The following is a 72089-nucleotide window of genomic DNA, read 5'->3' as shown; positions in this document are numbered from 1 at the left end:
TCTACACTGCGTGCTCGAGGCAAGTCAAGACGGAGTTATAGTGCGTTCAAGACGTTATTTATACCTAGCTCAGTGCATGGCGTGGGAACGACCGCGACTGCATGGTGGAACGAGGAGCTTCCACTTCGATCGACGCCGCCATGTTTCAAACACATGTCCGCAGTGTGTGACGTGGCGTTTCCCAACACCCAAAGCGCAAGTTGTCAGCGCTCACTGGCAGGCGACAAGAACGTGTTTTCCAGAAGTAGGTGTCGATGCTGTATAAAGCGTCAACACCAACTGTTGGGAACACGGTCTCGCGGTCGACGCCCTGTCACACGTGTGAAAAGCCCGTCGACCACACGCTTCGTCCCTTTTCGTGAAACTTCTTCCACAGTCCCACAGCACCTTTAGATGGCAGCAGATGATTAACCAATTCTTGCAACTAGACAGACAAATACGCTTACAAATATGGGGCGTTGTTTCGGACCCCTGCGGCTTTCAGTTACTTCTAAAGGTCATTTTTGATTTTCTACTTTCAGGAATGAGAGCGTGTTTATTTTCTCGTTAGCTTTTGCACCCTTAACGCTACAACTGTCACTGTCATCTGTTCCTTTATGTTGTCTGTACAGTATCGTTGCTTCCCGAGAAACTTGCGAGACTGAACAGTTACGACCAAAAGCTCGAAAACAAAGCGCGTTCTGCGTCGCGATGTCTTCTGAGAAACGCAGATGTGGAGCGGTAAGTAAGATAAGCCAGAAGATCTTGCCGCCCGACGATGATGGCTGGACCTCTCCCTGGCCACTCTCCAAAGCCCAGGAAAGATCAGGTAGCAAACCTTATTCAGAGGTCGTTAGCACGCGCGTTGGCGTGCGCACCTGGTGATGGCGTGTTTCTCGGGCTGATGTTCGATCGGCTTCGAGACTGACACGCCACTCGCCAAAATGCGCACGCATACGGAACGCAGTGCCATTCACTCCTGTTGTTCTTGGCGTCGCACAATCACTGCTTACCTCAAACCTTTAGAAACACAACATATGCACGCTGCTAGGTATAGAGTGCATCTACTGGCGTTTCTGTTCGCGCTGTAATTACCATACACTATAGTGGAAGTGGGCACGATTGTTTCAGTGGTTTTGGGTCTTTCTTTTGGTTTTACCGAAAATATGAGGCGTTTTTCAAATTCCGCACGGGTTGTAAAAGAGCGATATGCTCTGCTGTTGCAAGGCTTGTGCGCGGCCGAGCACAAAGTCCACTCAAGGAAATGTGAAGGTGAAGAGTACAACTCAAACGAAAATCCCGTTGGTTAACGTGGGATACAACAGAAAGGAAAGTGGCCGTATACTGCACTCCACGGTCAAAATAGCAGCAGCGTTTTCGTCGCTTCCAGAGGTAGGTCCCGCTACTCTGGTGAGGTCTGGAAAGCTATTGATTATCGAAAGAGATATAAAAAACAAGCAGACTGATATTATCGCTGGAAAAACCTTTGCCTCATAAAAGTACCTACTTTGTGCCAAACTGAACAGAGTGCGAGTTGATTGGTAGATATGAAGCAGGCTAATCGGAGGACACGGAAATTTACTCGGACATGTCGTTAAAAGCTTGGAGAATGCAAATACGTTGAACCAATATTTTGTTGAAACATTCCGTGCATGGATTGCTGTTAGCATCAGTTCTCTCGCTCCTCTCCTCCCAGATCTTGAAAAGTTGAATAGTGCTCTTTCTCCTCGCAAAGCGCGGACACAGCGATAGTTTTATGATGGTCTTTGTCCGGGTAAGTGTGTCGGCATTGTGTACTATAAATGTCACCAAAAAGGCAACCGTTCTCCTTCTGCTCAATGAAAGTTTTGCTCAGGTGGGCCCGAGTCCTAGCTGACATGTGGATTTTAGGGTGGGCATCTCTCGAGAGTGCGCCATATATGCTGCCATGCGCTCTAGCTAGGAGCACACATGGGGGGGGGGGGGGGGGGGGGGGGCGGTCCGATAAAGCTATTGCTAATATATTTCGCCGCGGAGGAGGAAAGAAGTCAGCCATGGATGACTCAAGAGGTGCCTACGCTTACAGGGACAGGGAAGGCTTATGCCGCCAGGAAGGATTTTGAACTAGCGAAAACCGGCCGAGATCTAATATTTCGTGATACTAAGCAAATGAGATGTGGAAACTGTTCAGCTGGCTTCAGTGCACTGATATCACAAAGGACGAAATCAGAAAGAGATCCAGGTTTCTTCAAGCCCTTCGTCATGACGAAATGTTTGTGTTGACATTAGAAAATACTTATTTTTTTACATTTTAAGCTTGTCTTGGTTACTTTAGACAAACTCCCCTCCCCTCCTTACTTGGATCCTGATCCTCGCGTCATCTTAAGGAACACCACCACACATTACGTCGCTGCTGATACGTAATGAGCTGGATGCGGGGTTACGAACTCTTTTCTTGTCGCTTCAGCGTGAAGCCATTATAAAAGTTTATTCCCAGTCTCCTTCAATCGCTTGCTATTTTTCGCGGCTCCCGCTTCACAATATCGTTTCAGTTGTGTCTCTGAAAATATCATGCATTGCCCAGTGCGCAGAACGAAAGGAAAGCACAACGAGTTTTTGAGTGTTTATTTAAGTATGAAGACAAAGAAAACCTACAACTTGGACACGTCTGAGGCCTTCCTTCCTTCCTTCCTTCCTTCCTTCCTTCCTTCCTTCCTTATTTCCTTCCTTCCTTCCTTCTTTCCTTATTTCCTTCCTTCCTTCCTTCCTTCCTTCCTTCCTTCCTTCCTTCCTTCCTTCCTTCCTTCCTTCCTTCCTACACTGCACGCATTCGCTCTTTGGCGCCTGACCCTCCTTCCTCTCCACACTTTCATGTTACCCTTTCTACTTCACTCGCAGTCCTAAGAGCGGAAAGGAAGCTTCGAAGTCAAACTGCACTGTCGGCGAACGCTGTTTAAAACTCCCTGAAGCCTTACTCTGGAGTAAGGAATACGCAACTCTTCTGTAGTACACACGTCCAGTTCATCATTGGCGCACACTGCCGAGATGAAGTAAGCAAGAACCAAGTAGAGAAAAAATGTAGTACATGATTTCCCTGAAAAGGCAATGAAAAGTTATCGTAAGGTTATGATCCGAGCTTACTCCACCCTATAATGCTTACGGGATGCAGCATTTTTAGGAGACAACAGCTGCTTTAAGTTAATTAAAAAAGGTAAAGGAAAAGCCCTAAGAGCTCCATTTATGCACGTAATTCCATGGACCGTTTACTTTCTTTTCTCTCAGTCGTCACCGCTCATGGAGTTTAAAATAATAATCGTCAGGCGAAGTGCAGAGTTCCATTTATTTTCCCGTGCGTTCGATTTTCTCCATTCCCCGAAGCAACGCGAGAGGCCTCTTTTGCAAATGCAGTCCAAAAGCGGCACATCGCAATGTCCTTCCCTTTCTTCTTTGTTGACAGACGCATCATCAGCCTGAACACATGTCAAAAGTTGAATTGAATCTCGCCTCGCTGGGTTTCCTTGCATATCTGATCGCAGAATCGCAGAAATGTCAGTTCTGCAACGTTCGACATGACGAATGCGCTCGCCGTTTCCTGCAAGGCGTATTATATCTTTTTTCGGCCATTTTTTTTCCCTGCATCATGGGGCGACGCAGCCCTACACTAACATTTGTTTACCACTTCTGACTATGTGCCACCTAAAAAATCCAGCACTAGTGACGCTGCGTTCATTTACTGATCGCCCGTGCAACCATCCCCTTCCTGAAGCGGTATTTTTCTTATATAGTGGAAGAAATAAATAAATCAACTTTGCGAATTGGTTGTTTAGAAGTCATTTTCACAAGATACAGCTTCATTCAACGTTACAGATTCGCTGTATGTGAAGGAGCCACAGAAAATAAATTTCGCAACAGGTGTAAAAATACTGGCTTCATTGCCGTGTAGAACTTCCCCCCAGGTGTAGTTGTATATTTCATTTTACAAGTCAGTCTGATTTCCATGCTCACTTTTTTTAATCATAAGCGTTTATTAAAAAGGAAAAGAAACTACATCAAACACAAGAAGAAGACAAATTAGGAAGGCGCAGCGGTTGACCAAAATGAAGTCGAGATCGTTATGTGTAATGGGTGAAGCGTACGAACGCGGCCAACGTTAAGATCGTGACGACTGCGCACTCACAAGGCAGTGTAGTACAACCTCGGCACGCACGCTTTCCTAACTGTCGACGTGAGAAACTAAAAAAAGAATTCTATTTTTGTTTTCTTTGTGTCCGCCACGGTAGAAATCAAGAACGAAGTAAATTCAACGGGGCCTTCGAATCTTTACGTTGCTTGCTTAAAAAAGGAGCCATCATCTTCTGTTGGAGAGAAGGGGCGAAGATTTTTTTTGTATTGTTTCATCGCTTTTATTGTATCGCATAGGGCAAGTGAGGCTTACATTGCAATGAAAGTGCCTTTTCGGCAGCTCGGAGACAGCTACTACAAAGAACATTACGTAGCAATTCTTGGAAACCCGACAAGCTGCCCAGCGCTCAAGCGATGGCCGTTATCGTGCAGCACAAGCGCACATAAAGCGGATAAGATTACGACCGGCATAGGCGTGAGCTAAAGGCGCAGCTAGGCTAGCGTGCACTGATCCCGGAGCATTGGAAATCAACTAACTTTGGTTTCTGAGGAAATCAAGGCAGTTGGGCAAAAGCGTGAGAGCCATATAGGCCACGTTAGGTGGGCATTTTGGGAAGCAGTTATCCGTGTGCTACATCGTTAAGTCGGCTATGAGCAACTAGCAGAGCCTCCACTTCCATTACACGTGAAAAAATGGAATTATTTCTGAGGTCTTTGTGACTAAAAAAATTTGCGAGCCGTGCATTCCTATGAGAGAGCGCTGTCCGTAAGTGTTCTCCAGAAGGAAACTAAAATAATGAGCAGCAAAGAATGAACGCGCTTTTCTACCAATATCTAACGCCTCTATCTTTGGAATGCATTTCATGGACGGGACGCGGGCTCTTTTGGGGAATGCGAAATCCCCGGGTGTATGGCCTTACCATTCAATGTGAACGTACGCAGCTGCGCTGACTGGCTGCAAAAAAAAAAAATCGAGCACGTGCGGTCTCTTTTAAAATATGCAGAGCTTTTTTTCCCATGCGGCACGAACAACCTTCACGCTTCATCATTATTCTCTACGTGTTCTTTCGTGCTTTAAGAAGCCTCAAACTATCAGCATTGTTTACTACCCTACCTTGGCTGTCAAACCTATCGATTTATCCTATTGACCAACAAGCAAGCCCAATTAAATCCTATTAGCCAACAAGCAAAGGGGCGTGCTATCTTGAGTTTGTTTTTCATTTTTTCTTCACTCTTTTTTAAAGTTCTTCTTAAAAACAGCTGTAGAAATGTCTGTTTACTCTTACGCGCAGCTAATGCTAAGATGGGCCAATAAAGCGAAAAGAAATCGCCAGTACACTTGCGCTGCGAATCACAGTCCTGCAACTGCACAACAACGTTTTTTGACCGTTCAACGAACCGGAGCGTGGTTCGGAAATATTCTTACTAGCATCCTAAGACAATAAAGAACAGGGCAGTTTTGCAACTCTTTTCGGACGACAGTGTCGCATCAACTTAGAGAAAGGCCGCAACTGATCGTCACCTAATAGTGGCGCTAGCAAACATCCAAATCACCGAGCCTACTCTAGTGGAACGACAGCACTCCTCTTTGGTGGGTAGCACTGTTCGAACTCAGACTCGAGACAACTACAGGAATTCCTAATGCTCAAGCAATTTCAGAAAGCGCGACCATGAAAAACTTCCAGATGACTTCCCTTTGAAGTTCAGAGGTTGCTTCTACGCTTTCAACTCAACTGGTAGTGGCCCATCTTATGCTTATCTTTCAATAAACTAACCCTTTTCCCACGTGCACACAGCTGGACTGATTGGTTGCTTTCAATAAAATGAAACATGTTACCAGCGCGAAGAGATAACGGATGCAGGCAGAGCAGCCACCACAAACGCTGGGCGAACACTGGACACCACGAACGCTGGCCAGCGTTTGTGGTGTCAGCTTTTCCTCCTTGCTTTGTCTCTACGCGTTGGTACCATTTTTAACTTTGTAAACACTTTTCACATTGTAGGTAAACGGTGCGTCTACCAAAGAGAGGGTCACCATTAGACCTTCGATAGCCTTCGTGTGCTGATTAAAGCACTCTCCTTGAATTTACAGCACTTCCTGCCACGTCGGCTCGGGGACGAAATTCTGTCACGGGTACATCGTTCATAAAGCAGCTCTACAACTATATATAGTTGAAAATATATGGTTAATGTGTTTGACGGTCACAGCCATGGCGCAAGGAATCTTTTTACATTACTTTACATTGTACATTGCTGTCAAGGATTTTCGCCAATGCTATTCAAATGCGCGCTCTGTTAGCGAACTATGCTAAACGTCCAGAAGAAAAAGCTGCAAGGCGGTCTTACACGAAATGTACGCTGGTATAATGCATAAATCTAGTTTTTCATGTTGGAATCAGTCGGATGAGTAGCAGAATGGTTACCGAATTGCGTTTTTTCTTGTGTGGGATTAGGAAATCAATAGCAATTTTGCAGACTGTATCAACTCACACAATGAATCTGTCTCCACAGGGCTCCAGGGCGCTATATGCATTGGCGATATTTTCGACCTAAAAGGCGCGCTTCTATTCATCCAATATGGCGGCGTTACGGAGGGCTGCTTCCGTCAACAGCGTGGATGGAACCGCATTTGATTTGAATTTTCACGATAACCTCGCGCTTTTTTGTCGATAATGGCAACCTCGATACACGGGTGAATGACAAAACTAAAGGAGCAATTTTACAAAATTAGCGCTACTATATTAAGCAAGCCCCAGCGACTGTCAGTTTATCATTCTGCTTTGCACAAAACAAGCTAAGTCGGACGGTCACTGTCGCTTGGGTTTTAACCTATAAAGCAACACCCTTTTGCTTTTTTTCTTGGTCATACATTTTGTTACGCGGCAGAGTATACAGCTCGTTCAGTCGAAAAGCCGTCGGCGTAGTCGGCACCGCGTGTCGGAAATAACTGGGGCTGCGTAAAAAAAAATCGTATCATGGTAATTTATGGTTCTAGTGATTGATGATTGATTGTTGTCTGATAGGCGATGACGAGTTAATGAAGTTATTCCAAATAATCGAATAATTATTTATTTAAAGAAAATAAAAAAAGGAAAACGGGGTTCAAAAGTTTCAAAATGCTCAGAATTAAGAGCCAAAATTTTATGATGCTCATAAATAAACTTTATTGTGAAATTGATCAATTAATTAATTGAAACAATTTAAAAAATAAAAATGCGTTCAAAGGAGTCAAGTTGCTCAGAATGCCAAACCTAACCCACTGCGTTATTGAGTCATACCCTTAAGGCGGAGCTTAAGTGTCCTCTCCAAATTTTATTCATGCGATAGTTCAAATATGAATATAGCTTTCTAGTTTTCTTCAGAGGCGAAAAGCAAAATGAATGAACTCGCTTTTTCAGCGCAATGTCCCCCCTAAGCAATTAACCCTGCCTTGAGTTCTCAGTTTGTACGGAAGAAGTGGATAAAACGCATATATTCAGTGTAAGCTTTGCCTTTAGATACAATTTGGTGCGCCTGATTCTATTCGATTCCTGCAATCCGCCTGTCTGTCTGCCTGATTCTAGCTACGGCGATAGCATGTGTCTAACTGCAAACAAGATTCAAAATGAAATGTAATTCTAATGAAGTTATTGTATCTCCCACCCCACATTCCGTAGATAACAAAGCATCATACCACCATAAATGCATATCGTAATAACTTCTGCAAATGCAGAGATAGTCAGACACAAAACTTTGTATGCTCGAAATTTGGGCTTTAGTCATGTGTGATAATGTTTAACGAATAGTGCCTCGTACTTACATATAAGCCCACCGCAGTGATGGCTCAGTCGTTATGGTGCTCGTGCGAGTTCGATCTCGGCCGCGGGGCTCGCATTTTGCTGGAGACGAAATGCTAGAGGCCTGTGTACAGTGCGATGTCAGCGAACGTTAAAGAACCTCAGGTGGTCGAAATTATCCGGAGCGCCTCACTACGCCATCCCTCATAGCCGGAGTCGCTTTGCGACGTAAAACCCCATACACTATCACATAGAACTTCCAGGCCAGGGAAAACATCTATCCAGAAATATAATCTGGGTATCTGATAACAACTGCGCCGTTTTGATCCCGCAAGCGCCCTTCTAAAGCGTGGAGACTTCCGCTTTCAGTGCTCTTTCTGTATTGCTAGAACGAGAAAACTCTATCAGTTACACTTAGCGGCTCTTATATCTTCCTAACGTCCAAGTATCAATGTATAACCACTCCACAGACGCATTTTTACATAAAAAGTGTCACAACGACTTCAGTGGGTTTCGGCTAAACAATCAGGCAACGGAGCAAACGATCCTTCTCGAACTAGTTCGCGGCGCCGCCACAGCATGGTGTCAATTTCGTGTAAATTGCCAGTAGATGAAAATTATTTTTGATTATGTGCATGTGTTCACTTTTGCAGCCTTTGTATGACTTGGTATGACCTTGGTATGACTTGGTATGCCTTGGCATGACTTTGTATGTTAGGCAGGGAGACACGATCACGCCAATGCTATTCACTGCCTGTTTACAGGTGGCATTCCGGGGCGTGAATTTAGAACGGTTGTTAATGAGAATAAATGGAGAATACCTAAATAATCTGCGATTCGCTGATGACATTGCCTTGCTGAGTCACTCAGGAAGGGAACGGCAAATCATGATCAATGAGTTAGACAGGCAGAGCAGAACGCTGGGTCTAAAAATTAACATGCACAAAACCAAAGTAATGTTCAACTGTCTAGGCAAGAGAACAGCAGTTCACTATTGGCAGCGAGGGGCTGGAAGAGGTAAAGGAATAGGACAGGTAGTTACAGCTGATCTGGATCATGAGAGGGAAATAACCAGAAGGATAATAATGGAGTGGAGCGCAATGGAAGAAAAATGATAGGTGTAACGTTAAGAGACCACAAGCGGGCAGAGTGGGTGAGGAAACAAACGGGGGTTATTGACATCCCAGTCAAAATAAAGAGGAAGAAATGGGATTGGGCAGGGCATGTAATGCAAAGGCAAAAAAACCGTTGGTCCTTAAGGGTAACGGAGTGGATTCCAAGAGAAAGTAAGCGTAGCAGGGCGGCAGAAGGTTAGGTGGGCGGACGAGATTAAGAAGTTTGCAGGAATAGGGTGGATGCGGCTGGCGAAGGACAGGGTCAATTGGAAAGACATGGGAGAGGCATTTGCGCTGCAGTGGGTGTAGTCAGGCTGATGATGATGATGCATGACTTGGCTGAAAGCCAGCCTGTCGGCGGACGAAGACATGTGATCTGATTGGCTGTTTTAGTGTTGCGGCTACAGAGCGGCCAAACAAAAGCTATCTGAATCCGGCAATTCCCTACGAGAAAGGACATAAAGTGTAGCCATGCAACACTTTACTACACGCGCTCTAACAAGGAAACCAATTTTCACTTTCAAGACCAGGGATGTGACCGCATGAATAAAATGCGTAGGTTATTTGGCATTCCGATTAGCTACCGTTTTTATTCGAGAACTACGGAGTTAGCTTTAAATCAGTAATGCCGCTGGTACCTGTCTCTGCTCCGTACGACACGGCACGAGCCATGGGACTGCTCGTATCCAGCCATTGCGGTGAGTTTTATGTGCAGGTTCTTGATATCTTAGGTGTCAGTGCCCAGCAAGGGAACTGCATTACGCCTTCATCATGTGTCACAAACGTTTCACTATTTACGTATTTTTGTTTTATTAGGCTTGTGTAGGTGGCCCGCGTAAATTAATATTATGAACCTCAAGCCTTGCGGTTGCAGTCCTATTCATCGTGTAAGGGTACAAACACGTGCTATTACTCACGCGTGGTTCCTCTAGTCAACCACCGGAGGCAGAGGAGGGCTACACGCGAAGTTTTTCTGTTTGTATTTTTGTTTCTCCTCCAGCCTTGAAGTAGACAAGCGTGTTTGTGTACTTTTTATTTATTTGTGATGTACGTTTTTTTTGGTGGCGAGGTTGACCGCAGCCATGGCTCCCAACAAAAGTGACCACCACCCCGCTGTAACATGAAGGCCAAGCAGTTGCGAGGTGGTGTGTGAACGTGCGCGACGTTTGAGCGGTAATATGACTGATGAAAAAAAGACAATACCCACGCGAGTCTTTGTCGTCCGCCGCAAAACCTACAAAAAGAAGCCCGTCTGCTACCCGTTTCATTCCGCTCCTCGGGGGGTATAGAACCGCCGCCGATCCCTCCCGAGACTCCAAGGCCTCCTTGACCAACTACTAGCTGTTCCAGATGGACCTTCGCCTTCGAGAACCGCTCCGTTTTGGCTACATCGTGCCAAAATACATACGCTTTCTAGAAGCTTGCAGGCAAAGCAACATATCTAGTGCACGTCACTTGTCAAAATAGCCACAATTTGTTGGGTCACAGCGCCCAGAGTAACCGCATTTTCTAAACTCTCAAAAATGATATGGGTGTTACTTTAGGTACGCTACACGCCTCTCAGTAATTAAAGAGGCTAACAGTAATAGTTAAAAAGTTCACTATTCAATATTAGTTAATCATACTGCTAGTTAGCACGTCTCAGCTGTATTCTGATGCAGAGCATCACTGACAATGCTACGCCGGAAGAAGCGCTCTTCTAACTCAAAACGCCTATTTTTAAAAATTGCAGAATTATTAGGTGAAACACCTGTACAGTGTATGGGTATCGCGAGAGGTTACAAAAATAAAGAATTTGCCTTGGGCCTCAAGGTCTTATTAGATCCTCAGTAAAACTGTTTTGCCTGGTATGTTCTTGAGTACCACGCAGTTCTTTTCATTTTCCATAAGACTGACGCTGGCGAGTTATTAAAACACGAACCATTAATTTCATTCGTTACTGAAGCATGTTCTTCCACTTGCGCCGGCAAAATACACTGTGCTCTGACGTTTGCCCGAGGCACCAGAGCTCTGTAAGAGTAGCAGTACAAAGAGAATATCAAGCCGGGAAATGGTCTCTCTGAGCGTAAATGAACCAGCTAACGTCATCAAGCCGTCGCGTACGCCATGATGTGCTTACACATACTTGGTCGGGTTCAGCAAAGAGCCTGAGGACCAGACACGATCCCAGGGCAGCATAACGTTACGGTAACAAAATCGCTCATTTCAAATGAGCGAGTGCTGGCGTTGTCATTTCCGCTCGCCGGATAGCATACGAGACTCGTTTGGCAAGAACAATCCATAGTTGCTGCGAAAGCCAGGGGCGTCAGACCTGCAAGGGAAGCACCATAAGATACGAAGCATAGCTGCAAAGAGAAAAGAAACCTTGACGTCGTGTTTATCGAGACTGCATTGCCCGTTCCAGGTGCTCAATAGCATCACCTCATTGTGCTCTATGACGAGAGAAAATGGCGCGGCGAAACGTCAGTCTCTTTTGTTCTCGTCTCGGTAGCGGAAGCCTTCTTTTGCCGAGTTTCCGACAGAAAAGAAGTTTCCGGCGCAGCACGCATAAGACTCAGAGATCGAGCCGCAGGCACCATATGGTCGGCTTTTGATAAAAAAACAATGGCACAGGTGCCTCATGACATTTGCGTTTAGGCGGCATTTCATTTTCAGTACGAGAGTTGCTTTACTTCCTGCGTTAAATAAACGCAACAACGCTTTGCGAGCTCCAGGAAAACTTCTCTAGGGACTTGTGATTAGTTAAACCTAGCTGTCGGCGATAATTGACAACTCTTAGGCGATAGCTTGGTTTCATTTGGTTTATGTGGGAGTTAATGTCCCAAAGCGACTCAGGCTATGAGGGACGCCGTAGTGAAGGGCTCCAGAAATTTCCACCACCTGGCGTTCTTTAGCGTGCACTGACATCGCACAATAGAGAGCCTCTAGCATTTTGTCTTGATCCAAATTCGATCGCTCCGGCCGAGAGCGAACCCGCCTCCTTCGGGTCAGCAGCCGAGCGCCGTAACCACTGAGCCATCGCGGCGGCCAGCGATAGCTTCCATATCCCCGTTTGTAAAGAACGTGAAGTGACGTGCGAGCGACCGTGGAGTCGCCTAGGCCGACACCACTTGCTCTACCGGTTGCACGAGAACAGTGAGCATAATTTTGCGAATCAGACTGCATGCACGCAAATTATATGATGACGACGAATTTTAATGGCACAAGGGCAGCTTAGCCAAACAGCCTAATGGCACAAAATGGTTGTGGTTTATACAAGCTTGGGTCAAAGAACCGACAGAAGTTACACAGGGTGATTATTTAACGCGAGAACGCTGTACCCCCATGTCTGAAATAATTCTCGCGCGTCGGTGGCGTCGACTGTTTGAAGCCTCGCAGCCTAACGTAGTGCATATCACTTGTGATGCTGATCTGGAAAAGATAGTCTAGTTGATATTTCAGCAGAAACTTGTATTCTCCCTTTTCCGTTGCAATGATTGCACCGAATGCTATCGAGCAACCAAAAAATGACTATCTTTCCTTTCTGCACTTCAATGCACAGTCCCTCCGGAACAAATACGACCAATTTACGCCATCCCTTCTTGAATTACGTTTTTCATTTCATGTTATTATGATAACTGAAACGTGGTACACATCTGGAGATGTATTTTATTTAGCTGGTTACCAAACGTTTTTCTTAGATCTTGCCGCCGTGGCGGTGGTGTGATGCAGCTTATTCACACCGCCTTTCATGCCGCATTGTGGAAGATTTTTCCCTAATCACAACAGATTATGAAGTTTTTACTGTTCAGTGCCAGAAATATATGTTTGTTCGGTACCGTCCGCCTGATGATGAAATCGATGCGCTTTTGGGATTTTTAGATAAACTTAAATTTCGCTTGCACTAATAAGTTGTGTATCGCTCTAGGGGGTGACTTGAACATTACCTATTGCACCATACATCCATTGGTCGTCAATTAGAACTTTTTTATTGATTTGGGTACAAAAATATCATAACAGAACCCACGCGAATAACTTCTACGACCGAAGTTTGCTTGACCTTTTCATAACAAACAGTACGAATGACTGTGCGCAATCGGGTGTTATTGAGACACATGTCAGCGATCACTTACCAATTTATATCTTCAGCAAGCACACTGAAATATTGAAAACATCAAATCACTGTGAGTCATACGTTGCACAAGAAATAAACTTCAAAACGCAAGAAGCTTTTCGATCTCGAATTCAAAACGAAGACTGGAGCCGAATTTTTTTAGAATAGCAATCCTGATAGCACTTTTAGCATGTTCATGGCAATATTGATAAGAATATACAAGGACTGGTTTAAGTTCAAAAAGGTTACGAAGAATCGTAAGATACGTAAGCCATGGCTCACCAATGAGTGCCTGGGAATGATCGAGAAGAAAAATTTTTGTTTTGAGAATTTTGCGAACGAGAAATTCTGCAGATTTCTCTACATTCAAAAAATACCGCAACTTTGTAACAAGTAACAAAATTTTTACGTAATGTTAAAAACAATTCTGTTGAGTATATAGTGTGTGCAAACAAATCTCGCGGTGTTGTATTATCGCGTAAACTTAACAACTTCTAAACCGTGGTATTCACCAAACGGAAGAGTTAAACATAATAGCAAACAGCAAGCGAGTTAAAGGCAAGGAGTTGGCAGACATATTCAATGACTACTTTGTACATCTAGCCAAGAGCGTTTGTTCTAATCCATCAACAACAACATTTGGGTGATCCGAGTGTGAATAGTGCAGTTTTTCTCCCAGCAACTCTAGAAGAGGTTCATTCGGTTTTCATGTCGCTTAGGAATAGCAAAGCACGTGATATCGATGGCCTCCAGATTAGGCCGATAAAATTTGTCTAGATCTCTTGGTCCCATCACTTACGCATGTAATTAATGCTTTCCTCTCTGCGGGAATCTTTCCCGAAACTATGCAGCGCACCTAAGTAACAGTTCTTTTTAATTCAAGGAATAAAAATGAGCTCTCGAACTATAGTTCCCTCTCGGTTCTGCCTATCACATCAAAAGGACTAGAAAAAAATTATTTTTAAATGTGTCACTGCGTTCTGTGAAAAATATTCCATTATATCACCACAGCAGTTCGGATTCCGTAAAGGAATGTCAACTGAGTTGGCTCTGCTTACTAAAAAGGAATTGATATTGAATGGTTTCGAGGAGAAGAAATTAACCCTTGGCTTAGTTGTAGACTTTTCGAAAGCTTTCGATAGTATCGACCACTCCATATTGTTCACTAAATTGCAGCACTATGCATTTCGCGGCGTTCCTCTGACAGTTTTAAAATCACACTTACAGCATCGGAAACGGAGCGTTCCCATTGGTGAAGAGCTTTCATATCTGTAATGCTTAACAGCGGGGGTCCCGCAAAGTAGTATTTTAGGGCCGCTATTGTTTAACTTATATGTGAACGACATAATTAACACAAGTGACAGCGCACATTTCATAGTTTACGCAGATGACAGAAGTATATTTCTACAGTCAGATAATGTCATACAACTTGGGCGTTTAGCCAATAATACGCTCGCTTTGTTGTCTGATTGGAGTGCGACTAACTGGCTAAAAATTAGCACATAGAAAACAAAGGCCGTTTCATTTGCACCATTACAAAAGCCTGTAAACTTTGACATAAACATATACCTTCGAAATGATAGGCTAGACCTTGTCAAAGAGAGAAAAACCTTGGGAGTTATCTTTAATGAACGCTTAACCTGGGATGCTCATGTAGACCGGATGAGTACAAGCCTCGCGAAGGCTTGCGGTATACTATCTCGACTTCGCTATACTATTCCTCCAAGGATTAAGGTTTTATTGTATAACGCCCTATTCTCTCCTCATCTAAATTATTGCAGCCTTCTGTGGAGCACAACATCACAAAAGAACTTTCAAAAACTATTTCTTATGCAAAAAAGAGCTATCCGTCACATCGCAAACATTTCGTACGACGCCCACACACACGAATTATTTCCACTTCCTGATATTCTTTTTTTCAAGCATATATACGAATTCAACCTTTTGCTAAAATACAAAAACAGCTTGAAAAATTCTCTCAACTAATTTCTCACACTGTGCGACCTGACAAAAACATCGCAACTTTCTTACAACATCAGGCGCAGAAAGAGTTGGACGCTGCCATTTTCTAGAACTAGCCAAGGGTACAAGAGGATAGTAAATCGTCTTCCAAAGCTGTTAAATAATTTAGAGGATGTAAGTCTAGATATAAAGAATATCTCAAGAAAAGACTGGAAAAAAATATCTTATTTTTAGAACAGATCTTGCTACTTAGCCTAGCAATGTGATTAACTTCCGGTCCTCAATGACAATTTGCTGCGTTTGTGTCAATAATTTCTGCGTCCTTCGTCTAGTGGTGGCTTTATATGGTTTCCCTTACATTTCATTGTATCAGGTCATATGTACTTCTGTTAATTTTTTTCAGCTGTGAGATTACAGCAAAATGAAAAAGATGCGTTTTTATTATGTGTATTATGGTAACATGACATGTCAAATGCTTGAGTAGTATTGCAGAGTGTAACATATGCACCAATGTATGTCCAATACTGTTATTTGTTGTCTTATTGCTTGTAATATGTCCCCATGTACGCCTATGAAAAGTGAGCTAGATTGTGTCCAATGAGAATGTCTACAACATATGTATAAGTGATCTCTGCTTTTAATCAGAGACCTATAATTGTTTAATGAGAAGTTGTATGCTAGCGGCCGTTCAACCTGTCAAATATAGGGGCAGCACCTTCGTCAAGCTGCTAATCAGCAGCTTTTTGTCGCTTGCCCTCGCATTTTTGTACGCTTGTAAAAAATGCGAAATAAATTGATTGAATTGAGTGGCCAGAGCGACTGGCCTCTTCGGCAACCTAGATGGGCCACAAGGGTCACCTGACCTTGTGCTGTCATCACCAACCCGCCCACCAAATTGAGAGCAAATTGACCACTGTGGCAGGTGGCAGTTAAATGAATCTCTGGTGGCGAGGCGTTGCTCGGGAAGCACCCTGGAACCACTCGGGAAGTACCTGGGTCGCACAATCAAGCCCCACGGTGGCCGCACCTGCCATCACAGGGCAGTGGCGCATCGCTTAGCCGCTGCATCACTGCACCAGGAGTGGTATGAGAAGTTCCAGCGATCAATTAATGTCAAGCCAAGAGTTACCAGTTTCGCATATATGGGCATTAACTAATTAACTCTATCGTGTCATACCCTTGAGGCGGAGCTCTAGTGTCTCCGGTTTTTTTTTTACGTTTAAAGATTTTATTTTAAAATCTGTGAGAGAGATGTCGGTGCGGTCTGTACAAGTGTTCTGCACTGCAACGTGCACATTATGCACAAGATAGAGTTCAGTAGTTACACGATAATTAACTAAAGTTAACTAATTGCCTGTTTGTTTGTGGTTCAAAGGAGAAAAATTATAATGCAAAATTGAAGGCCCTCAACATGAAAGGCGAGTCCAGTCTAATCTGTTTAAGTTGGCGATGTGGTTCGTAATATCGAAAGCCAAAAATACGCATTTGCAAGATCGTTGCGTCTTTCCGCATTGCATGTATATAAAATGGCGTCGTTAGCACTTCTTATGCGTCAAATACAGAAGCTGCTTTTCTATCTGATGGTGTAGAAAAAGTGAACTTGATTTCGAAGACGCGCAGCGATGGCACTTGATTAACATGTGATGCAAAAAAGGCATCTCAACGATCGAGCTTCTAAATGCATATTTTTGGCGTTCGATATTTCGAACCACGTTGCCAATTAATAAAATTTAAAAGCAGGGCGAACAACTGATATTGACAACCTTCAATTTCGTAATGTACAATGCTGCTCCATAAAATAACAACTAAAATGTCGATTAATTAATTTCGTTAATTACTTATCTAATTATTGAGCTCTATGACATAAAACATGTCCCCCTTGCTGCACAATGACCGTGCACAGAGCGAACCAACGTATCTCCTGCAGACTTTAAAACAAAAATCTGTGAGCTTTCTAAAAGTCCCAGTTGTTATTAGAACAACGCATGTAAGAAGTGGAGATCACGTGGAAGCAATTACTTTTATTTCAGTATGTCAGAAAGCGGACCTCTGTTACAAACTGAAGCGTGTCTAAGCACCATAATCATTGCCCTAAATTATGTACGATAACATCGTTTTTATCTGTGGGACAAACGCTTAATTTTTTGAAAAGTTATACTTTGTGCACAGGGCAAAGGCTGTCTTTTTTTTTTTGTCTTCGTGTTTTTACTTCGAGAAAAGCGAGTGCGCTGTTGTATGTTGTTCTCCCGTATACGTCTATTATTTGCTCTTGCTATAGGAAGACAGAGAAGTGAACGGCGGACTTTATAGTGGGCTTATTCTTAATTTCACAACGAAAAAAAAACTGCAGCCGTTGCTCAGATGTTCTTAAGGTTACACCACAACGGCTTGACGGTCTAATGGTCAAATCCTGCGTTTTGGCACCCGAAAAAAAATTTAAAGAAAATGTCCCAGCGTACGACACAAAGCTTGACGAGCTCAAATACATTTGCAAGGAGTGGGGCTTGAACTCACGCCCTCTTACGAGGACCAGAGCTTAAACCTAGCGCCTTAGACCACTCGGCCATCCTTACACGTTTCGGTTCCATCTAACTCCCATCTAACAGGGATTAACTACGCACATTTATCTACAGGAACTAGCTATGTAGAGACATTATTTACAGAGCAGCCAACCAGTGGCTGGGCTGCAGCAACTTAACAGAAAACACAACCATACACGAACACTCAACTAGCGCAACTAAAGGTGTGGAAAGGAAACACAACAACAACGCAAAACTTTCCTGCGGAAAGTTACTTTCATGGTAAGTGCCCTTCAGATAGAACATCATCTCGCCAAAACGCTTTCTGAGGGAAACGACAGGCACAGCATTCTGGTCCAACATGCGCGTTTTACACAGGCTATTCAAGTCAAAGTATAAAAATAATTTCACATGTTTCGTGGTCACGTTGCGGGGTCAAACGGTATCCTAAGCTATAGGCTGTGGGAATTCAAAACAAATTCTGCCTTCACTGTAGTTTGTACGGTGTCCAAAAACAAAACTGCACATTTGCAGCCAATTAAGCAGTGTTCGTGGTCTACAATACATTCCACAGACGACAATTTACTGAAGAGACAAAAATACATTTTTATCTGTGGAGTCACGTTTCAACAGCTTGAGCTTCAGCGTGCACATTAAAAAAAATGTTTCAGTGCGAGGCGAAATCGGCAATTAACGCAGTCTCGTTAACACGTCATGCCCCTTAACGGACACTAAGGACAACGATATTCTTTTTTTTTGTAAAATTCGATAGTTTGGTATTTTGTGGCTCTGTTGCCGCTTGTACAGCAGCGAAAGGTGCAGTTATTGCTGAGAGATTTGGATTTGAAGTCGAAAACCTTTTCCGCGCCGCTACAATTCATACTCGGGACTCTTTGATGAAGAAATAGGAAAAGAGTGACGTAAAGCGGCGGAAACGGAAACGAGGACTCCGTAACTGCTGGCGGCGAGCGCTGCGCTCCTGCGTAGCAGCAGCCGAAGTGAATACTACTGTCAGTCGGATGTTGAAGGCCTCTATCAGCCGTCGTCCCTTCGTTATAAGTTTTCACCAACATTACGACGGATCCGTTCCTGATTCTGACGACAAATTTCTCGCAAATAAATGCGGTCTGCATTCAGCGTCCTCAACCACACACAGCGCGTGCGATGCTTTTGAAGGCTGAAGCGGCGGGTCTGCCAAGAAAGCCCTAGCTCCGAGGAGTCGGCAGCGTCGCTGTCACCGCCGAGCCACCGTTACGACTGATGTGTAGCGACTGGAACGTGTGGGCAAATTTAAATTCGGTAATATAGTCCTCGAAGGGCTGGTTATGCAGCCCAACGTGTTGGTGCGTTGACGAAGCGAACACGCCGAGGGGTGCGTTTGCTAACGTGGAGGCGCGTTGAACATTGGCTATATTTCATTTCATGGGGGTTTAACGTCCCAATGCGACTCAGGCTATGAGAGACGCCGTAGTGAAGGGCCCCGGAGATTTCGACTACCTGGGGTTCTTTAACGTGCACTGACATCGCACAGCACACGGGCCTCTAGAATTTCGCCTCCATCGAAATTCAACCGCCGCAGCCGGGATCGAACCCGCGTCTTTCGGGCCAGCAGCCGAGCGCCATAACCACTCAGCCACCACGGTGGCTTAGAGATTACTTCGCACACACTGATCACTAGGTTACCGTTGGACATCATCTACGGTATCAGCTTAGCAGTCAGGCGACGACGATGTTAATCAGCAGAGCTTGTCGCATCAGACACTCCCGGTGTAAAGGGCGCTTTGTACGTGATCGAATTTGGGCGCCTCTGTATCTTTCTGGATCACGCTTTTGTAGTTCACATTTCAGAGCAGCAATTTCGTCCGAATAATATTTAGGTGCTTCATATTCTCAATCATTTAGGTTGTACAATCTCTTCTTTAGTGTCTTCCCCTGGTATTTGCAGTGAAATGACCTCACAGCTCCATTATCAACAAATATATCGCTCCCGCCTCCTGCTTGAACATCTCCCAAGAAGCAAACAATGGCGTGGCAGCAGTATAACAGGATTGCAGTTGTGACCGCATACAAAGGAAACGTTCATGGTAATTTACAAGAGATGAATTCAACTTCAAAGCTCCCGCTGCAGATTAAATTTGGAACGATGACTTCCCCTGAGCCGAAGAACCACCATACAATAATGACAAAACGAAACTGGTAGAGTTTCAGCTAACAGTTGTCGGTAAAAGAGTGCACCAGATGAACAAATCTTATCTAGGAATGCGTGAGAACACCCCTGATGTGTAGGAACGGGCGAGAAGCGTGCTGTGAAGCTCCTGGATCGATGAGTCCTGCATAATCTGTGACATTCAACAAAACTTCTCCACTCCTCTTTTTGTGAGCATTAATGGTAGCTCGATCATTCAAGTGGCATACACAAAGTCTCCCACTAGGAGAACATGTCGGTCGCAGTCCAGTAAGCTAGCCATGCTTTGAAATAGACCGACGTGCTCTGCTAGATTATTAAACAGATTAACAGTGATCAGCCGCCATGGTTTCCTGTAGAGCAGAAAATAGCAGCTTATTAACAACACTTCGGTTTCGACATTGTAAGACAAGGCAGAATAAATAGCGGCCTTTCACAGAAACAAAAAAACGCCCAAAAGCTCACAGCATGTGTCACGAGGACATTATAACCGGACAAAATGAACCCTCGTGCCCCCTCGGTATCCTCTTCGTAGTCGGTATTCGTCTCTTGGACGGCCACGAAGTCAGGACGCCTGCTGTGAAAAAGTCGACGGAGTTGCCTCTGCTTCTGGCGAGACCTAAGAACCCGCATATTGAGCGTTCAAAATGTCAACTCTGCGGAGGTCGCCATGATGACCACAGCTTTTACTTGTCTGCATCTGTCTGTACAAGAGATGGCAAAGCCGCCTCAAGACCACCGCCAGGACTCCGGGAACGCGATCGTCGGCATTTCCCCGTGTGTTTCTACGCTCGTCGGCGATGGCGAGGCATCATTTGCTTTTGCCTTCGCTCCGGTTTCTGTCAATCATAATGAAACAAATAAAGTGAAATGCGATGCTTCCTGAATTATCTCCACCACTTGAGTCAGAAGCGCAGGACGCGTGCTTGTGAAGAGGCTCAACAGAAGCGAATGTCTCATTTACAGGAACAGGTAACCGGCCTGAGAGCTGCTTTTCATCACTGACCGCAAGAATCGGAGTGTTCGCAATGCCACACGCTGAGTCATTAAGGTGGGGAGCAGGTTGTTCGTCGGTCGCCTGATTCGGCGTCTCAATCTGAGGCCGCGTCGCAATGTCTTCAACTGTTTCTTCACATTCAGTGGCAGCACTTAGTTTTACGATAACAACCGGGTCACTGAAGCTGGAACACTCGGCCAAAGTGGTGTACATTACGTGCTTCTGTAAATTTCCTCATGAGGCCGCATGCGATGTCGTAGCTTGTGAGCATATGTCACGACGCACTCCTCAGCAGTGTGACCTGACCGCCGGCAATCCTCACAATGCGGCGTACGGCAGTGCCAGCGAATGTGCCCAACGCGGTTGCATCGAGGACACAGGGCTGGTCTGCCAGAGAGAAGAACAATGATGTACGCCATATACGGTGGACTCATGCGGAGCGTAGCTAACCCCGACTCCTTTACGAAGATGCAGAAGAACATCTCGGCTTAGCGTTCTGATTTGCTCCCTGTCCAACACCTTCCAGTCTTCCGCTGAGATTGACATCACTTTCCCGTACGCCTGGAGTTGCTCTCGTATTTGCTACACATGAATAAGCCTATATGGGAGTAAAAAAGAGTTATTTGTCCTCTAGCGTACACAGTTTTAAAGAACGGTGTACGATAGAGGACAGCTATGTTCATTTTCACTTCTTTGTGTTTAGAGCGTATGATGGCGTGTTTCCAGCGCTCAGGAAGCCACAGAAGCTTCAGTTTCAACTCTTTTCATTCAGGGTCCACAACACAATAGCGACGGATCTTAACCAATAGTTCTCCCCATTAAAGAAGGTTCTCTTTCGATTGTGGCGATTTTCACGTGACCGTCTAGACGTGCGACATTTAGAATTGTCTGATTAGACTTCTTCACTTTAGGTCCGAAACACTTAGCAGAGATTCTCTGAAGTCTTGGGCCGGGTACAGTTGCCCGGCAATGTCCGCATGTGAAAAAAAAATGGAGCCAGTAACCGACTTATTGGATGAGACACGAGGTAGGAGGATACGATGTTCATTAGTGCTGGCGGCAGCCTGAGCAGTACGTCGTCCAGGAATCGATTAAACCTTGAAGCGGAGAGCATCGAGGAACGCAACCGATTGGAATAAGAACGGCGTCTTCGTCTTCCTGACAGCAACCGTCCAATAGCCCCTACAACCACACGTCATATCGTCTAAAGAGCTTTGAAGGTCAAGAGTCTGCAGCGATGAAGACGAAGACCGAACGCTAAATCCTTAATGGACCAAATAAAGTTTTTTTTCCCTCTCTCTCTCCATTCGCACCAAAGCATCGCAAAAAAAAGAAGAAAACTCTCCGCCGCTTTCTTTTTCCATTGAGTGCCACCCGATGAACAGCAACTTACACAGCTCTTGCACCCCGCACTTTCTTTTTTTCGTTTATATTCAATGACTGTATTCTCAGATGAAAGTTGAAAACTGTACTGCTGCATCTACGAGACATGTGGGCGCATATGCTAGACCCATTTGCATTTATTCATTGCTTTTCGTTCTTTATTTCTGCTCTACGTTGTCTTATTACACCTCTGCTCATTTTCTTCCGCCTTTCACTGTTTCAATAAAGCTGAAAAGCCTGTTGTTCAACCTCCGAGTTGAAGTTCTTCCCGAAACTCCGCCACTAAGGACTTTGGCCACTGATAACCTAGAAAAGAAGCTAGAAGAAAAAAAGGTCGCTCGCGAAAGCGCTCGTGCAGCGCGCTGCATTCCGAACGTGGCGCGTGGCGCATCGGCACCAGCAGCGGCGACGGCACCGAAGGCGAACCGACCGAGCGAAAGCAGGGGCGGCTGAGACTTCCGAGGCACTTCTTCCGGACTCACACCAAGGCGCGTGCAGGGAACGCAGGACCATGCTGAAGCGCACAGGCGACACGGTACAGTTCAGGAACGTGGCCATGGCTGACGACGAAGGGAGCACGTCGTACAGCAGCAGCACAAGCTCTTCGGACTCGGAGCCGGGAGCAGCCGCAGGCGCAACACGTTTTATGCGCCCGCCGAAGCGTCCTGGCCTGCAACGACTGAGCCTGCGCGAAATGGCTCAACTTGGGGAGATGCGACGGGATGCACAGAATGCAGGCCATCACGGAGATGCCCAAGCAGTAGCGAGGGCCCCGTCCAGGCGCCAGGAGCCGCCACAACCGGCTCAAGCCGCACAGGTACGGATCAATTCACTCCGATCTTGGATAGGATGCTTGCGTTGCCTACGCTGTACGTGTATTCATGGAGGAGGGACCGTTAATGAGGCGTTAGGAATGCGCTGGGCACTCAGGCCCCTACGCTAGGCAATTATAAGCTGGAAGAAGCAAAGCGCTCGTGACGTTCCGCAAGTACTTTGCTCTAGCGATGCACAGAAGTCTTATTGCGCAACTACTACGAACTGCAGGTCGCATCATCCGCTCTGATATGCATTCTGCGGGGGTTGCCGACAAATTTTAGATTTGTTTTCTTTGCGTCATACATGACGGGCCAGAGTGTCGCATCCAGGGTCTATATTTTGTGAGGATTTGTTTCCAGATTAATCCTTCTGCTCCCCTATCATTGGCAGCGGCCGGCTATGAAGTCAGAGCAGATAAGCTGCAAGCAATGCGTTCGCTGTATTTCAAAGACGGGGCTGATAAAATAGAGGGCTGACGGAGGCAAAAAAACGAAACAGCAAGAAGTTTAGTTTATGGGGGTTTAACGTCCCAAAGCGACTAAGGCTATGAGAGACGCCGTAGTGAAGGGCTCCGGGAATTTCAACCACCTGGAGTTATTTAACGTGCACTGACATCGCACAGTACACGGGCCTCTAGAATTTCGCCTCCATCGAAATTCGACCGCCGCGGGCGGGATCGAACCCGCGTCGTTCGGGTTGCAGTCGAGCGCCATAACCACTCAGCTACCGCGGCGGCTAACAGCAAAAAGTCTTTTGGAATACTGCCCCAGAATGGCGCACTGGAAGGTGAGCGGCAATTCGAAATCTAGTTACAAGGAAACCCCTGCTTCTCACTATCACAAAACATTAACACAAAAAAGCTGAGTACTGGCTTGCTGGTAATGTGGGCATCGCTACCAGTTGAGAAAGCGTACGCAGTAGCCTCTCCACCCCCCCTCCCCCAAGCAAGGCTGTTTCAAATCCGTTTTTCAGAAACAGTTACCGTCAACCGAACTTACCCCTTCGCAGTCTTCGCACGTAACCCTGTCTTCTCACGATGCCTTTTACGCTCTGAGTAATACGCAGGGGTTAGAAGTTTTTGTTTAAACTGAAAACCATCGACGAATGTACACCGAATTCATTTTTTTAGTTCGGTTTCAACCGAAAGAGGTCAGTATTTCCAGCATGGTGTCATGCATAGGTGGCTATTTCGTAACAGTTGCAGTAGTTCGAAGAAAAAAATCAGCAAAATATTGGAACCCGAAACGCGGCAAAGAAACGCTATCTTTCAAATTTAGTACTGAGGTTGTGAGTTTTGGGGCGTGATCCACGAAATCAGAGACGCAATTGCACGTCGGGAGATTCTAACTCCTAGCTAAGCTCTGTCGGCTATCGTGTAGCGCCGACTGCTCGAACTTATCTCTGCCTTAGGGTTGTCGCTTGCTTAAATACGTAGGCTTTCCCGGTGCATGTAAAGACGCAGACAACGTACGGAACCGTAACAGGCACCCGTAAAAACGAAACCATGCCGAACCGACATGGCATACTCATGTTATGGGTTCCGCGACGGTTAAACAGCAGTTCTATCGCTGCCCGCAGCATGCTGACCACGTGATGCGCAGGCCTTTTGCTCAGCGCGGAGTGCAACCAGGATGGGGCAACCAAGTTTTCAGACTAAACTTCCTCTCACGATCTTTTCTCACGACCCTAGCATTTAAATTCAGCATTCTTACCTTTTGTTAGGAGTGTACGACTTCCTTCAGCTAGGATAGCTCTTAATACATTCATTTGTGTGTTAACTACTGCTGCATGAGGTGCATGGCATAGAAATACGACCAGGGTAGACATTAGAGCACGCACGAACGTAAACAGTTCGCGAAAAAAACGAATAATCGTATGATAGACCATAATAATTGCTGAAAAAAAAACGAAAGTTGCGTTATAGAATAAACACCGAGAAAAAAGAAAAGTCCGCCGAATTCTTGAAAAATAAAAACCGAAAAAGTTGAATCCTCAGTCACGCGATTCCTCGCTGGCCCCACCCAGTGAAAAGTCATTGTGAAGTAATTATACTGACCTGTTTTTCACTTTCGTTTACATATCTAGCGCGCAAGCTATACTCCAAATCATTACGCCCGTGACTGGCCGAGCTGCCGACACTGCGCCGCAGGCTTCTTCCGCTCGTTATTTTTTAATCTGTTTTGCCCTAGATGCTGCGTGACGTTCGTGTGACGCCGGAAGGCATCTTACGAAGAGCCGTTTCAAAACTTGTGAACGTAGAAGTGTTAGACGAAAAGGGCCTGTGTTTTATCAGGCGAGGGAGACAGCAAGCCAACTTTCCAGCGTGACTGTGAATATTCTGCTGTGTTTGAAGGTCTGCTTTTTAGATGTATACTTAGATCATTGCGTATTAGTGCGCCTGCCAGCCAGCCATGCTACACATGCCACACAACAGACAAGCAGATAGCGCCTTCTCCTCGCCCTTATCTTGCCCTAAAAGGTTTGCGCTGTAGCCACAGTGTGGCATCAGTTTCACGGAAATGGCAAATTAAATCGTATGGCTAATGCCTAGCGAGTGGGTTCTGTTCTTGGTAATGCCGGCCGCGTTTCTAAGCATGCATAATACAACCGCTCCTTTCCCCCGTTTAGACTGATATTAAATCACGTTAAAAAATTCAGATGGTCAAAACTGCTCACGAGACTGACTAGATCGTGCCTCATAGCAAATGTGCAGCTTTTTTTTCCCTGAAACATGCATTAAAATAAATTCTGCAGTTTCGAAGCTTCACTGATAACTAGAAGTAAACACCATTACCTTCACTTTTTTTTTGCCTGCGCAGGTACGCGGCTTTTTCAATGTAGCTTTTCGCCAGGCCGGCTGCCAGCAGCCGGGTCCATGGACAAAGGCTTTCTTTATCATGCTGGCCATCCTTTGTGCCACGGCCGCCTTTCTGGGCGTGGTGCACTGGATTCAAGTGCAGCGCCAGGACTTTCACCACGCCATCCCACGACAGTCTCATGAGGACCACGCCACGCTGCCTTTTTTCTCCGGCTGTGACAAAAGTACATGCCAGAAGTACAAGGCAGCGATTGAATCGTCTATAAACCGATCCCAAGACCCATGTACTGATTTTTACCAATTTGTATGTGATGGCTGGAAGCAAAAGCACCGTTTACTTTCTGTTATCAACATTGCCGAAAACGCAATGTACGACCGTGCTTTGAGTGCCGTCGAGACTGTGGCCTGGAAGCTCAGTAACCATGATACCACTGCGTCGTCAACAGTGAGCGTGCAAAAAAGGGTGGCCACCTTGGTTATGTCATGCATAAAACTTGCAGAAAGCAGCCTTGCCAGCTTGAAGTGGTTTATGGCTCAACACTATCTGCCATGGCCGGAGACTTCCCGCAAGGACTTACTGGACATTTTCCTTGACCTTTCTGGAAACTACAACTTCCATCTGTGGTTCCAGATCAGCTTAGATCTGTCGCGCTACCGCAGCAGGACGGGGGAACCCCTACTAAAGATCGGGCCGAGCCCCAGTTTCCGAGTTTGGATTGCTTTGATGCGCACGTTCGGCAGCCAGCCAAGGGGAACGGCACCGTCGCTCCAGTATCAAAAGTTCGTCCGGAATATGCTGCGCCTTTTTGACGCCCCAGAATTGCGAACTGACGAGCTACTGGCTACCATTGAGGCGATGAATAGGCTTACGCTCGCAGTGCTGGGTCCCGCACTGGCAAATCCCGAAGAAAAGACTTTGCGGATGTCTGTCCGCAACTTCACTGAGACTGTTACTCCCAGCATCTCTTCTGGCCGCTGGGTGCTACTGCTCAACCAGTACTTCATCTGGGCCGGGAGATTGTCCGCCGATACTATGGTACAAGTCGAGAACCCCGACTTCTTCCGAGCTCTTGTCTACCTCTTGGGGCTGAATACGGAGATGCGGGAGGCTATGACACTTAGCTTGGGGCTTCGCGTCGTAACAGAGCTAGGATGGATGGCTGACCGAGAAGTCGCCAATGGCACACTTGAGCTGATGGGGCTCCCTTTGTCGGCGCACACTCGCCGCTGCCTAGTGCAAGTGGAGAGCAGTGTAGGTGTTGCTTGGCTAAGCCTATTTTCTCGAAATTCTAGAGCCGAAGCCCTCGTTAAAGATGTTCGAGACGCCATCATCGATGTCGTGATGCGCCACACCAGAACCTCATTCGATCTGAGGGCAAGGGGTGACGCTGCCCAGCTGGACGACGAAAGCTTTTTTGCCAACACACTCCCAGACACAACTTTCGGACCCAGCTTCTTCGGCAGCTGGATGGACTTGACGAACTCGCGCTGGAAGCTCCACGAGCCTAGCCTGACCAACGTCCTGAAGCCGGGTTCCGCCATCAATCAGCGATGGAGCCTTCACAGTGCACTGACGGCATCTGACGAGTATTTCCTGTTCCCAGTGTTTCACGCAGACCTGCCTCTTGCGGCCAACTACGGTGGCGCCGCAAGGCTCATAGCAGATGAAATCCTCAGAGGTCTCTTCTATGAGCTTCTTGCGAGTGACAAGCAGCCATTGAGCCGGTATTACTACATCTCTCACCCAAACGAAAGTGCCGGTGCCCAGCCCCAACAGGAGTGGTCCCCCCATATCGTTGACACTAAAGCTCTTTTGGCAGCACTGAAGGCTTACAGGCTCGGCTTCCTGCGACACTCTAACATCACTTATGCCGAAAAGCCAACCCTCGAGGAAGACCGGCTTTTTTTCTTTGCCTCCTGCTACGCGCTTTGTTCGAGCGACGACTATGTGGGCGAGCTTTACGGGGACGCTAGCCGCCGCTGCAACATGCCTGTCACGGTGCTGCCTGAGTTCAGGGCGGCCTTCCAGTGTGAAAACCAAAAATGACAACTAGCTTCAGCAGAAAGCTCTTTTTTTTCAGCGATCAACTTCAGCGACGTTTTGTTGTGAGGCATCAGACGTGCAAGTGTTAGGGAAATACCTTTTTTGTGATGTTTGTACTGTGTGTGTTTACGATTTGTGTACTGTGTGAAGTCTCTACTCTTCGATGTCTTTGTGTATTGTGTGACAGTACTGTTTTTGTGCGTGACAAATGAAGACTTCGTGTGTAATTATCGAGGACATCCCAGAGTATTTTTACTTTACATATTTCATCCCCGACGGAAGTGCAGCGCAGTGTCACGAGAGAAAATTATACCCGCTGAAGAATTCCTCTGGATCCATGTGTGTGTTTTCAATTTTTTTTTTCAGTTTTCTCTCCGTGAAGTCACTGTGACGGTTACGGCTCTTCGTTTCACTCTCGTTCTGCACCGAATGCGGAACAAGCCGTAATTGAGAAATGTGTGCTGTGAGTAAAATTAGCTATACCTTCATTTGAGTGCCGGTTAAAAACTTGTTCCTGTCAGGCTCGAGACCTTTCCCATCATCGGTGAATAGAGATGATCCTTGTTTCTCTTGCTGTTGTTGGCCTGCCGTTGATGTGGCCTGAAATAGATTTTGTGATGACTCCGTGATGAGGACGTTGCTTGAAGAGAAATGCCAGACGCAAGCACTGTGGAGTGGTCGACAAAGGTGTGACGCCAGCAGCGTCAGAGATCCGAACCAGCGTCTGCTGAGTGAAGAGTAGTGAAATGTGTTTCGAGTGCACTAGACTTTTTCAGTGTCCCCAGCGGATCTACTACAGCAAGCGCATGTGTTCTTCAGAAACTGCTAAAAAACCAGACGCCTGCAGTCTGTTGGCGGCTGACACTGACTGTCGAGACATGCATGAATTAACTCAAAATAAAGTGAAAGGCGGCGAATTCGAGCCGCACCTTGCTGGTACTCGGCACAGAGCTGCAGTTGAGGCCGAGGCAATAACTGCTGTCGAAAGTCAGTTCATTAAACGCGATCCAGCGCCTGTCAAACGGAATAAGCGGTAAGCGGTAGGTGTCAACCCTATAAGCGGAAGATATATTTGCAGACCTTGTAGTAGCGCTGCGTTTTCACTCAGAAAATTTATGAATAAAAGGCCTCCCGTAATGTGTTAATTTTTTTCCTGCGAGGGATGTGCGCATTGTCATTACTGCTGCTCTTAATCGCGCGCCGTAACACCAACAATGTCTGTAGTGATCTTTGAGGTTTTTAAGTTCGTGTATTTACATTTGTAGGAGTACTCGCTTTCCCAAGGCCGAAACTGCTTGAAAAAGATGCCCCCTGCCTCTGATCAACCTTGTGAGTCGACAGGTTAATGCTGATCCATACTGCCGTCGTCAAACGCAAAAACACCTTGCATATGAGCAATACGTTTAATGAGCGTGTGATATGTTTGTTTGAGGAGATGAGCTTATTGCCAACAACTCATTGCGTTCCATCAGCGCTCATTGCGAACTAGCCAGGCAACCAAGGACACAAAAAGTTATCCACGGTAGCTGGACGCGCACTTCGTTTAACTCTTTCTTTACCTCGCCTATTCAAACCTTTTAACGCCGCCGCGGTGGCTGAGTGGTTATGGCGCTCGGCTGCTGGCCCAAAAGACGCGGGTTCGATCCCGGCCGCGGCGGTCGAATTTCGATGAAGGCGAAATTCTAGAGGCCCGTGTGCTGTACGATGTCAGTGCACGTTAAAGAACCCCAGGTGGTCGAAATTTCCGGAGCCCTTCACTACAGTGTTCCTCGTAGCCAGAGTCGCTTTGGGACGTCAAAACCTCTATGAACCAAAGCAAGCCGTTTAATTTGAATGATGGCACGAAATTCCACATTCTGATCAATCCGGAACACTTCTAGACAAATAACACGACTCAGTATGTTGCAGAAAGACTGCACTTCAGTTTCGGAATCGTTTTTTTTTTCGTCAGCCACATGACGAAGTATTCCTTTGCACCTTCTTGCACTACTTCCTTACACCTCTGAAGCAAGATTGGGAGCTTCGGTCTCATGCATCTGAATATTTTTAGACTACGTGAAGAGAAATCTTGTTACTGAAGAGTGATTACAGGTTGACTAGAAACCATTTTGAAATGTGAGGTTACCGGCAGCTATAACGGAGGGCTAGCTCACTTCTGAATATTTTTAATACATTTTAGCTGTAACGCTGAGCTACGTTTCAATATTGCGCAAAACAGCCACATGCAGAACGACAGGATATACGAGCAATTCATCTAAAGTCAAATCATCTCAAACTCGGGGCCTAGCTGTTTTCCAAATGCGTATACCCTCATGCGGCCTTTTCTTGGGCACCAATTTTATTTCAAAAAAATAAACCGCGCCTGAGCAGACACCTTATTCCCGAAATAAAGGACTTTCAAAGCAAAGCTAGTAAAGCTGCCCTAAATAAACAATGTTTACGCCTATAGTCGGTTTCAGAGTTAAAATATTTTTCTGGTTAAAGATAAACTACCAGAAACATTTATGGGCGGAGAATAGCGTACGTTTTTCAATTTCTACATCTTTAATTTTTATGATAAATGGTGTTTTGATTCCGTGTCTATGCCCCTCTCAATGATTTTAGCAAGTGAATGTACGTGGTTCCTCCTCTTGCAGTGCTGGCAGACACACGCATTCCTGACGTTCGAAATACAACGCAGGTCATCGCTGAATGATTTTAGCATCATTGCCGAAAATATAACGTGTCGTCTGTCGTTGGTTTTAACGCGACAGCGTTAGAGCGGAAGTTCGTAGGAAAAGCCTAGCGCGTTGTCACACTAAGTCAAGATTCGTCGAGAAGTTTGGTACGTCCCAATTTCGGCTGTGAAATGAAATTGATCAAAATTCAAGTTAAATTGTAAATGAGGTCGCAACATGACTGAAATGTTATTATGACATACAAGGATGTATGGGAATTAAATATTCTGAAATGAAATTGGGGTAATTAGTTGGAAATCAAACCCAGGACTCTTGTGTTGCCAGGCAGACACGCCACTCCTATGCCATTGGTGGTGGTAAAACTTTATCGTCATAAAGGCAAAAGAATGAGGGGTTAGATGCCATTGAGACAGGTTCGTTCGAATTGGTTAATGGTACCTTGGGTATCTTGTGGCGTATAGTATGCCTACTGATGTATGTAATGAGTGTGTGTAATCAGAGGTACTAGTTATGAAATTGTGAAATAACCATTAATGCGGTCGCGTCTTAACCTTAAGGTGGAGCTTAAGTGTCCCCTGTCTTATCTCGGACTGCGATTGCATTAAAGCACTACAATCTACACTGTAACCCCGTAACACATAGCAAAAAGCTGCCGGCACGTAACTGCAGCTGCTTGCAAGGCGTTAGCGAATGACGATGATGACAAAACGATACTATGGAGCATGGGCCATTCTCCAACAGCATCGTATAACAGAGTTAAGCAAGTTGGCATGGTCATGCTGCCATCAAAAAAAGCAAAAGGTTTGGCGAAATAATGAGTCGCTTGTGCACTGTTTGTTTTCCACCGAGGATAGACAGACAATGCCTGAAAAGGAGACGCGCCTTTGACACACCCTAAAAAAGGCGTGGCTGACTGCTTCCGGCGAGCGTGTAGATAGCGGATAAGTCACGATATTACGATTTGCTGTATTGCGTTGATGACATTAAGCGGCACTGGCGTTTTGCATTGCGTAGCCTGGTTTGTTTGAAACGTGAACGCGGTGCGCGTATGGTGCGCTTGCGTTGCCAAACGTGGCTTTAACTCGACATTTTATTGTCTGCTGCTTTTGCATGCTCCGCGCTGTCTCCGTTCATTGACTGCCGTTGCGCGAACATGGGGAAAACTCGGGAGAACGCCAAACTCGAGGCATCCTGCATAGCAGCAGATGGGCGGAGTTTTGTGACCTTTTATTGCTTGGTTCGTTTCTTCACCCTTGTGTCGTTGGTAGTTGGAAACTGTGACGTCATGAGTGAAAGCTAAACAAGCAGTGTCGTTTGCCGCTTCCGCTATCGAAGGCCGGGCTGACCAGCGGTAAATTATCAGAGGAAAGAAGCTCGAAAAAAGAATAATCCAATAAGGGCACAGAGCCCATAGATAAGCGAGGAAATTTCGTAAAAGTAAAGCACTTACGGCCACTCCACGCTACTTTCGTGAAGTGCGCCGGGTAATTTGCATTGCAAAGTGCTTACATGACGCGAATGGTTCATTGCTTTGTCATGCACTGGTGTATCGGCGGGCAAGTGCCGCCCAAACAGGCCGAAAACCGCACGGCGAATGCTGTCGTCGTGCAATAATACGAAGCGTTGCTTCCTTATGAATATGTTTTTCGCTCGTTCTGCGAAAAAAAAAACATTAGAAGCGTGAACCAAGCACCAGCTCTCAGGGCTATTCTCGCTCTCGCCAGTCGGGGAGGCCGACCTGTCCAGAAAACGGCACGCAGAATGGAGGGTAATGCACGTTAACGTGGTGCTAACTATTGATAGCTATTGTAACAATGGGCCAATCTGATCGGCAGGTAAAGCAGTTATGTTTTTCGTTCGGTTTCTCTGATCCGCTGAGAACATAGGATATCATACGTCATAAAAATGACGCCAGATTGTGCCCGTTGCGTTTTTTAGAGGGCTCAGTTGAATGTAAACAGGACCGTTTGGTTCTGTGGTGCATCTTTCTCACCTTGTGTTGTCCGTGTTCGTTATAACATTGGGCAAAAAATGTAGGCGATTGAGAATGCATTGCATTTATTTTACATTGATAGCTGTATGGAGGCCGTTTAATGACTTTCTGGGTTCCGTGTTGTTCTTCGAAAGATACGAGCCGGGTCACAGAAGGAGCAGGTAAAAGAGCCTGCAAAGCAAGGAAAACTGATAGCCTCCGACGGAGAAAAACTGGCATTCATTTGCAGCTTCAAGGTCCTTCATGAGATATGGCAGGTAGTGGTTGTTTCAATAAGCCGGCGTAATTATCATGTTGGTCTAGATTCAATAAAATCGAAGAAAACAATCCAAAAAGTGCTGTGCCACCCAGTGCCATCCAGCGGGCGTGTGTGGTGCTGGTTCGGAAGATGAGGAAGAGGAATAGGTCTGGGAGAGAGAATAGAAGAGGCTAGCTGAAAGGAAAGGGCGAAAGCTGCATATCGCACTCCAATCGCGTAACCCAAGGCCGATGTCTGAGCACTGAGCTGCAGATGAGGAGATGGTAAAGGGGAAGAAAAAATTGATAACTTATTTATTAACGAAATATGACGGGCAAAAACAACAATGTGCGCTGTGAGGTCGCCTGATTGATTTCCATCATCTATCATGCACTGAAATCCATAGTATGAACACGTTTCAGCACGTCGACTAGATCGAAATGCACCAGTCTCCACTGCTGCCGCCGAGGTCAGGCCCCTACACTTGTTCCAGGCAGTCGCAGACACGACGATAGGAGACGAGAGACAGGGGGGAGAGCAAAACATTTCGCGGCTCCGTATGCGGTAGCTGCCCTATATTCCTGGCGTGCTTCGTTCGCTAGGTGGATGGGATACAGGTTATTCCGCTGTGAACCTGGGCCGGCAAAAGAACTCTCTCTTTGCTCGGTTATATTCCACCGATGTCATCCGCCCCGCTGACTGGCTGCTATCACGAAAATAACGAAGGTGTGGCGACACCTCAACCCGTGACAAGGGATGAAAAAGTGTATAGTTGGAATATAAAAGTTATAAATCTCGACCCTAGCAGGCATCCTCTGCAAGTAGAGAATTACCCCGAGTAGAGCATCCGGACTGCAGCTCTCGACTCCCGGAGGAAGTGCTCTAGACTGCGGCAGCTTTTGTGCCGCGTAAGGGGGGATCTGCGCGGCCGCGGCGATGCCTCCAGACTGCAGGCAGCAAGGCTGAGCGCGCGGTAGGAGTGCAGCGAACGCGGCGCATCTGAGCCGCAGCTATATGGCAAGGCAAAGACGGCGTGATAGCACTAATGTACCACGTTTGCACGTCACCAGCAAATATACATTTTTTTATACTCAGAAATTGTACCCTTTTCTTTTGAGCGAAGAAAACATTAATTACAACCTAAGAGGTGCTTCCTTGACTCTCGGTCTAAACGCGCTTAGTGGCCGTCATTAACGGCACGAATCCTTGCATTGTTGCTGCCTAAGAGCTATCATAAAATGTAAAACACCAGTTTTACAGTTTATGATACGAAGAAAGAAAGAAGGAAAGAAGGAAAGAAGGAAAGAAAGAAAGGAGGAAAGAAAGAAAGGACGAAAGAAAGAAAGAAGGAAAGAAGGAAGGAAAGAAAGAAAGAAAGAAAGAAAGGAAGAAAGAAAGGAAGAAAGAAAGAAAGAAAGAAAGAAAGAAAGAAAGAAAGAAAGAAAGAAAGAAAGAAAGAAAGAAAGAAAGAAAGAAAGAAAGAAAGAAAGAAAGAAAGAAAGAAAGAAAGAAAGAAAGAAAGAAAGAAAGAAAGGAAATATTGGGGACTCAGCTCCGACGCCTCCAAGACCGGAGGTGTTGCGTGTCGCCCTCTCCACCTCTAAGTGGCAACATAAGGCAGTCTTATTAGAGCCAACACGCACACATTTTGATTTGTTTGAAATGATGTTGGCCTACTGTAATTCACACTACACTCAAGCAAGCACGCTGGCATTTAGCATGCAATCTTTCTCACTAATGCAATGATCCTTCCTAGACTCACATCTGCAATAGCAGGGGTGAAAAACCATACCTGCGTTTTGAGCTAGGAGGCAGCAGAAACAGGCAGAAATTTTTCAAGCAGGCTTGCACTGGCCTTTGCAAAGTGTGAAATAGATTATGTTGAAGGTCAGGCGGCTTTACAGCAAGATTGAAATTGCTCTAAGGAAACCTTAGCGATCAATATTAACGAGTGTTTCATTTCTTTGATGAGAAATGAAAAAAAAAAACTCCATCATACCGCGTGGTTTTGCTAAATGAAATATAAAGCCACCTGGATTAGCTTCCACCTGGCAAAGGTACGACTTAGTCGAATACTTATGCTTATATTGTGCGAGCGCATTATGCTGCAGTTTTTTTTTTTTCAGAAGGAAGGCATTCTGGGCTAAAGAATGTTCTGCTAAACCATACGACGCACTGCGCACCGTTAATGGCACTAGAACAGCTAGTTCAAAATATTTACGGGGTAGTTATTGCAACCAGAGAAACGGAAACCTGCGCCCGTGCGTCCAATATTCCCTTAAGCGTTTCCACTGACGTGTGCGGATTTGCGCAAACATTTACTGCGCTCTAATAAAGAAATCGTAAATGTGGTTTTTAGCAGGGATGAATTCCTACATTCTCTTAATACAAGAGCGCTGATGCGCACTACGAAAAAGTGCCAATTTAATTCTGAAGCACAAAATGTTTACGCAATTTTTATTAGCAAGGCTGCTCGTATTCAGGTCGCTTCTGAAGTTAAATATAGAGATTAGTAGTCTTAACACCACAAACGTGTTAAATTGTTGATCGCTATTGCAGAAACATCCCTGCGTAGTTTAAATGTGGACCTATATGGGCCAGACACACGAAGCATGTGTTTTCTGCTCGTCTAGCGCTGTGCATACAGGCCGCAAAAAACATTTCATTTTAAAAAGCACGCGCTACCACTTAGAAGCTCACGCGCAAACTACTAGATTGCTAACAGAAATTCAAGATCAGCATCAAAAGAAATGAAATGACGCCCCGAAAAACTAACATTCTGCGTCTGGTATCTGTCGTTAGCCACTCAGGACTGGTGGCAAATCAAATTTAAACACCAAGATGTATTCTTGCTTTGCAGAAATAATCACAAGTTCATCCTCTGCGTTCTCTCTACGAAATCTTCAAGCTATTTTGTGCCGCCTATCAGCGATAAAGGCGTTAAGCGGCACGTAGTGCGTGTTGACGCCTCGCCAGGGAGTCGTCAGGTAGTCTTCTGCTGGACGCAGCTGCGATTATACCCTCTTGCCACCTTTCAATGTTCTTCGCGTTCACAGCTGAGTGCGCTTACACTCGCTACCACTGCTAAGCAGGCATAACAATAAGGATGGAAAGTTGTCCTAGTTGGGTTACGTTCATTTTAAAGGAAAAATACAGCCCGAACAGAGACGACGGACGAAGAAGAGGTGCACAACACAAGCGCTGTCTCGCAACTAAAATTTTATTCAGGAGGAAACACATATAAAAGCGACCGAAAAAACGGCGAAGTCAGCAATCACATGAGACAATCAACAAAAGCAACAACTCAAAAACTGCAAAAATAGTGCAGGGCGCCCTTTTATATGACCCATGGCAAATCAGGTATTGTCTAGGAACCGTATCTTCGCATTAAATAATGTGATTGGGGGTTCGCTGATGCACGCACTGATTTTCTTCATGAAAACGCTTCCATAATTTCTCTGGTACGCTGGTCCCGGTGCCGGTACAGTACCTCGGTTTTCTGAAATATAGTCTTACAGTTATTTTTATCTTAACACTAAGCGCAATGTTTTCATACATCTGACGACGATTTCTCGTCTTCTTTTAGGCGGATATTTAAGCAGCGCCCGGTTTGTCCGATATACACATTTTGGCATGTGAAAGGAATCTGATGCACCACTGAACGCACACAATCCACAAATCTTGATCTGTGCCGCACCGAACACTTAAAGGGGTGCATTTTTTTCTTCCATTCTTGGACATCTGTCCCAGTCATCGGACACAGGCGTTCAAGCTTTAGGGGTGCTGTACAGACCAAGTGAACACTAAAACGACGAGCAACATTCCTCAGATTGTGCGCCGTGCGATGCACGTAGGGAATGGCCACTGCTTTCCTTTTGGCTCCCATTTTTTCACCTCCGTTCGGGGTTCGGAGACCCCTGAAATTGCCAATTAGTTTTTCGCATGTACGTGTTATAACAGAGAGCGCGAAACCTGCCGCGGTCAGTCGTTGTACCTGCAAGGAAACACCGTCTGCTCGGAGTGCACACGAGATTTTTTTAGAGCAGACCTTAGGCAGGAGAGGACTATGCCGTTTTTTACCAGTTTCGTGTTCCCTGAACAAAAGTTCAGTATCGGTTTTTTGGAGCGTGTTTTATTGACCCAACAAGTGTGGCCCTCCTTGAAGGTCAGTCTTAGATCTAGGAACTGAAGTTCATCTTTTTCTGGCATTTCGAATGTGAAATTTAGACCCATGGCGTTCTCTTTAAACACTTTCAGCACATCAACCGCACGCCTTGCGTGCCCTTCCTTATTTACTAGTATCAGAAAGTCATCTACATATCTCCAGATCTAAAAAGCAAGACCGTGAAGAATTTCACTGATCGCTACGTCTACTTTTGCTAGACAAATACTACTGAGTATCGGGGCTACACGAGAACCGATACAAACACCCTGTTTTTTTTTTTGCAAGAAAATTGTCCCCCGCCATTCCACAAAGATTGAACACAGGTAAAAGGAAAGCAGCTCTAAAAGGTCTTCTACTGTGATACCGCTGCGACCAGTAAATGCTACTTCATCGTTCTTTAGTGTGATGCATTCCTTCACGGTGGCCAAGAGCTTGTCATGAGGTAACCTAGGGCATAATACAAATCTTCAACATCAATGCTAAATCCAAAACAGGTTCCTGGGTTACTCTCTTGGTGGTACTGGACGACCGCCTGTGAGTCAGGAACTGCATAGGGGTCGACTACTGCTAAGGCGCTGAGGTTCCTTTGTAGATAACCGGATACTGTGTGTTGCCAAGTGTGGCGCTCGGACACAATTGTGCGAAAGGGAATACTCCGTTTGTGTGTTTTTACGAAAAAAAAAACATGTTCAGACTTGAAGCTGGAGCTTTTTTTACACTAGAAGCAAGCGAGATGAGGTTACACTCCGTTAGCATTTCGACTGCACGGACCCTTACTCGTTCACACTTCACCTTACCCTGTTTAAAGTTCTTATCAATTGCCGCTCTGGCTTCCTGCGAGTATGATGCCTCGGGGAGCACAACAAAAAAACCTTCCTTATCCGACACCATAAGGCACAATTCATTCTCACTGAGGAACGTAGCCAAAGGTCGCAGGTTTTTAGAGTTCCGTGGCCTACCTACAGTTTTCGTCAATGCGTCGACGCACTCCACCACACAGCGATGGCGGTCTTCCTTGGTGACGCGGCGGGTAATGTTTTTCACCAGAGCCACCTTCTCCGGCGGAGACAACACTGGTTCAAAGCAGTACCTAGGGCCAAGCTTCAGCAATTCCCTGTGCTGCTGCGGAATCTGGGCACCTCCTAGCAGAGCGACGTCCTGGCTGGCATTTACCGACCGATTCTTCTTCGGGAGGGTGGGACGTACAGAAGCCCATAGGAACTCGATGGTTTGGTCCGCAGTCTTCGTCCAGTCTCTAAAAGCTCGTGCTTGACGCCGGTTATCACCTTCCTCGCCACAGGCAATACGAAGGCAGGCCTTCAAGAAGCGGGCTTGCCGACACCATTCCGAGCGTAGCATGCGGCACGTTCTTTTCGAGTGTCCCGCGGATGGAAGTAGGGGTCCACACATCATCTGTAGGTCAGCTGGGCAGGTTCCAGTCTTGATGTGCCATGAAGCTATACGAGTCTTGCACTCTGCACTCATACACAGCGTACAAGGAGGCCACACAGGCCGGGTTGTAAAGAAAGGCATTAGACCACAGAAAAGAGCCCGATGTACTAGAAATTTGCTGTAGTATGATGGAAAGTTGGGCTAGTTGGGTTATGTTCAGTTAAAAAGAAAAATACAGCGCGAACAGAGACGACGGACGAAGAAGAGGTGCACAACACAATCGCTGTCTCGCAATTAATTTTTTTTTATTCAGGAGGAAACACATATAAAAGCGACCGAAAAAACGGCGAAGTCAGCAATCACATGAGGCAATCAACACATATAACAAATCAAAACCTGAAAAAATAGCGCAAGGCGCCCTTTTCTATGACCCAGGGGAAATCAGGTATTGTCTAGGAACCGTATCTCCGCATCAAATAATGTGAAAGAGAGTTGGCTGATGCAGGCACTGATTTTCTTCTTTGCGAAAACCGCTTTCATAATCTCTCTCATACGCTGGTCCCGGTGCCGGTACAGTTCCTCGGTTTTCTGAAATATCGCCTAACAGTTCTTTTTATCTTCACACTGAGCGCATAAAGAAGAAAATCAGTGCGTGCATCAGCCAACCCTCTATCACATTATTTAATGCGGAGATACGGTTAATAGACAATACCTGATTTACCATGGGTCATAGAAAAGGGCGCCCTGCGCTATTTTTGCAGTTTTTGAGTTGTTGCTTGTATTGATTGCCTCATCTGATTGCTGACTTCACTGTTTTTTCGGTCGCTTTTATATGTGTTTCTTCCTGAATAAAATTTTAGTTGCGAGACAGCGCTGTGTTGTGCACCTCTTCTTCTTCCGTCATCTCTGTTCGCGCTGTATTTTGCCTTTAAAATAACAATAAGGGTCCAGAGCCTTTTACGAGAGCACGAATAAAAATGTCATCCCTAGCGGTGCCTGCGTGTCAGTGCGCTGCAGGCCGCACATGCAAACAACATTACATACGAACCGTGTTGCCACGACAGTGGCAACGTTGAAAAGCGCTTGCCTCACACAGGTAATACTGTCACCAACAAACGGTGGACGTACACAGGGCAGGTTTACTTAAGGACGCGCACGACAGTAGGGAGATCAAGAGGCAGAGACTACAAACCTCTAGCCCCTTGAATGTCCAAGGCTTGCCAAGTGCCAGAAAATACAGTTTTCCCGCGCCACGGCGCCACTAGAGGGGTTAGGAATGAGGCAATATATCTTTTTTCAATTAGACGCCATTACGTTTTAAATAGCGTAAAAATCCGGGCCCGCTTAACTTAGACTGACATGTTCACAATGAATCATGTCAGTGTCGCGACATCATCTAATACCCAGTCTTTATTTTGCTCCAGGCTAATACCAGTCCCTTTCTTGCCCATAGTTAAGTTTGTGGCTGAATACGTCGGAAATTGCAATTGTATTCATATTGTCATGGTCCACCATTATCTTTGCTCTCCATATATTTTGCAGGATCAAGATAATAAAGAAGCCTCGTGGAAATGTTTTGACAACATATATCACAGCATGTGCTGTTATTGGTACCTATAATTTTCATTTTATCAACGATTTCTTTTTCGTTTCAGGGTCTCTCTCGCACAATTCATTTCAGTTATCGGAGGAACCGCGACAGTAAGTATTAGGTGAAAATTTCCCGCTCTGCCTATATTAGGTCTGCCATCCTCTGCTTACTTCCTGCCCTTCGATGCGTAGACGTTAACAAAGCGTTGGCGCGAACTAAGTGGTCCCCAACAAAGCGAAGCAAGACGGCCGGTATAATAGTCGTGCATTGTACAGTGGTCGCAGCGTTACTTAGCAACAGAAAGATGAGACCGCTGCGCAAAGCACGAATATCAGAAGCGCCTAGCATGCAGTATGCATATCGGAAAACGTTCATTCGGTGTGATCACGTAACTCAGGTCGGAACTGTGTGCTGTTCAAGCAGAGCGAATTTTAAGTTCATGGCATGCATTTGCCTATTTATAAATTAGGTGTTTTATATTCTTAGCAGTTTCTTTCAAGGGCTGCACGTTGGGAGTAATAATCGCACGAATGTCGACGATCGAATTACTTCGATACGTAATTCATGCGCTTTAACCACATGCCAGCGTGACATGTCGGTGCGTAATGGATACACTTTCATGTCACACTTTCGCGAACATGCTATGGCAGCGTTCGCACAAAGGTATCGCACGTAAACTGTTTTAAATCTTGCATTAAGCCTAATTAGATTTTTTTCGGCACTCTTTTTTTACGTGCGCACGGTAAGCGTTATATGAAGTCTTATACCCGTACTACACGGACGTTTCGAACGCCTTCGAACAGAATGTCATTCGGCTCGACTGCCGAACTTCCGCTGCTACGCGAAGTTTTTCAACGGCATTCGGTTCAGATGACATTCGAGTCGACGGAGCTCCGCGGAGACATTCCAGAATTTTGAATGCCTTCGAAACGCGAACACAGCCCGAACCGACCAATAGGCGTCGCCGCCGTCATCGCTTCGCCCCGCCCACAGCCGCGCGACTGCTTTCGGCTCGGGGGCTGCTCATCTCGATATCCACTGCTCGCTTTTTCTTGCTGTTTGTTTAGCAAATTGCCCCTCTTCTATCTAAGTAAGTGCTTGCAGATAATAGTACACCAATGAACATTTACCGCGTGAGCATGAAATTTCCCCAAGAGTGCGCTGACGAGGACGGTTGGTTGCACTCATACTGTTGTTTACATCGCTGCGTACGAACAGCTAGCGCTCGTTTGCATGACATAAAGCGGATTCTGCGCTTTAGTTCTATTAAATAATCTATTTTCATATGCATCGGTTGTGCCCGTGCTTGTTAACGCAGTGCGACAATCTCTGGGAAACGCTGATACGATCGCTCACCTGAGAAACACTTGACAGCCGGGCTGCTGACATCGCGTACGACCGGCGTTTGTCGCTAATTGTCCCGACTTCTCCTGGTGTGACCAGTACTTTATTTAAACCTACTTTATCCAGAAGTATGATTGGGGGCCATTCGTGGTATTTGAAACGCATAACTGGTAATCCACAAAATAGCAACGGCGACGACTGCTGCTGGCCGTAAAGCAGAGCTCGGCGGTCTGGGTCACACCGGCGCTCCCCGTTCATCGTTTGCGCGCCCTGCGATGTGAGCAATAGTTGATTTCAGATCACTGTTGTAAAAACTACACTCGTTGATCATTTGCATTCGCTAAAACTTGTGAATTCGCGGCTCACAACCGCCGAATTCACAGACGTAACCCTGCGAACTCGCTAGGCTTAATCGGCGCGAAGGGAAGGGAGTCGCCGTGAACTAAAATTAATTTGGCAAGCGCTTATCGCTGGTGAGTGTTCAAGTTGCACATGTGAAATATACCCGCTCGTTTCGCTTATTTGTAATACGGATAAGGTAGAAGCGCGAATATATTCACACCGTCTGCTCATCAGCGTGTTTTCGCTCAGCCACCGGCCTGCCGCGGGCAAGAAGGCTGACCGTCCGCCGATCGGATTCGTCGGTGTCGTTGGCCTAGAAAACTTGTCCCACTACAATCATATGCTGCTGTTGACCGTGACAGTGTCGTTGCCGCACCAGTGTGACCGCAGTGACCACCGCCATCGTCATCGTCGTTGTACACTGAAAACGAGCTGAGCAAATTTCAAATGCGTTCGGAAAGAGTCGTGTAGCACCGCGGGTGTCCGAGGAGTCCGAATGTCATTCCAAGTCTTGAATGCCATTCGACTCAGATGTCATTCGAACTTGCCCGTGTAGCACAGGTATTAGCTGTCTCCAACTTCATAAAACGGCTAGAAGGCGGCCGAGTCGAATTTGAAGCTCTGCTTCTCGAGTTCAAACTAAGAAGAGCAGTGTGAATTCGAGCTCGAAGAGGAAACTAGTGAAATTTGCTTACGGTTTAGGAAGATAATGTGAACGATTCAGCGCGCTTCGGAAAGATTACTAACACAGATGACAGGACTGATGTCATGATATTCACTAGTCCTGTCGCGTTTATAAAATTCTTGCAGTGCCACGAGTGTAAAATGAGTTTTAGCATCATTTTTACTCGCAGCGGGGCCCGAATTTCTGAGCAGGCCCAACTCTGTCGCAATAAACTGGAAGACTTACAACCATAATTCACAGGTGATGGATGGGTCGATCCAACGGTAATGCGTGAGCATGACTCGCACAGGGTTGCCTTTGGGCAGATTTTAAAAGGAGCCAGAACCGAGCTGAAAGTAGCCAAAATAGCCATGCAATTTATTCTTAGCGCCAGATTAGTGGCCTGATAGAAACGGAAGCGATATTGATGATGCAGTTGTTAATAAGTAGCAATAAATTATTGCTATTAAATTACAATAAATTTGAATCAGCGCAAGATATAGAATAGAAAGCACAAAATTTTCTTCCTTTTGCTTGTTCTTCAAGCAGCAGGTACGTTGCATTAAATAAGTACTCTGAAGCTGTTTTCACTTGAAGTAGTTAAGCGAAATTTATCCGCAGAATCGCCATCAGGCAGTCGAGATTGATTATGGTGCGCATCTGTTTTTTTTTTTACAAGTTCACACAGAACACGCGCTCAGCACCAGCATTAGAAACTGGAACTGACAAAATTTTCAACGTGACTTGCGCCAGGTGTCGAAAAGGGCACTCGCCGCAACTGTCCTTGCACGATTTCGCAGCACGCCACAGAACTCAAACATATGTGAGATTGAGTTCACACTAACTGTGCGCAGTTGCCATATTTCTGACTACAGCTCGATGGAGGAACATGCACAAAACTGCAGCGGCAGCTTCAGCATGCCTTCACGGCTCTTCGGGCTTTCTGTGTCATCAGGATTCATGGGATGCAGCCTCCAAAGTGATTTAGAAGTCGTGGTAGGAGTTGTTTCGCCATTTGCCTCTAGAACTGGAAGCAGGACTCTGCCACGGCCTCTTGGTTTGTCAAATCCTCCCTTTGAATGTTTTACCTTCTTTAATGTCACGCCGCACGAGCATGTAGGCTCCCTGGCTATCCTAGCTGCGCGTAGGGGTGCCTCGATGCGCACCATCCCCGCTGCAGGGGATGGTGCGGTAAAAAAATAAAGGCTAGTAAATACGCCAGAATAGAAGTTCAAAGTGGCTAGAGAGCCAACCTGAAATTTTCATCGCCAGACGGAGTCGTATAATGGATAATTTGGCACTAAGCTACCATGCAACGGCAACCGTGGTTCGTTGCCACTGAATAGGTTGCCACACGCCGCCTTCTTACATTGTTTGATTTCTTTACTCTTTGTTTCTACTTGCTTTCGCTTAAACGCGCGGAGTTCGGCACGTGACGCGTGGTCCGCGCACGCGCAGTAGTGATGCCACTGATCCGCCCAATTCACTGCTCTCCCCGACGCCGCGCGCTCCCTTTCCCACAGCAAACGGCTCAGTTTTTCATGCAAAGATATTCGTTTGCTGATCCCATAGCATGTGATATGCTGTGGTGGCTTAGTGTGACAGACCTTAAAGTTTTTTTTTTTTAAAACCCTGTCCATAAATAAAGAAAAAAAAGTGATAGGTTAGTGGTATGCGTGCTCGTTTCCCTACATTAAGGTTATGAGTTCGAAACTTGCTGCCTGCATGTTTATTTGTTTCGTTTCTTTTTCTTTCATCGCTTCTCGGCTGCCTCCGTTGGCGCACTTTTTCCCGAAATGGCCCCTCTAATGCTCACGCATTAATAATGAGGCTAAGTAACTTCACTTTCCTGGTGGATTTTCAAAAACAGGACCAAGAATGAAGCACAGATAAATTTCCATAGAGGTCGTAAAGTCACCAAGATTCTCGCCAAATATTCGCAATCAGCTATTACTCCGCCCATAGTAACTGTCCCTTTACACCTCATTCAGATGTTACAAGCGTGTAAAAATCCGAAAAATTCGGTTTGCGTGCCACTGCTAAAGTTAGGTTTTTGATAAAAAGCGCGAGAAAAAAAAACAATCAGTTGTCCTCTAGCGGCAGTTACTTTCGGCGCAGAGGAGACACGAGAGCAATGAGAACGAGAAATATCCTATCTCAGATCATCGCGTTGTCCCTGTTTTATACCCGCGGGGCGATTTAGGCAAATTCCATCCGCACGACGAGAGAAAGCGGTTAAACGAGGTGCGCACGCTAAAGCGAGATTTGCGAAAGCCAGGCAGAAGTGAGCGTTTGACCCGAAACAAGAAAAAAAAGGAAGCGGTTTCGCTTTGCGTCCCATTTGAGAATCCCGGCACTCCTTCACAAAATCGATTTGCTGCGCGCAGCGCCAGGCCTTGGGGCAACGCAGCAGAGAAAAAGAAACGAAACAGATTGCGCGCATAAAGACTCCTAACCCGCCGAAGTAACGCAATAGGAGGACAAGAAAGCGGAAGCATGCGATATCGCGCAAAGAGTGTGGGTCCGTGCTGTCAGTTCCATCCCACTCCTTGACCAGTTTCACAGAAACGAACAATCCCAAGCATTTCTTCCTCGGGTTTTACTCCTTCGCTTCGCAGCATGCCTCCGACACTGCTGCAGCCACATGGCTAGAAAATGGAAACCCTCGAGCACAAGGAGAACTAACTGCAGCTTAACGCGGACAGAATGAAAAAAAAAGTGAAACGCCAACAACCCGCGAAGTGTATAACGAGCACGGGGGAAGAACACCGGGCGCAAAAGAGGATAGCGGGCAGTAGATGAGAGAGGGTGCCGAGGTGGGGAGGGGGACGCTCTCCTCTCTTGCCGGAGCCAGAAATGCTGGCTCGCTGGATAGAGTGCTGGTTGGCCAGGCTCTTCTTTCAGGGCTCACATCGGGATTTCGGTCACATTCAGGAGTGCATTAGCTAGTAGCGCGTTCCCGCCGGCATCGCCGATGCGTGAAAACAGCTTCCCCAAATCACAACTGCTCGCTAAGCGCATGCCTGGCCCGGCGACGTCGAAACAGGCGCTGACCCCGGAGCGTATGCAGCGCACACACCACGCCCGGTATGTAGGAAAAGGACCGGGCTTACACGCTCATGTGGCGGGATTTAGGATGGCTGTGTCACCGAGTGTTAGCGAATGCGCGCGCGCGCCACTGTCGAGTTTCCTCCCCTGGCTCCGTACTTGGTCCGCATTTTCTCCGGTGATAGGGGCCGACATAAGCTTTGTGCTAGCAAACACAGCGTGTATTCAGCGCGCTATGGTAAGTGGACCCGGAAGTCGACTGCGGTGCTCACGGAGGCTTTTTTTTCTTGCTCTCTAACTCACAGATTACTCAAATATACATTTATTGTGTGGGTCTGCCTGTTTGTTTTCTCCGCTGTGACAAGTTGTAGCGTCCCCGTAAGCAACAAAGCAAATGCGGGTAGCGGGTTGCAGCTTGAAAGCCGTATATTACCAGGAATTCGGCACAAGCGCTTCTAGTTCCCTTGGCGGCCACCACGTGGCGCATGGCTTTGAACATTCAATAGCAAAGCACGCTGACATCATCCGCGACGTAAGAAAGAAATGGAATGACCGAGTGGCTGCAGAACAATGTTATAGGCCGCTCGGCTTAGCGGCACTGGCTGGGCGCTGTGCCGAATTTCTGGTAATGGATGCAATGACAGAAATTTTACTTTCTCAGTGAAGACGATGATGTACATACAGTCGTGAGCAAAAGTGGTATACAACACGCAGTCGGTGGTGCAGCTTGGGAAAACTAAAGTCACTGGAACGGGAAAATTACCGCATTCGTTTTCTCTCGCCGCCGCGCCGGCCGGCCAGCGCGCGCGCGTTCCCGATTCGTTCTCCGCGGTTACGCGGTCATTCCCCGCCATAAATGGTCCGCTCGCTTCTTTCTCGCGGCCGCCGGCACACAGATAATCCGGAGCATTACGTAGCACTTCCTCTTATGGGCCGAGATAAGCGTGCACAGCAAGCGGCGCTGGACCAAATATGACGGCTGGTTGCGGTACTTTTCTCGTTCCAGTGACTTTAGGGAAAACTACAAGAAAACGCCATCTAGCGACATTAACAGGGGTCCAGACAGTTCAAAGCGGACCCATCTTATCTCAGATAAGGCATGCCAGTTGGCTCCTTTCGGTGTGTCCCGCTACTGTTCGGTGAAATGCTGAGTGGTGCCGCAGCACTCGATCAAAAAGTTCAATTAAAACACGGTTAAAACTGGACACCAACGAAATGACCTTTTGTTCGCGGACGTAGCGTCACGCGAACGATGATTATGCTAGCGATATCGCAGTGCTGCGAGCGCCGGTTATACGCCGGTTGCCTTGCCGTATCTCGACCGTGCAGTGAAAACAATGTATGAAAAAAAACGCAACCCACCCGAATTTTATCGCGTCAGAGCGTTTTGGCGAGAAGAAGCGCGACGCATCGAGCCGAGCGAGCTGACGTGCTTTTCGACAAACTTGGACACTGCCACGATTTTCTCGATCATAGATAGCTGTTGCTAGATGGCATTGCAATGCACTTTTCGCGAGGGTGCGTCGATGCCGGCGCCGCTTTCAAGGTGAAAACACCGCTCTCGGCGGGGGCATGTTAAGTCCCACTCTGCCGTTCAGTTGCATTGAGCGCAATGCGGCGGCGAGCCGTTTCGAAGAGAAAACTGCAGCTGCTGCATGGATTTAGGAAATGTGGTCTTGTACTGAGGCAGAGTGCTACCATAAATTGTTTGAATAGTAAATCAGAGGTACTTTTTTTAAAGTATACTATCTTCCGCAGCTAATCTGCCGAGAAAGTTGGTGCACTCATCCCTGTTGGTTCTCTTCTGTAGCGTTCATTTCGCGCTGTGTTCCTTCAAAATAGCATTCTTACAACTTCAGTAGCATAGTCCAGTGCAATCTCTTGACCTGTATACTGTACATTTCAATTACTTTTCCAACAATCAGGATTACTTATTTTGAAACATGAAATCAATGCGAAAAGGTGCGTTTTATGGCTGCTAATTTGAATAATTATGAGAATGCAAAGATAAATTGTGCATTATACCTCCGTCCCCAGCAGAAATTACTCTGGAAAACAAGCGTTTCGCATGCCTTACCTCTCATACTTTGGGGTTAAATGTTGGTCAGGCCGTCTGGTTTGACCTGCGATTCGCAATTTTTTCGGCGTGCGCTGTCGCGAGCAAAGAGAAATAGCCGGTGCACTTTAATTGTGTGGGCAGAACACCCGGGAACACAAGAGTCCCTCATAGCTTGGTCTCTGACTGCTGCATCACCCACACTACAAGCTCACTTCAAGCAAAGGGGCGTGGCCCGTTTTCGCCTTGCTTTTGCAAGTTTTGTGCGTTCTCCGTCGTCTTTCTACTTCCAATTAGGGGCGCCTCGTTGTCGTTAGGCGTCGCAGCCTTTCTTCTCCCGATTACAAGCCGCCTCGCTACACATCACACGTTCTGCACCACGCTATCAGAAGCTGCATGTTTTGTCCACTGTAAGGTTTCTGGCGACAGCCCGTCTAGTTCAGCTGCGTAATCGGCCCGGGACGCCTGCAGCCGGGATCACTGCACAGCGATAGGCATCTTGGTTCGCGCGGCCAGTCCTCGCTTGGTTTATTGGATTCGAGACGAAGGATTCTGCTGCCGTTTGTAAACAACATTGTTCCCGGAAGATCGACCGTGCGGCACGGAGGCAGTTAGCGACCGCCAGAACCGAGCAGGGGTGGCTCACCCCTTCAACTGTGCCTGCTCGCCGGCGCCTCGCCCATTCGGACTTCCCGGAAGACGTGTTCGGCTTGACAGCGTGAGAACTGTCGTTCGGACGCGACGACAACGTGCTCTCTGGTGGGGGAGATGGTCCAGCGGCACCCTCTCTCTCGGGCGAGGCATGTGACGGGGGCGTGTCCCTATGTGAAGTGGAGTGCGTGCGTGCGTGCGCGCGCGTGTGTGTGTGTGTGTGTGTGTGTGTGTGTGTGTGTGTGTGTGTGTGTGTGTGTGTGTGTGTGTGTGTGTGTGTGTGTGTGTGTGTGTGTGTGCGCGCGCGCGCGCGCGCGCAACTCAAGTTAGGCCACGCCCAACCTGGCGAAGACCTCCTCGAACCTGGGGAATCCTAGGGACCGGACCCTTTTTAAACTGGACGACGAGTGCCGCGAGGAAGGAATCCTCGATCATCCTCAGATCTTCTCAGATCATCCGACCTTCCCCCATCACCCTCCAGTGGGTTCCTGAATCTTGTAAATAATGTAAAATAAACCCCCTGTACAGTTTCCTTCATAACCAAGTCCGACAACGTCTTTCGGAGAAGGGACCTGCGGCGCTGAAAGAGTCAGCTCACTCAAGGACCCATCTCCAACACCACCAGACCACAAGCGCTTGCACTAGGCCAAGGCCAAGAAAGCCAGGAGCGTAGGCCAAGAAAGCATAAAGGCGAGTGTTAAAACCTGCCAGGCTGCATAAAAATTTCCGAGCGGCTTCTTCACATCCTGATCACAAAGGCGTTTCCCAATAAGGCAGCCGTATTATTTAGGCGCTCTTGCGGGTAAGCTAGTATGGGAATCTCTGGTCGCAGCGTTCATTTTCAGTTTATAATTTGTTTTATCTTATGCCACGAAGGCATTATTACCTCTCCCCCCCCCCTCTACTTCTTTGCCCCACCTCACTACGAGTGTACTGGCGCCAAACCTATCTTCGGTGCGCCTGTAAGCAAAGAAGCCGCGGCTACGTGACGCGAACGAAAGGCGCCTTTTTTCTCCAGTAATGGTTTATATTCCTTCCTTTTGGTATCGCTTTAAAGAAACCACAACAGGGAATAAAGGCTCTTTTCACTCCTGTCACACAGTCACGTCATGTGAAATTCGTCACGCGTGTTTCTGGGCAACCATGTCCTATAGATTACTTTTTTTTCCCTCTTTCGGTGACAGCAGCTGCAGGGATGAAAGCTTGTCAGTCGTGTTCACTAGCCCGCGTCTTCCTGCGTGCTCTACCTCAAACGTGGTTTTACATCTAGGCCAGACTCATTCCTTAACGAGAGATCGAGGAACCTGCGCTGCCAAGGTGGCACTGCAATTGTTCCATTCGGTGACTCAAAACTGCTTTTGTCAGCCACTTGGGCCGCTGCAAACGCGAGAACACATTCTGCGCGATTAGATACCCGCGTTTGGCTGACAGCATTCATTGCCTAGCTTTTCTCGGCGTAGCCGAGATAGCTGACGCACGGCGCGTGCGCCTTCGACAGAGCGCGGAGGCTCACGCCAATAAGCGCCTGAAGGTGGCGCGGAAAAGTACTAATAGTACTACCCAAAACTGCTTGCTCTTCTTGCTAGGCAATGTGTTATGGCGCTGCAATCGGCACCGCAAACTTCAGCGCAAGTTCCACAGTGCCTTGCCGGACGACTATCGAATGAGACAGCAAGCAAGCGTCTGTTAGCAACTGGAGCAAACGGTTCCGCAGAAGCGAGTAAAGGGTTCGATGCCGACCGCGGTGGCCGCGTTTAGATGGAGGCGCAACGCAAAGGCGCCCGTGTGATGTGCGATGTCAGTGCACGTTAAAGATCCCCAGGCGGTCGAAATTATTCCGGAGCGCTCCACTACGGCACCTCTTTCTCTCTTTCCTCTTTTACTGCAACCTTCCTTCTTTGACTTACCGCGCGGTTCGGGTGTCCAACGAGGCATGCGAGACAATTACTGCGGCATTTCCTTTCCTCAAAAACCAATTCTCAATTTTTTCCGGTGTTACTCCGGCTCTTCGATGTTAGTTTACCCTGGCAGGGACAATGGAAATGATAATAAGTAGTTATCTGGGGCCGATTTTGTGAGGTCTCTTTGTGAATCAGTCGCTTTTGATGATTTTTCTTAATGTTTTAAAAGTAAAAATACATTGTTCAGTTTAATTTGCCCAAAAATAAAGCGACTTACTCAATACGAATTCCAATTTGGAAGACGTCGTCGCATCACATCATCAGTCTACGTGTAGTCAACACCATTCAAAAGGAAACGCTAACAATTGAATTATTTTCTTGCGGCAGAAGCCGCTAAGGGAAGCAGTTCAGAAAATATGACCATTTAGTTTCTGACACGCCCTCAGCTTCTCACTCCAGAGCAGTGAGGCGGCAGATTACTTGGAAGAGAAATTTGACATTATTACGTGGAATGTTTCACATATGGTGCAGCAACAAGACAAAGGCACTTCAGAGAATGTTAGAAAGTTCGATGTTGACTACGCAAAAATATTATATTTGGCAGGTCATACATGCTCTGCGCTGCTTGCATACAAGAGAAACTTGGGGCCTTGTGAACAGTCATTGCGTTCAAAACAACAAAAACAGCATAATTCTGTGGAATTCGATGACCCTAATATTGTCGATATTATTGGTATCAAGGAAAACAAATAGCTGCTGTTCTTTTAAAGTGCAGCCGTTGACTGGGAAACACAGCAATCCGTCATAACTTTTCGATTATCGTGTAGTCCGAGCGAGTGAATCATGTATAAAATACGCTCAAAACTGCCAAAAGACTACTGCCACGAATGAAACAAGTATGTACTGTCTATTTCTAGATCAGTAGCATTATTAGAGTCGCCACGCTACCGCACAGAAACCGTGCCAACGCAGAGCGCACTGCACGCAACTGACGCGTGGGACCCAACATGCCGCTGCGAGGGGGAAACGGCGGTGCGGGGTAGTACAAAAAATTGGAGGACGCTTAAGCTTCTCCTTTAAGAGGGGAACGCGACACCGTGTTGCAGCACTGCCAGGGAGTTGCAGCGTGTTGCAGCACTCCACGGAATGGAATGGAATGGAAAACTTTATTGCTCTATATCTCAGAGAGATTGGCGGTGGGCCGGTGCCTTATGTCGTGAGACCTGCCCGCTTCAGAAGGTCGGCGGCCCTATTCCAGGGCACCGCTGAGTCTTTCTGCCTCGCAGGCGTGCTGCACAATTGCCCGTTGGGCTGCGAGCTCGCTGCTGGTGAGCGGACCCTCCCATTGTTCCGCACTTGGGTTATTTACTCTTGGAATGTGAAATTACACTTGCATTCCCACGAGATGTGGTATAACGTGGCGGTTGTCCCTCACCACGGACATGTATCCCTGTACTGGGCAGGGAACATTTTTTGTAGTGTGTGCAGGTTGAAAAATCTGCCTGATTGCAGTCTTCACCAGGTGACTGCCTCGTGTTGTGTGAGCGACGTGTGGGATGGGGGGTATTTCAGTCTCCGTCCTCTGTAGTGGTTAAGTAATTCTACATACGTCGGCTCCACCGTTAAGGGGGCCTCTAGGGTGCCCGACTTCCCTGCTCGGTGCGTGAGTTCGCGAACTAGGCTGTCCACCCTTGAGTTGCCCTCTATCCCGGCATGTGCCGGTATCCAGAATATCCTGTGTTTTATGCTTTTGTTAGGAGGCTCTGTTTCGAGGAGAATTCTCAGTGCTTCCTTACTAACTCTGCCTTGTGTGTAGTTCCTACATGTTGCTTTGGAGTCTGTTATAATTATCAGAGATTTGGTCCTGCGGTAACCTTCAGCCGCCGCTAGAGCTACGGCGACTTCTCCCTCTGTTACCATGCAGTTTCTCAGGGTCAAGCACTCCACGGAACGCCATCGCCCGTTTGGCGCAACGCCTTGCCCGTTAGACAAATCGCTCTGCTATGTGCAGTGAAACGGACGCGCGCAGCGGCAAACCACGTAGAAGCGCTGCCAGGCGCCTTGCCGAAACGCGCGGGACTCAAGTTGCAGTCGTAGTTCGTCGGCACATCGTTCTTGACAAACCCGATGCCACGAACGCCAGCATAGCTTCCACGTCGAGCGAACGGGCAGCAAGCCGCAAGCTTCGAGGTGAACGCGCTTTGGATGTGCGCTGCGTTGTTCGCCGCTCACCGCTTGATTCCTGCGTGCCGCCCCACTGCGCCCGAACTAGACATGCGGGAGGCCCCGTTTCAAACATCAAGTGCAACGCTGTGAAGGCTATGGAAGTAGTCCGCAAAAAAATAAGTAAACACGACGCTGTTCTGTGGCCATGTGCTTTAACGCGTCGCTCCGGAGAATCGACAGGTTCAAATCCCATATGGTGAAACTTTTTTTTCGCAGATTTTTTTTTTCATCGCAAGTTGCATTTCGCGTGACTTGAATGAGAAATTTTGTTTTGTTCAGAATCGTTTGAATATTATGCCGCGTTCTGAAATGAACTGCATGCATTCGTCATTTGATGCATACCGCGTTAATGTGAGCTGTCCGAATCCGTTGTCAGTGAGCTCGCATAGGCTTTTGGTCAGGAGTGGCGGTTTTCTTCCCGATTCTGCAGCATTGGGACTATACTTTTCAGATGCAAGCGAGAGATTTGTGTGGAAAGATGACGTTCATTCGTCGGGTATAATTGATTAGCACAGTGGTGCATGAATGCTCCGCCGTGGCCCGATTAACAAGTGGCCGTCTGCAACTTTCAATTTCGCCTTTGCCGAGGAACCCACTCCTTCGTGGGCCTCCTTTAAGGTACCTGGCATGTTATGAATTGTTCCGTGCAACCGGTTAGCGGCGGATCCAGTCTTCAACAAAAGAGTCTATGACCGACTTTGGCACTGTGCTGTAGAGTAGCCCAAAGGACTTGGCGAGGGCAATTATTTTTCACTGATCGTAAAGTTCAGAAGGAAGATGTCTGTTAATTTAGAAAGCTGGTTTATCATACATAAGCGCAGAAAATATATTCTAGACTTCTTAAACGTCTATTTTCTGACTGCATATATGCAACATTCTTGTGCATATCGGCAATTCTTTCGTTTTTGTTAAGATATTTTTAGTTCTTTAGCAAGCGCGTTTTCCTTTGTTATTGAAAAGAGACCTCTATAAAGGCGCGCTCACACTAGCGGGAAGCTTCCCGCAGCGGCACAGCGTCAACGTCGACGCTGCGTCGCAGATCCTCGGAATGACGCTCACACTGCGCGAGTTTTGTCGCTGCGGTTGTCTTGGAATGTGGAGAGAAGAGGCGCTGAGGGAGGACCCGAACGAGCAGAAAGAGAAGGGGATAGTCAGGTGACACCGGAGAATACTGGAAAACGCGCTCTTTTCCCGCGTCGTCGTCTTGATCGTCTGTAGCTCTCCTCCCGTCGCCCTTTTCGTCACGAGGATGGCTGGTTCGAGCGATAAGCTGTTGGCTACGGTAAACGTACTTATACTTTTGAAAAAGACAGCGCATGAAGACAGGACCGTGCAGAGACTGCTGCAGGTGATCGAGATTCGAGCCACGTTGGCCGAAGAGGCACCACCTTTAGCAGGCTGCGAGGTTGTCCGAGACTGGGGCTTCTCCCGCGAGGGACGCAGCGGGTTTTACGGAGCTTCTCCCAAGCGAACTACCCTAAAGAAAGCCGGGCGCCAGGCCGGGGGACGCTTGTACCCATTTTTACCGGTGGGTGCCCGGCGGTGGGCTTCGAACCATCCACCTCCCGGAGCCGAGACGGGCGCCCTGTCTTCATGCGCTATGTCTTTTTGAAAAGTGATGCACCAGCAAGCCCAAAGTTCCACCCTATTAAGTACTTATACTTGTTTGTTCGCTGCTTCTGCACCGTCGCTTCTGCACCGTCTCAAGTCGCATGTCCATGCTGGCGAAGCAGCCGCCGAGTGCCCGGCCGGCCGGCCGGCCGGACGCGCGCATCCTCCGCCTCCGCCGACGGGGTCACTGAACTGGGACCGACGTCTCGTCAGCGGCACGGGAAAAAAAGCTACCGGACCCATCGCTCTGCGGGACGGCACAGCAGGCTGTATGCGGGAGAAAAACCGGCTTGTGCGGGAAGCGGCGCGCGGAAAACGTTCTGCGTTGCGCGTTTTCCCGCTAATGTGAGCGCGCCTTAACTGGGCTATGATATGCGGCTAAAGAGCGGTATATTTAAACTGATGGGTCAAATTATTTATACACACACCACCCCAATATGGCCTCTTTTCCAGTGTTAAGTGTTAAATTTATAACATAGGCTTGATTCACACATAGACAGAAAATAGTACTGCCTTAAGAGTTACAGATTTGTTGTCGTACACAAATGTATATGAAGGCAATACAGAGCCAACTCAGCTTGTCTCGATATCCCTGCTCTCCTAGAAGAGCAGAAACTGCTAAGTCAGGATTTTCATGCAGCCAGGCAAAAGGAGTTCCGAGCTGTGGGAGCGCCAAGTAAGAATGCAGTAAACGTTGTACAACGCTATGAAGAATATTTCGAAAGAGCAAACAATAAATGGGACAGGGCAATAAAGAATGTTGACAGTTGGCCCCGCAGTGTTTATAAGAAATGGGTTATTCCGGAAACACAGTGGCATGGATCACAGTGCATACAAGTTAAAGGACACGTGCAGTGGAGGTACACCAACACACAATCAGTCAAGTGCTCCAAAACTGAAAAAAAATGTAAAGGCCATAGAACAACATTATTTCATAAACGGGAACCTGACCAATGTCTGGACAGGGTTTTCAGTCAACAAAATAAAATTCCTGGGAAATGTACTAACAAAGACATGACTCGAAACAAACGAATTCAAACTGAACCGAGCAAGTGCCAGCTTGAAATCATTAACGCCCCCAAAAATTAAGGACAAAACATACAGTACTGGCTACCTCAACACTGGCACTGCAGCACTGCATAACATGTCAAAACGACCCGAGATTGACAGTTATGCAAGACAACAACAAACCAGGACCTCCTTTTCAGGACATGAAGATCAGACACCCATACATGCCATTCCCAACCCTCACACACAAAATGAGGCCTATTCTTCTCGGTGTGAATGTTCGAAATGTTTGGTCAGAAAATAAATTCCTATATAATTAGTCGAACGAATCAAACAGTACATGTTCCAAATTATTTTAAATGAATCGAATTTGCTCTCAAATTTCCAGATACTTTTCGAATAATTGACACAACGTTTGATTAAACTCCACTGTATTGTCCTGCAATTAATCTTCTAAAAACTGCACACATTGACGACGTGCAACACAGTTCACATTCTAAATGGAACAAGTACTATTTGCACTCCCTTACAAATTCTACTTCTATGCAGACACTATTAACACGACCACGCACCACCACCGCCACCAACACCACCACCACGTCCTTCACATACACCCCAACACCTACACTACAAGTTACTGCCTGATACAGTTATATGCTAATGAGCATGTGCTTTTACACACCTGCACACACAAGAGGGATCAAAGCATGCTGATGAGCCCTCTCTTTTTCCTCGGTAGACTGATCAACACACACACACACATGCACACATATGTTCACCTTTCCACCCACACACGCACAAGGGTGATCATAGCATACTGATCTGTCATCTCTCTCTTCTCAGTAGCATGTGTATTACACATCCATTCGAAGTCATACAAGTTCTTCAATGCCACTTAATCTTCGATCATCACTGAAATGAGTGCTCGACTCATCAGAAGAGGAGTTGCACGAGTCACAAATGCTGAAGACAACCGGTTAAATTTCAGTCAACAATCATATCGCGTTGCCATGCTTCAGCCTCAACTTGCTCCACATGAACACAACAGTTTTGCCAGTTTTCCTGGCTTGCAGACGACAGTGCTTCCGGCAGGAGATTTTCCACTTCAGCCAAAGTGAAGCATTTGTTGCGACTTGCGATGTATCCCTTCACCTGGCTCCAGACAAGTCGAATGGGATTGAACTCGCAGTGGCACCGTGGTAAACGATGGACTTCGTGGCCATGGGTAGCTGCCATGGTGTCGATGCGGTACACAGCGCTGGATGTGTTTACCTTTTGAGAAAGCTCCAGTACTTTTGTCCTCACCATGTCCTGTGACCACGGAACACCTTTCTTTGTGAGCCAAAGCTGAATATCAATCAACTTTGCGCGTAGACTTGGTAGGTGCTTTTTCAAGAGCCACGCTATGATATCGACCATTGTCCACAACGACAATGCTATTGGCCGGAATTTCTGGCAAAAGCTTGTCGGTGAACCAGTTCTCAAAGTAGTTGCCATCCATCTCAGAGTGGTAGTCAGAGGGGTTTTCCTTTTTGGCTATGAAGAAGTCAGCAGCGTCTTGCACGAATCCTGTTGCACTGCTACCAGCATGTACAAGGATCAAGCGGGCCCCTTTGCCCTAAGGCGCAGCCAATCCCGTTGTTAAACCTTACAGGAAGGCATCCTGAGATGACTTCACAGTCTTGTCATGTGAGACGCATTCTTCTGTGTGCCCTGCGTTGAAACAGGTTTCATCTAGGTAGATCATGCACCTGTAAATGCGAAGCAACCGAGCGCCCGAGTTAATGCTTCTAAATAAACAAACATACTGCAGCATGTAAGTATGCAACGACTGAAACAAACACACTGCTGACCACTGTCTCACAAACAGCGACTCAAAGACAATCGAAAAAAAGAATTATCTCGGCTTTATTGCTCCCTTGTTCGGGCTTATATTTCGCGCCCAGGCGGCATTTGGTAGCCAGTTTATATTCACTGTATGTTTGCGTGGGGTACTTGACTAATTCGGCGACATTTGAAATCTCTTCACTTCCGGCGATTGCGAACAAAAATTGCCAACTTTCGCAGCAGTAGTGCCAGTAACTCGCACCACCGGAGCAACGGGCAGTGTACAGTGGGTGGTCATTCGTTGCTACGGTGACGACGAGATGGCACTATTCATTGCAGTGCTACTACATTTTTGGCAGTTTTGTTGTTTTTGATTTCCGCACCAATTGGGATTTAGCGATTAAATCTGACCAATGCAGACACATGCCCCACACAAACGTAGCGCGAAACTGGCCGTGAAACGTCACCTCTACGAAAAGGTCGACAACAGCAACGTGGTTAAGACGATTTCTTTTAAATGTGTTATTCTGATGCAACACTCACTGTTACGACTACGAGGTTGCAACGCTAACATCAAGCTCTATCTGAAGCCAGTCTAAACGTGCTGCGTAAGAAAATACGCAAGGAACGACTCGTACCTGCCCTGTCTTCGGAATTCCTTGATCACCCGTAGATACATGCGACGCCAGGCAATGATGTCACTTCGCTCGATCAGCGCAAGGTCCCGTTTTCTTTTTCAAATGTGTTCCGAAGTCCTTCATCAACCTCCACTGTAGAGCCGCTGAGCTCAAGAGGCAGGTGTTCCCGCCGGCCGGCGAGCTGTTTGCCGACACGGAGACGCCGACAAGTGCCCGCGCCAAGGTGCTGGCCTGGTACTCGTTACTGGGTGATAGCGCGGCGGCATGTGTCGTCCCATAAACGACCCTTTCCCCCGCAGCGCGTTCCGGGAAACGCTCCCTTTCTGTTCTTTGCGCGGGCGGCGGTGCCGACCCCGCGTATTCACCGTGGGAGCGAGCGGCGCCGCTTCTGGGCGACGCGCGGGAAGCCGGGAGCACGAGCGGCGAAGAGAGATGAGCACCTCGATTACGCACACGGCCCCGAACTTGCAGACAACGCTGGCGACGGGACGACCCATCTATTGGCCATTCGTTATGTCTCTGCTGGCCGACGCCGTTTCCAGAAAAAGGGGACAAATGACAGTTCTGTGCGTGTGCGTGTGCTGATGTGCCTGCCTCGAATTGTCAGCGCAGTCCGACTTCCTGAGGGGAAGGTGCTGTGTACGACTGCGCTTGCTTTTCTTGTTTTGTGCTTTCTTTTGTGGGTCACGTGGGTCTCGCTGGAAGCACGGTGGGCCCGCCTAAATGCCCAGCTATTGGCGACTTCTACGACCCAATCAGCGATGAGCTGAGGGGTTAAGAGACGATGTTGGCGGGAAGCTAGGGGTTCTCGCCAGGAGCTTTGGACAGGGAGAGCTCTGGCGGCTCCACTCTGTTGTTGATCTCCCTTTGTCCTGTTCTGTCTAAACTGTATCATCCATGTTACTCTAATCTCACCTGTATAAAGTTTTGTTTGTTCGTCCAAAGACAAAAATCGTCATCCTCCTTCGCTCAACTGCCAATCAGAATTCCGGGCCGTAACGACAACGAGACGGCCTGACCTCGCTACGCAACAGCAAGCGAGGAAGAAAAGAACCTCAACTGGCGCAGTCGACAGGATTGGCAGCCATCGCATCCGGCTCGAGCGAAGACCCAGAGGTGTCGGGTCCTGAACACCGGAAGACAGCGCTCGACGGACCGTCAGCGACAGCGGAACTGCGTGACAGCGGAGCTTCAGAGGCACTGGGACCCAGGGACCTTCGGGGTACAGTCGTCCCAAGCGGCCTGCAGGGAGTGGCTTCAAGGCAGGGAGCAGCAGAGCGCACCGACGGGAGCGAGCGTCGACGCAACACTGGTGAGCGGGATTTCTTACGATTCGCTAGGGGACTCTCGGCTCGAATTTAAAGGGGTGTATGGTTAGGACGCGGGGCATGATGGCGAGCACGGCGGACAGTGAGACAGAGGAGAGCGGCATGACACCGAAAACATCCACAGATGAAACATCTAACCTAGGGGAAAGCAGAGCGCCCCCGGGAGGGACAGCTCAAGTCGAGACAGGCGGTGAGCTCCCCGGGGTAGCTGCTGATATAGAACCGGATTCTTATGCTTTGCGGCGCCTAGAGCTAGATTTTGAGCTGCAAAGACTCAAACTGGAGGCAGAGGAGCGCATAGCGATGAGTAGGGCTGAACTGGAGTTTGGGGGTGCCAGGCAGTCCCCACCTGTCTCGGATGGGAGCGGGCAGCGGCAGACAGGCCTGGACCCGACCACTCAGTGTGCTAAAGTCCTTAAGGGACTAAGGCTGCCAGCCGACTCAGATGTACCTATGTGGTTTGATGAAGTCGAACGGATGTTTGCGACTTACAACGTCCCCGATTCCAGTAGGGTGCACTTGATTATTCCGACTCTAACAGAGCGGGTGAGGTACTTGTTGCGTGGACTGGGAGACGAAGCGTGCCGTGATTACGAGGCAGTGAAGGCGGCGGTCTTGAGTGAGCTTCAGCTAAGCCCGCCCGAGTATTTAGAGAGGTTCGAAGGAGCGTCTAAACGGAAGGATGAAACATGGGCACAGTTCGCATCACGGGTAAAAACCTATTTCGAGTATTACCTCCGTTCAAGACAAGCGAGCTCCAAGGAGGAAGTGGTTTCGCTCATAGTAGCTGACCGAATGAAGGCGAGCCTTAGTGCGGAAGGCCTTGAGCACATTCGCTTTCGCGAGGGCTAGAAATGGCTTAGGCCAGATGAGGTTGCGCGGGCGATACAAACTTTCGAGCAGGCGAAAGGAAAGAACCGCGCAGTGAGACAGGCGAGCGTACAGCCAGCAAGCAAAGAACAGGCTGGCCCACGCAGCGCGTCGCTGGCCCCATAACGGGCTGCACACGACGGGAAACGGCAGCCCACATGCTACGTATGTCGAGCTACAGGTCATCTCGCTAAAGACTGCCCGCGAGTCATTCAAAAGAAAGACGATAACCGTAGAGACGCCCGGGCAAACGCGGTGACAATAGCAGACCCAGGGACTGTCAGGGACGCCCCGGCGAGTCACTCGGTGAACGTTTTGGTCGCAGAAATCAAGGTGCCTCAGCGAGAGGAAATACGAAAGTCCAGGCTGCAACAAGTGCAGCTGGACTGCGCTGGCGTACCCACCGTGGCCATACTGGATACCGGCAGCGAGGTCACCGTTGTGAGGGAGGACCTCGTGCCGAACACGTATCGTGAAACAACGGGCAACATTAGGTTAGTGGCAGCCTTCGGAAACACAATCGAAGCAAAATTAGTAAGTCTCCCCATCGGTCTGAGGTCGTCCGCGTTACTGTTAGAGCCGCAAAAGGTGCGGATTATTTGTGCACTGACCAATAAGCTCGCCGAAGGAGTGGACTGTCTTCTGTCTAAAGAAGACTGGGAGCTGTTATCACAAGGCAGCCAGGGTGAAGCAGTGGCAGTCTTTGCTGAGACCCCTAAATCCGATGCGACAATTGGCCAGCCCGGTAGCGAGTTTGGTACAGGAAGCGAAACGGTATCTGAGGCGACTATACTTGAAACAAGTGCGGAAGCCCCGCCGGCCGAATTGCGAGATGAGGAAGTGACGGACGCACCGGAGACTCTCAGCCAGCGGGAGAAATTTCGTGCAGCGCAGGTGAGCGACGAAAGTCTCCGAAAGGCTTGGTCTGACGCGAAATCCGGAAAGGGGGGCATGTTCATATCGGAGGGACTGCTGTACCACTGGGACACGATCGCTGGTGCCAGGGTTAAGCAGTTGGTGTTGCCCTGCGAAAGACGTCAGGAGGTACTGCTGCTGGCGCATGAGTCCCTGTGGGGAGGCCATCTCGGGGCCAGGAAAACAAGGGCAAGGATAAAATACAGCTTTTATTGGCCTGGCATCGAACAGGAAGTGAAGCAGCACTGTAAAACATGTCACGGGTGCCAAATCCGATCAGACAGGTCGATCCGAGATAGGGTGCCTATCACTCCCCTCACTAGGCCGGAACACCCGTTCCAGGTGGTTAACGTGGATATAATAGGGCCGATTGACGTGCCTTCCGCGCGAGGGCACAAGTATGCACTTTGCCTGGTGGACCTATGTACGCGATGGCCTGAAGTGATTTGCTTGCGTTCACTAACAGCAAGAGCGACGTGCGACGCGTTGCTGACAGTGTTTAGTCGCACAGGTGTACCCGAGGTCATATGTAGCGATCAGGGAACAAACTTCACCTCGCAGCTCACGCAGGCGTTCCTCGCTAGGCTGGGATGTTCGCCCCGCTTTTTTACGCCGGAACATCCAGAGAGCAACGGGACCGTCGAGAGGTGGAACCGCGTACTCAAGAACATGATATTTCATGTTATGGGAAAGGACGCCAAAAACTGGGACAAACTAATCCCATTCGTGCTGTGGGCATACAGGGAGGTCCCCCACGACACAACAGGCGTGGCCCCGTTTCGTTTGCTTTACGGCAGGAATCCGACCGGACCGCTCGCGATCCTGCAGCGCACGTGGACGGGTGAGATACGGGTCCCAAGTACACTCAGAGAGGCGCCCGCGAAATACCTTCAGCAGCTTCGCGAACAGATGGAGATAGCGGCTGAGGTAGCAGGACTAACGGCTACCGCTCGCCAAGGTAGCTACGCTCAGGCATACAAAAGGGCTACACGTGTTAAGAGCTTCAATGTCGGCGACCAGGTGCTTTTGTTTGACACAGATCGTGGCGGCAAGCTCTCACCGAAATGGCTGGGGCCGTTCCCAGTGGTAGGACGAGAGAGACAAAATTCTTACCGCATCGATACTGGGACGCGAAAGACGTCTGTTGTACATGCCAACCGGCTCCGGCCATATTACGCGCGAGTCAGTCACGTAGGCGTAGTGTTCGATGAAGATGAGGGGTTTGGAAACGTAGAGTACGCGCCTTGCGCGGAAGCCGGAATTCAAGGACAAACTCCGATTGAAGCAACAAAAATGGCCCATCTCAAAGAAGAACAACGTTCCGAAATAGCGGAGCTCTTCGCGAGGTACCCAGAGGAGTTTAGCGAAACCCCCGGGATCGCGGAAGTGGGAACCCATCGGATCGTGCTCGAGGACGGTTACAGACCCAAACGAGCCTTCCCGTATCGAGTGCCCGAACTTCTCAGGAAGGAGGTCAGCCGCCAAGTGGAGGAGCTATTAGAGCTAGGGCTGATATACCCAGTCGAAAACGACTGCGCGCATCCCGTGGTAGGCGTGGGTAAAAAGGATGGCTCGGTCCGTCTATGTGTTGATTACAGAGCCCTCAGAGCTGGGACGAAAACAGACGCTTTTCCTATGATGCACGCCCAGGAACTCATCATGAAAGTAGGCCAGTCGAAATTTATCACTGTGGTAGATTTACGACGCGGTTATTGGCAGGTTCCGGTAGAAAAAGAGAGCCAGCACTTAACGGCCTTCGTGACGCATGACGGCCAGTACGCCTGGCGCGTCATGCCTTTCGGACTAAAAAATGCTGCAGCAACGTTCCAAAGAATGATGAACGTACTTCTGTCCAAGCACCAAGGGTATGCCACGGCGTACCTTGACGATGTCGCGATCTTTTCGCAGTCATGGTCAGAGCATCTCGAGCATTTGGAGTCAATCATGAGTCTTTTACGTGAGGCTAAGCTGAAAGTAAGTAGTCAAAAGTGTCAGATTGGCCAGGCGCGCATAAGGTATTTGGGGCACGTGGTGGGAGGAGGCACGCACGGACCAGACCCTGACAAACTCGCCGCTATACGGGACATACACGCGCCAACGACAAGAAAGGAGCTCCGTAGCTTTCTTGGGATTTGCGGATACTACCGTGAGTACGTGAAAGGTTACGCGGAAGTCGCCTCACCGCTGACAGCTCTCACGAAGCGTGGAGTACCAAACCCAATCCCTTGGTCAGACGAAGCCCAACGGGCGTTCGAACAAATGAAAATGTCACTCTGTCGTGCAACTATGCTGAGCACTCCGGATCTTAACAAGCCTTATTGGCTGTTCACAGATGCGTCTGAGATCGCAGCTGGCGCCTGTCTGGCACAAATGGACGATGGTGGTCGGGAGAGGCCGATTGCCTTCGCCAGCCACCGCTTTACTCCGACACAGTCAAGGTGGTCGACAATCGAGCGCGAGGCTTTCGCCGTTATCTGGGCGCTGAAAAAATTTGACTACTGGGTATTTGGGGCGGAAATAAATGTCGTCTCCGACCATAACCCTCTGTCTTATTTGACCGCGTGCACGCCGCATGGGGCAAAGCTGACGAGGTGGGCTCTCGCATTGCAGCGCTACAACGTAGCGATCACCCACCGGAAAGGGGCCAACAATGCGAATGCGGACGCGTTGTCTCGCCTCCCCAACGTAACATGGGAGGGAGCAGATCGAGCCTGAGCCCCCCCCGCGAACGTGAACGTTCCCGCAAGCCAGTGTGTATGTGCTCCTTTTGTGTTTTGTGTCCGCGCTGGTGCCGTGAAAACTGCCCGACTCCTACTCAAGACTGCGGGACTGAAACGAGCGAGAAGGAGGAGGGACAATGTGAAAGACGCCCGTACCCAAGCGTATTTGTGTGGTGCGTTTTTTTTTTGCATGAACTCAGTGTCTCATTTGTCATATTTTCGGCTAGTCTGTGCTAATAGCCCAGATATCCTCTTGAGGGGGAAGTTGTAGAGCCGCTGAGCTCAAGAGGCAGGTGTTCCCGCCGGCCGGCGAGCTGTTTGCCGACACGGAGACGCCGACAAGTGCCCGCGCCAAGGTGCTGGCCTGGTACTCGTTACTGGGTGATAGCGCGGCGGCATGTGTCGTCCCATAAACGACCCTTTCCCCCGCAGCGCGTTCCGGGAAACGCTCCCTTTCTGTTCTTTGCGCGGGCGGCGGTGCCGACCCCGCGTATTCACCGTGGGAGCGAGCGGCGCCGCTTCTGGGCGACGCGCGGGAAGCCGGGAGCACGAGCGGCGAAGAGAGATGAGCACCTCGATTACGCACACGGCCCCGAACTTGCAGACAACGCTGGCGACGGGACGACCCATCTATTGGCCATTCGTTATGTCTCTGCTGGCCGACGCCGTTTCCAGAAAAAGGGGACAAATGACTGTTCTGTGCGTGTGCGTGTGCTGATGTGCCTGCCTCGAATTGTCAGCGCAGTCCGACTTCCTGAGGGGAAGGTGCTGTGTACGACTGCGCTTGCTTTTCTTGTTTTGTGCTTTCTTTTGTGGGTCACGTGGGTCTCGCTCGAAGCACGGTGGGCCCGCCTAAATGCCCAGCTATTGGCGACTTCTACGACCCAATCAGCGATGAGCTGAGGGGTTAAGAGACGATGTTGGCGGGAAGCTAGGGGTTCTCGCCAGGAGCTTTGGACAGGGAGAGCTCTGGCGGCTCCACTCTGTTGTTGATCTCCCTTTGTCCTGTTCTGTCTAAACTGTATCATCCATGTTACTCTAATCTCACCTGTATAAAGTTTTGTTTGTTCGTCCAAAGACGAAAATCGTCATCCTCCTTCGCTCAACTGCCAATCAGAATTCCGGGCCGTAACGACAACGAGACGGCCTGACCTCGCTACGCAACAGCAAGCGAGGAAGAAAAGAACCTCAACTCTCCACAATGTCGTTTTCTTGAAGTTCGGCAGGTCGTCCTCATTGACAGCCTTTAGTACACTGTCCAGTGTTGGGACTTCCCTCTTCGCGTACATACTGTGCACTATCAGACGGATGGCATGACCTGTGAAGCTATCATTGTTGACTGTTCGCGGGATTGAAATCTTCACGTCGCGAGGTCTTTTCTTCGGAGACGCCAAAGACCCACACAGACACTCCGCCTTGATTTTGGCAACGATACGGGGAGATACTCCGGTATCCTCGCTCTCAGCACTCAGTGTTTCCCGAACAGACTTCTCCGGAAAACGGGTCCTGGTACGGGAGTACACACTTGCAATTACATGCTTGGCGTGCCTTAGCAGCTTGGTTGTACGAACCTTCGAGAAAATGCGTACAGGAGAGGTGGCCGCGGACGCAGTGCTGGACGCCATTTTCTCAAAAGCAAAAGGGAGCCGGAAAATGTTAACACGGCGGCCAGGGATGCGGGGACAGCGAAAACGTGAAATGAAAAAAGACGACAAACGCAAAATACAAAATCACAGATCTCGATCGATTCGCTCGCAATAAGATCGGTTTTGTCAACCTGATGTCAACCTGATGGAGACGAATTGTCCTTGTTACGGTGCCTTCATATCGCTCTTGTGAAAAATCTCGCCTGCCGCGTAACCATGTTCCCTATAGCAAAAGAACTGGATTCACGCCATCAGAGGAGGCTTCGGAAGTCCAGTCGCCGCCTGTTTGCGTCTCATGTCACGCGTCAATGTCACGCAGTTATTCCTGGACCTGAACTGCGCACCGAGGCTATAGGCCTTGCGCCTCCGGTGACGCGCTGGCGGGGTAGCTCCGCCTGCGTCGCTTGCCTCGGTGGCATTCCCGCCAGTACAATAGCCTACTGAGCATGGGCCGGACCTACAAAATCTTGCCTTTGTTTCATCAGATACGGCGCCTGCCCTGCCTTCGCCATATGTACAACAGCTCGTGAGTGTTTTACCCTCTGGACGGAACACAGATACAGCTGCTCAGCCTGCACTTCTGGATCGACCTCTACCAATACCACATGGCACATTGAGCACTCCAATGGACCTGTCATCTGTCATCAGCCCCGCCAATCGGGCCGCCGGCCCTCCGCTCTCCTCAAAAGCGCCCTTCGGGAGACGCTGCAACGGGTTCCGCTTTGGCCAGCGGCGGCTCACAAGGCAAACGTTCCTGCCTGACCACAGACCGCCCATATGTGTCTACCCACGGCTAAGTGAGTTACAAAGCCACTATCAAATTTCCGGCAACGAAAAGCCTTACAGATATACCGAACAGAATTCTGCAGGCAAACCTGGATGCATGTCTCGGAACGAAAGGCTTTCGCCGCTTAACGGCCAGAAAGAAGTCCACTACCATTGCTGTGTGGCTCCCGACCTTAGCCGTGGAACGTCTACAAACGCTACAGTGCATTACAGTTAGCAGCGAGGTCTCGGTAACGGTACAGGTGTACCTGGTTGATGAAGCCGACTTGCAACGCTGTGTTGTCTACAACGTCGATGTTAATGAGGACCAGGACGCCCTTCAGCGTGAGCTTTATTGTCCCACTGACTGAGTGATCCAAGCACGTTACATGGGAAAAGGGCGCTCATGCATCGTCACCCTGCAAGGCCCACCAACACCACCGGCCTGCTTGTACTATTATGGCTGCATTTTACGGCCTCGGCCATACAAACCAACCGCCGTCTATTGCTACAGTTGCTTCAGACCTGGCCATATGCGTAGATCCTGCCCTTTCACAACTCAAGTGGAACCTGCGTTAGAAGGCGCAGCGGCGTACAGATGTGGCCTCTGCAAAACCGACGATCACGACATCACGTCACCCACTTGCCCCACAAAGCAGAAGGCAACAGAAAAGATTTGTCGTGGGTATTCTAAGAAAATGATTGAGAATGTGAATACGCCCCTTGTGCAGACTTCTAACCGGTTTGCACCTCTCCAGTCGGATGATGACGAGTGGCCCGAACTTCCCGTGCTCCACAGGCATGAAACTGCTACCCAGTAGACTTATAGCGATAAAGTGCGTAAGGACTGCCGACATCAGCAGGCTGCAAAACAGCGTAGCGTCCCGGAACCTCTCAACGATGACATGGTAGCAGTTTATGACCAAATTGCACGCCTTTTGGCAGAGGTCTCAAGGCTCCGACAACACCGTGAACTGCTTGCCCGCCGTAGACATGCAGCGGGATCTGGCACCGCCACTAGAAAGTATGAATCAGCACCGAACATGTCCCGCCCACCAGCTTCTTTCACCACTCCTCCAAGAGTACCTGCTACATTGCCAGATTACTCTACAGCGTCCCTGCTCCGCTTCATAGTTACCCAGTTATCCAACGCTTGGACTACTAACCGAAGATGGCGCGTTCCAGCTTTTCTGGTGTGATCCAGTGGAACTGTAGACGCCTCTCCACTAAAGTGGGATAGCTCAAAACCCGTCTTCGGTTGCACAAGCTCCAGGTGTGGGCCATGTTACTGCAGGAGACCACTGCCTTGCCAGCAATTCCGGGCTTCAGTGGTTATACGTCGCCTTCGATGAACGACCATCGTGTGCACGCTGCTTCCCCTCCGGGAAAGGCGGCGCTGTGCGTTAACGCACGTTTCCCTCATGTATGCCTTCCTCTGGAAACTTGGTGCACCTCCACAATTTCACCAGCGCTGCGACTAGGAACAAGAACAGAGAAGGAAGACAAGGACAAGCGCTACTAACAACTGAAAGTTTATGCATAAACTTTCAGTTGTTAGTAGCGCTTGTCCTTGTCTTCCTTCTCTGTTCTTGTTCCTAGTCGCAGCGCTGGTGAAATTGTGAATATGTACCAACTAGCTCAAACCACCATTTTGCTTGGTGCACCTCGTATCAGGGGGTAGTTGCAGTTGTAAAATTACCGAAGGCAACTGTTGTGGTGGCATCCTACGACATAAGACCAGCGGGTGGCGCTCCCTCCCGTATTAATCTGGGCTGTTTATTGACTGTGCGAAGGAAATACCCCGGGTGTCCGATTTTAGTCGGAGGGGACTTCAACACCCCACACCCAGACGGGGGGGGTACCCTACTTCGAGCTGCCGCGGCATGCGTGGGCGGGATGCCTTCGCGGATACGTTGCTTATTCTTCTAAATCACCCCAGTTCAATAACGCGGACTATGCGTCACAGTCACAGCACCACCTATGCTCCTGATCTGACGTGGTGGTCTGGCCCGGCACTCCCTCGTGGCACCTTGAGCCTGACTGTTGGGGCAGTGACCACCACCTTATAATCATCGGTGTCCATCCATCACGGGCTCGCGGGTTGCGCCGAAAGTGCATGGTGGTCAACTGGGATTTTTTCCGTGCTATTCTCCAGGATCTCCCTGCAGAGTCGTCACCATCGCTTGGTGACCGCATACAATGCACGTTAAACAGGGCTACCAGCTGCACTTGGGCAGACATCGATCGACCGGTTCCAGATATCGGTCTGCTAAACTTGTGGGCTGCTCGCAGACAGGCCGAGCTGGCAGCCTCACGTGATTCCACATCTACACAGGCACGTATAAGACTGAACTGTATTACTGCGAAGTCGTCGAATCCATCTCTCTGGCGAACTTTCCGTGCAATCTAACACGGTCACCGTCGCCCCGACGCAGCTAGCCCCGCATGCTTCGCAGATAACTTTTCTCCGGATGATTTCGCCAGAGAAGCGGCACGGAACTTCTTTCCAAAATATGATGTATTGCCGCTCTAAGCTACCTAGTCTAACTTGGCAGGGATTCCAGCTCACGTAGATGAACTGCCATCAGCACCAGATGCCGAGGGTATTGCGTCTCCTTTTGCCATGCCTGAGTTGCTTGTAGCAATAGATGAGGCTAAACGAAAGACATCGCCCGGTCCGGATGCCATTCCATATGAGGTGTACAAGAACATGAGTTGTGCTGTCCTCCCTCAACTTCTCGACACCATTAACACAGTATGGCTAAACAGCTCTGTGCCTTAGACCCAGAAATTGGCCACTGTGATCCCAATTCCAGAAGCAGGGAAGCCACCGACGGATCTTGGCAACTTCAGGCCTATTTCTCTAACATCAACACTGTGCAAGCTGACAGAGAAAATTTTAGCCACACGACTGTCGTGGTGGCTGGAGCACCACGGTTTCTACCACCCCGCCCAAACTGGCTTCCGTCCATTCATCGGAAATGAAGATGGTTTGGCTGTCTTGGCGTCGCAAGTTCTCTCAACAATTCGCAGCCACAGTGTACGTACCGTCCTCGCCATGGGTATTGAAAAGTCTTACGATAATATAAGTCATGCTGCCATTTTGCATTCTATTGACATGCTGCATTTCCCTCTTCGAGTATGCAATTTTATAAAATCCTTCCCTGAAGGCAGACGATTTGCCATACACCTCAGTGGTGACTCCATAGGATCATTTGAATCTGTTCGCGGTGTACCCCAAGGCTCGGTGCGGTGACCAACACTGTTCAATATTGCCTTCATTCCTCTTGCATGGCGCTTACATGATGTCCCTGACTTTGAGTGATGATATCACGGTATGGAGCACTCACCATGACCTGCTAACTCAAGCGGCGGCCCTACAGTCAGCCTTAGATATTACCGCCAATCACGCTATGTCTGTCGGCCTACAGATTTCGGTGAGCAAACTACGCTCATGTCAGTGGCCAACCGCTGGGGACGCCGTAAACTCGCTTCCACGCCAATCCATCTCCAACTATCTGGAACCCCAGTTCAAGAATCTTCGACATTGGAAATTCTGGGTTTGCCGATACATCAGTCTGGAACGGGTACTGCCTGGCTTTCTCAGGCTAAAAAGGAGGCGTTGCAGTTTTTGGGCCTAATCAGATGTATTGCCCCAAAAGCCGGCGGCGCTCGCTCCCATGTCGCACGACATTTGGTGAAAGCGGTTTTGCAACCGCGCCTCATTTACCAAGCACAGTTCCAACACTTAACCAGAGCTCAGTGGGATCGTCTGGAAGCCGTCAATCGAGAGGCAATGAGGGCTATCACTTGCCTTCCAAGCATCACGCCGATCGTGGCACTTCAAGAAAATGCTCAGTTAAATAGCCTTGACGAGCTTGTGCAGCAGCGCCGTGATGCTCGTAGCCTTAAGGCCACCCTTTTGCATTCACCGCGAGCACCTTTGTTTCATCACACACCATACTGTCGACGCCACCGTCAGTTCTTCCTCCATGGGACTTTGTGCAGCTGAGCGACAATAAACCTACCGATATACGTCGCCCAACCTCACCTTATGCGGCATCGTCCCTTCGCGAGTGAATCGCGGAACCAGATAATCACCTACCCCGCGGCTCATTTATTATATATGTTGATGCCAGTATCCAAGACTGTGTAACGACGGCTGCACTTTACTGTCCCTGCCAGCCTGCACTTAACAATACGGCCAGGTTTCGATTCGCGGAACCCCCTACTTCCTTCTGTGCTGAGCTGCTTGCTATACAAGATGCGCTTCGCTCTGTAGTCGCAGTTGCCTTGCTCCCTACAGCCCACATTATCATCCGTACTGACGCCCTTCAAGCAACTCGTCTACTCCGACGCGTCAGCCGCAGCCCGGAAATGTGCCAGAATATACATCGCCTGGCGGCTCGCATCCCGAAAGCCATTCGAATTGAGTGCGCCCCACGTGACCTACTCAATTCTGAAAGATCTGCAGATTCTGCAACCCGCTTGCCAACCCTACCCAAGTCAATGCCTCAATTCCTCAGTATGGATGATGCTACCCTCCTTTTCACAAGAAATGAACACCTCCGGCGCCGCACACGTGCTCTCGTCCCTCTGTGTGCGATAACCCTCCCCCGCGGTCTTACCCGTGCAGAGTTGCCCTCACTCCTGCCGTAACTCGGACGTGGCCTCAATTTCGCCACTTATATCCCCGCCTAGGATGTCTAGTCTGCAACTCACAAGACGCTGAGGCTGGCATTCACCACTTGTGGGATTTCCCGGCACTGAAGCCAACTAGAATTCGCTTCCTGGCAGCAGCGGGTCTCCAACAAGACAACCCGTCCTCCTATATTGATTGGACGCAGGGGCCACACCACCGCTCCCTCCTCGCCTTCAATAGATCGGCACATCTTTCCTGCTTTATTTAACACCCACCACCTCTTTTCTTTTCTTTTTTCTTTGTTTTATCTTTTCTTCCCAACTCCCCTAATGCCCATACGCAATAAACAACGCTATCAAAAAAAATGTATTATCTACGAAGCCTTCCGGCAAAGCATTTGTTATTTTTCGCTCACCACAAGCGACGCACAATTTTGTGTCGCGGATGCAGGCAGCGCAAAAAAAGAGCGCTGCTTTGCATGATGTTCGAAACGGTGTTCCTTGTTCGAGCGCTGCGTTGCACATGATGTTCGAAACGGAGTATAGGAGGCAAGGCGGGTCACATAGGTCACGCCACCTTGCATAGGCATCACATACCTGCCAGCGGATAGTTAATAAACTGCCCACCGTGGCAGGTGCAAGTTAAACTATAGTGATTGGTCGCTCGGAAAGAGCAACCTACATCGCACTAGGCCCACAATTAAGGTTCACGGCATGTGGCACGTGCCATCATAGGGCAGCGGTGAATCGCTTAACCGCTGCAGCACTGTGCCAGGAGCTGTACGAGGACTACCAGGAATCTGAGTTCGACACATTGACATCTTGAGTGATGGCGATGATGATATTCTGGACCCCGATGGGCCAGATACTAAGCGTGTCCACCGAAGAGGCATTTACATAGGCTGAGAGCAAAGCACCAAGCTCGCCGTTCTGCAGGACCGTCTTCAGGGAGATCGTCAGTCTGGGCTTGATGACGATCGTGAAAGCTTCTTTGCGGAGTCGAGGCATTGCGGTGGGCAGCCATTTCTTCGATACCACTGTTTGAGAGAGCTGAGGGTTGGCGCTTGCAGTATTCGGATGCACAGAAACAGCGGCACTCACGGAGGGTCCGCTGACCGCCGAAGTATTCAGGTGCTGCTGGCGTTTACGAAGGTCCACCACCTTCGTCCTCTATCTCCTTAGTCGGAGTGGAAATTTCAGGCGGAGACAATGCGCCTGCGACAAATTCTCTCCATGCCATCGTCTCGGGATCGTACTCGCGGTGAACGGAGGCTGCCATGGCGCCCGCGAAGAACGCTGGAGACTGGCTACTTAGCTTTAGGCCTAGCTGGAGCTCCCACAGGGTGAGGACATAAATGGGCCTAAAAGGGCAGAAAAACTGGCGCACCTGGTCGAGAACGGTATCTTCGGGTGCCGGGAAATGTTATCCATCTAGCAGAAGCAAAATTTCCGCGGTCGTATAGAATTTTTCGGTAATGCGGACGAAAATTGTCGGAGCCGAAATGAGGGGCATCCGCTCGAGACGCGCGGCTGCCGCGTTCACACTCGGCGCTGCGGTTACGGACTCCCCGATTACAAAAGTTCCAGGTATTTTCACAAAGCACGGCGCGGCGTTAGAAATGTGGCGCGATTTTCGCCGCTGCGTTGACGTCATAATGATAATCTTTTTTACTCGCGACTGTACCTCAATGCGCGACTGAGACGTCCACTGCCCCGGCGAGCCAGTTATGCGCCTTCCTTTCCTCAAAATCATCGGAGTCTAGATCGTTTTCAATGCAAACGCCATTGAACACAAAGAACGCGACGGCCTATAGCTTCAAACGCGTTTTTGCTACAACGTTGTGTGACCTGCCACGGTGGCTCAGTGGTTAGGGCACTCGGCTACTGATCTGGAGCACCCGGGTTCGAACCGACCGCGGCGGCTGCGTCTCTATGGAGGCGAAACGCTAAGACGCCCGTGTGCTGTGCGATGTCACTGCACGTTAAAGATCCCCAGGTGGTCGAAATTATTCCGGAGCCCTCCACTATGGCACCTCTCTCTCT

At 48.3% G+C, this 72089-nt stretch overlaps 1 non-coding gene and 1 pseudogene across 1 annotated transcript; one reads left to right on the top strand and one right to left on the bottom strand.

The window, feature by feature from the left end:
• Nucleotides 1-17515: 17515 nt before the first annotated feature.
• On the bottom strand, nt 17516-17599 carry TRNAL-UAA (transfer RNA leucine (anticodon UAA)). The gene has a single exon. It is a non-coding gene; the product is annotated as a tRNA-Leu (tRNA).
• Nucleotides 17600-23697: 6098 nt separating this feature from the next.
• On the top strand, nt 23698-62989 carry LOC144116105 (uncharacterized; annotated as a pseudogene).
• Nucleotides 62990-72089: the final 9100 nt, after the last annotated feature.

Source organism: Amblyomma americanum, chromosome 1, assembly GCF_052857255.1.
Source record: "Amblyomma americanum isolate KBUSLIRL-KWMA chromosome 1, ASM5285725v1, whole genome shotgun sequence".
NCBI classification, from domain to species: domain Eukaryota; kingdom Metazoa; phylum Arthropoda; class Arachnida; order Ixodida; family Ixodidae; genus Amblyomma; species Amblyomma americanum.
This window is presented reverse-complemented; position numbering and strand designations above follow the sequence as displayed.